This window comes from Felis catus, chromosome C2 (genome assembly GCF_018350175.1).
Source record: "Felis catus isolate Fca126 chromosome C2, F.catus_Fca126_mat1.0, whole genome shotgun sequence".
Classification (NCBI taxonomy): domain Eukaryota; kingdom Metazoa; phylum Chordata; class Mammalia; order Carnivora; family Felidae; genus Felis; species Felis catus.
Genome location: NC_058376.1, coordinates 11363462 through 11428560, shown reverse-complemented (window position 1 = coordinate 11428560; position 65099 = coordinate 11363462). Strand labels below are relative to the sequence as shown.

At 46.4% G+C, this 65099-nt stretch overlaps 1 protein-coding gene and 3 long non-coding RNA genes across 4 annotated transcripts; 3 read left to right on the top strand and 1 right to left on the bottom strand.

Annotated features, from left to right (window-relative positions):
* Positions 1–5270: 5270 nt before the first annotated feature.
* On the top strand, positions 5271–6307 carry LOC123379762. The gene is made up of 2 exons (XR_006584642.1): positions 5271–5635; positions 6100–6307. It is a non-coding gene; the product is annotated as an uncharacterized LOC123379762 (long non-coding RNA).
* Positions 6308–7606: 1299 nt separating this feature from the next.
* On the top strand, positions 7607–38450 carry LOC111556350. The gene is made up of 2 exons (XR_002735794.2): positions 7607–7796; positions 37680–38450. It is a non-coding gene; the product is annotated as an uncharacterized LOC111556350 (long non-coding RNA).
* Positions 38451–49468: 11018 nt separating this feature from the next.
* On the top strand, positions 49469–55118 carry LOC111556349. Its single transcript, XR_002735792.2, has 3 exons — positions 49469–49937; positions 51232–51562; positions 52836–55118. It is a non-coding gene; the product is annotated as an uncharacterized LOC111556349 (long non-coding RNA).
* A 5989-nt stretch (positions 55119–61107) lies between these two features.
* Positions 61108–61846, bottom strand: LOC111562337 (ATP synthase subunit ATP5MJ, mitochondrial-like). The gene is given in 2 exon segments (XM_045036412.1): positions 61108–61801; positions 61803–61846. Coding segments are annotated over 2 exon segments (171 nt in total). The 3' UTR covers positions 61108–61674.
* Positions 61847–65099: the final 3253 nt, after the last annotated feature.

Below are 65099 nucleotides of genomic sequence, written 5' to 3'. Positions count from 1 at the left end.
GACAATCAAAATATACCTGGTCAGGCTGCCAGCCTCCTGGGAGGACAGTCGATGTGGCAAACACCTTCCTTCCTTAAGGACAGTCAGAGAGCAACAGCACAAAAAGTGTTAGTAATCCTAATAGCAGAACCATGTTATAAGTGGCTAGTGCGTGGCAGAAGGCTCATCTAAGCCCATTTAATCCAAAACCCATAGGTTACCTATAGATAAAATCATCCCCGTTCTACAGAAGAGGAGACTGAGGTTTAGACAGGTTAATTAACGTGCGCAAGATCACATGGCCGGTCAGTTGGCTTGTCCCCAAGAGGCCGTGGGCTCAACTACTATATTACCCAGCCCCAAACTCTACCAGTGGCCACTCCACTACTTCCTGATGTGAAGCTGCCTCCAGAGCTCAAGAATATCGACCACCCAGGCAGCTGGTGCTAGGTGGCCCCAGCTGAATGTTTCCTGGTGTGAAATTATTATTTAACTTCAACCTTCTAAAACTGTGCCCTTCATGCTTCCAGCTGGTACAAAGTTAAAAACACTTGATAAAATGCATAAAACACAGCCAGCAGCGTATTTCCAAATCACGTTGTAAGCCAGGCAGCATTCGCCCGAAACACATCCTTGGGGGCAAAGTAGTTAAGAGAACTCCCGTAGAGTCTGCGGATGGGGGTGTCTGTTGAGGCAGGGAAAGCTGGGGCTTCGGGGAGGCCTGGGCCTTGCAGCTGGGCCTTACGGGGAAAGGGTGGGGAGGGCTTCAGCAGATGCAGGGAAATTTCCTACCTTTTCAATCTCAGTAAACTTGCGATCAAAACAAAACCTATCGTGTACCCTATCCCCAGACATGATTTTTCATTCTTTTTGGTAGTAGTATGATGTGCCATTATTATGATTTCAATGTTTTATTTTATTGAGATATAATTCACATACCATACACTTGAATTTTTTTTTTTTTTTTTTTAATTTGAGAGAGAGAGAGAGAGGGTGTGAGAATCTCAAGCAGGGTCCATGCTCAGCATGGAGCACAAAGTGCTGGGATCATGATCTGAGCTGAAATCAAGAGTCCGAAGCTCAATTGACTAAGCCACCCACGTGCCCTTCCCATACCCTTTTGAAATGTACATTTCAGTGGTTATTACATTCACGAGGTTATGCAACTCTTACCACTGTCTAATTCAAGAACATTTCATCAGGCCCACAAGAAATGCCCATTGGCAGTTACTCCCCATGCTCTCCTCCCCCCAGCAGCTGGAAACTTGTGATGATTTTTAATGCTTAGATCTTTTCTCTTTTCGATTAGATTCTAAGAGACCTTGGAACCCCTCTTCTTGGCACGAAACAAGCGCGTAGTAAATGTTTTTCCTTGGTGATAAAGCCCTCAAATTCTCTTCTGTCTATTCCTTTTCTGATCGGTATGATAATTTTGAAATCATGTTAATGGACCACAAGAAGAAAACATACAGCTGAATTCTATTTTTTTTTTTTTCTGTCTCTCTGCCCCCGCCCCCTTATAGGAAGGCCTGAACTCAGAGGTCTCATGTCAACGGGATAAATGTTTTATTGGCCTTATTTTTAATTCTGTTTGATTTAGGAAAGGACAAGGACATCTCGGGTCTTACACTGTAACACGAATATTGACAGGTCAGTGATATTTCATGTTTTTCCTGCTCATAAAAATACAGTGAGGAAATTAACAGCCTGGACTGTGGGAAAAGAAGAAATGCCAAAATGCTGATATGCCTGGGTCTGAACTGGTTGTTTACAGAGTGAAAAGCAGGTCACACATAGGCTGAGACGCGACTTCCGTCATGCCTGGGAATCTACAAACTCATTTCTCTCTCATTGGCAGAACATGAAAGCTAAAGATTATCCCCTAATCCTGTGGCATTTTTTAATCCATGGAATGGGCTTTGCTGCTCAAAAATTTTCACTTAAAGTCACACACTCTTTGGAGATACAATCATTTTGTTTACCCCTGGTAGTATCAGTGGAAAAAGTTGTCGGAATGAATGTCTACAATAGTTAGCGTGGATGAAAATGGTTTTGCCACTGTCCGTCTCAAATTTGTTTTTCAGTTCAGATACTGGAAGTTCTTGTGAGAGCTTTTCCTTTGAAAAACAAGGGCATGACCTTTAATGTACTGGGGAATAGCGGAGAAAACCCGGATGTCCATCACTGGGTGAACCGACAAAATGTGGTATATCCATACGATGGAATATTATTCAGCCATAAAAAGGAAGTGCTGATACATGCAACCACATGGATAGACATTGACATCGTCTGAGTGACAGAAGCCAGATACAAAAGGCCACAGGTTATATGACTCCATTTACATGGAATATCTGCAAAAAGGCAAATCCATAGAGACAGAAAGTAGGGTGGCGGTTGCCAAGGGCTGGGGGTGGGGGGGTGGGGCGGGGAGTGACTGCTAATGGGTACGGGATATCTTTTTGGGGGTAATGAAAATGTTCTGGAATTAGACAGTGGTGATGTTTGTACAACTTTGTGAATATGATAAAAACTGCTGAATTGTGTGTGTGTGTGTGTGTGTGTGTGTATGTATATTTACAAGTTTTTAATTTTTTTAACATTTATTTATTTTTGAGACAGAGAGAGACAGAGCATGAATGGGGGAGGGGCAGAGAGAGAGGGAGACACAGAACTGGAAGCAGGCTCCAGGCTCTGAGCCATCAGCCCAGAGCCCGACGCGGGGCTCGAACCCACGGACCGCAAGATCGTGACCTGAGCCGAAGTCGGACGCTTAACCAACTGAGCCACCCAGGCGCCCCTACAAGTTTTTAAAAGTAGTCGCCATGCCCAATGCAGGGCTTGAACTCACAACGCTGAGATCAAGCGTCACATGCTCTACCAACTGAGCCAGGCACGCGTCCCTAAATTTATACTTTAAAAGGGTGCATTTCACAGTATGTTACGTTATACCTCATTTAAAAAAGGTGAAAAGAAAATATTTGCTGCAAAGCCTCCCTAGGGGTTAAAAATAAGAGTAAGGGCGAGGTGGGGGGGAGAATCTGACCTTATTTTGTTGGTGCCTAGGATGACTTAGCATCACACTCCGAGGGGCACCTGCTAGAATTAAACCATTCCTGTCCTTGCCACTGCAACATGGATCATTCTCACCTGGATCATGGAACTAAAGAATTTTGACAGCTGGGAAGGACTTTAGAGATTCTAGCCCATTCTCCCAGTTGTCCAGTGAGGATACTAGTCATAGGCAGTAGAAATGGCAGGTTCAAAGTTGCCTCATTAGTGGCCGAGCTGGACCTAAAACCTAGCATTCTTTCCATTTGATATATATTGTAGTTGTTTTCCTCCCTCTCCTCAGCCTCTCCTGACTCACATACAATTATGCATTCTACAGACCTTAATCTTTTTGAAACACAGATCTTAGGTCACCTCCTTCCTAAAAACCAAAACAACAACAAAAACCTTCAGTGGCTCCCCATTGCCCTTCATCTTCTATCTGCCACTTGGCTCCCATGGTTCCCTAAGTGGACTATCCTTGCTGGCCCAACACACACTGTGCTTTTCAATATCACACGTTTGTTCAATTTCACATTTTGTTGCTAAGCTTTGTATATTTTTATGTCTTCATCCTCAGCCAGACCCCAAATTTCTTCAAGACTGGGATCAGGTTTTGTGTATCTTTGACCTCTGAGAATGGGGCATAATGCCATTCCTTGAACTTGTAAATCAGTTGGTTCCATTCAAGACTATTCGTCTTTGCCTGGGTAAATCCAAGGAATATCCTAGAGGAGGTCTAGTGACAGGTGGCTTTTTTGTGCCACATTTCTTTTGTTGGAGGACAAAGACTGCGCTTATTTTTTTTTGGATGTAATCCGAATAAAAAGATTCTAGAAACTTCTCATGAGATTAGACTTAGTTTCAAAACGGCAAAACACACGGACTTAAAAAAAAAAAAAAAGAACCAAACGTTATTTTTGAAATAAGCTTTTTATTTGCTACAGAAGTAATTTGTGCTCCTTGTAGAGGATTTGGAAAATTCTGAGAAAGTTCCAGGAACATAAAGAAGAAAATAAAAAGCGCACATGATCCTAGCCAGTAGGGAATATCTATTGATAATCTTTGATTCGCATAGCCATTTTTCTATGTACGCCACAGATATTGTTTCTGAAAATGAGATCCCATTCTGCATGCTGTTTTGTAACCTGCTTTTAAATTAAATGAAAAATGAAACCTTGATAGTATTGCACTAAGTGGGAAGAATTTTGTTGCTGTCGACTCAAATGATTCATGCTGATGACATAGAGAAAAAGCGACTCAATATTTGTTTTGCTTCTTTGCTTTTCTTGGTGCAGGCAGAGAAGGGACAGTTCTGAGAACTAAGAAGTCCGTGCCTTTCTAGCTACTGTCTTACTGGAGGGGGTGGGGGGGCGGGGAGCTGCTTTGCTTCTTTGGGCCCGTGTCTTCCCACCAGTTCTGCGAGGGAACTGTGTTCATTAAGATCCTCTTCTAGCTCTTGGCTTTTGTGAGCTTGAAGTTTCTCCCTGTCCCTTCTTTGTGCTTGGGTATTTCAGAGCCCTGTGTGTGCTTAGAAGGCAGGGAATGTGACTGTGTTTTTCCCTGCTTTATGCCAGCACAGTGCCTGGCAAAGAACTGTCGCTCAATAAATATTTATTAATGGATGAACGAATGAGACTGTCATGACTGATGTCTTTTGTCATGAGCATCATTAGACCACGTGGCCTGCTTTTGGAAGCACCAAATCGGAATCCTCTATTTAAGTTCTCCGAACTGGGATAATAATATAAGTAAGTGATACCGCATATCGATGGCTCTCTCTGGGGCCCCATTACCAAGATATTACCAGGTCCATTCCGCAGGTAAATGGATGGCCACGTTCTGCTGGCCTTCTAATTCCAGGTCTCAGGTCCTTTCTGCTACACCACACTGTCTTTCAGGCACCCCATTTTCTCTCCGGTTGGGAGAGTTAACTGAACAAGCATTTGGGCAAACTTAAAGCAGAAGTTCTCAAACTTTAGCGTTCTGAAGAATTGCGCGGGGCCTAGCGATCCACATTGAAATAATCATTTGGGGGTGATTTTGAGGCAGGTGGTCTGAAAGAACACACTTTGAGGAACACTAGCTTAAAATATTTCAGATTCAGGGCTCCTGGGTGGCTCAGTCGGTTGAGCTTCTGACTTCGGCTCAGGTCACGATCCCACGGTTCGTGAGTTCGAGCCCTGTGTCGGGCTCTGTGCTGACAGCTCAGAGCCTGGATCTTGCTTCGGATTCTGCGTCTCCCTCTCTCTCTGCCCTTCCTCCACTCACGCTCTGTCTCTCTGTGTCTCTGAAAAATGAATAAATGTTGAAAAAAAGATTTCAGATTCAGTATTTTGTTAAGCAGAGGCGGTGGCCATGATAAGGTCATTAGGATCTTCATCAAGCATCAGCTTGCCCAAGCTTTGGTTTCCAAGGAGACTGGGGAATAACAATACAATAGTTAGTGTTCCTTATGGACCTACTGTGCCAGGAACTTTTCTAAACGCTTTACATATATTCTCTTCTTTAATTCTCTTCAGAGCCCTGTGGGGTATGTCCTATTATTGCCTCCATTGTAGAAGGAAACTGAGGCTCAGACAAGGACATTTGGCTTATCTACGATCAGGTGAAGTTGATAATGGGATTAACTACTCAATTCCTACTACTGCCGGGATCAGGAAACCTAATTCTTAATTATTTGTATAACAGCCAGGGGAAACTGGTGAGTGTCATTGGCTGATAGGGAGAGTAATTCATATTTTGGCTTACACACTCATGTCCTTTCCCTGACGTGGATTGCTCTTGGCAATCGTGGAACTGGAAAACAGAACAAAACGAAACAGTGAAACAAGTGATATTCACGTCACGGTCCCTTCTTCCCCTGGGTAGGCCCAGCCCTAGAACCGGTCCCTTCCATATTCCGGGAAATGATGTTGCTTTTACCTCAAAACCGAACTGCTCTTTTGGGGATATTTGAACGTTAACTACTGACCAGACATTTGATGATAGTGGGGAATTGTTGTTGTTGTTGTTGTTGTTGTTTTAGGTATGATACTGATACTGTGGTAATGTTGACTGCTTATATTTTAGAGCTCTATGCTGAAATCGGCATGCGTGAGACATCAAGAAGTTTTGGATTTGCTTCCGAATAATCCAGTTTGGGAAAGGTGGTAGGTAAAACAAGATTGGTTTTAGGATGATAATTGCTGACGCTGGCTGTGAACACATAAGTGTTTATTACACGATTGCCTCTGGTTTTGTATGTTTAAACACTTTCCTAATAAAGAGTAAAAAGTAATTACCTGTCTCACGTCCCTTTCACTCTGCAAGTGGATTTAATAAGTTTCGCTAAAGCACTCGAGGTTAATAATGGATTAATATGTGGTTGCTGCAAGAGAACATTTACCTTTTTAACAAGCATCTGCGATGTCTTAATCCAAAGAAGCAAATGTTTTGGAAATTTCAAGCATTATCCTCCCCTAACAGGGCATGTGTTTAGTGTCAGCTCAAACTTTCTCCTTCCCCCGTTTACCTGTGTGTGGAATCGGTCCTGATCCCTGACTTCGAGGACACTCTTCGTAACCTCTCCCTTTTCTTTTTTAACAACGCTTTCTGATGACTTTCTACTGCCTAACGTTCAAAATGTCTTCAGTTGTCACTCCTAGAGCCTTGTTACTTTTCTGTGAGCGGACAGCGAGTATTGTTAAGCCTGTGAACAAATAGGGGTTCCAGGAGCTTAGTTGGATGTAGTTAGTGGACTGGCTAATTCACTGTTGTATCTGTCTCTCCTACGAACAGGCGGCGTGCCTGGAACACCTACTATACATTCAATGTGATGCTGGGTTGACAATGTACAGAGATGCATTCAAGGGTGCCTGGCTTTGAGGCGCTCACTAATTTTAGGAGAGAAAACAGTGTGCTAAGTGAATAAAGCTAAGAGGTTGAGGACTTCATGGAGAGGGTGAGACTTCTGCTGGGCCGCGCAAAATAAGCCCGAGTTCATCACCCACCCAATTAACATCGGCATCGGGGAATTAACTGGTTGACCCAAACCCAGGAACCTTGCCATCTGCCTGGCCCAACACGCGTTCTGTGTTGTTGGTGTTGGACTTCTCGCTCTCTCTCTCTCTTTTTTTTTTTCATCTGAAATCTCCATTTTCCTTGCCGTTTGTAACTCCTGCAGGATTTTTCTTAAAGCCTTCCCATGGCACCGTTGTCTACACCGCACAAAATGAAGCAGACCTCTTTCCTGGGGACGCGGGGAGCCGCGGGGTGCTGGAAAGGAATGGGTGGAAGGCAGAATGACGCCTGGACACACTCCCATTCTGTGACACATATGCCTGCATCCTCAGGCTCCAGGCGACCGACGGTCGGTGTGGACAGCCTCACTCATGTTTACCTGTTCGGGCCGCCATTACTCACCTCTTCCCACACACCCCCACCCTGGCACACAAAGCCACGGAGTGACAAAACAATTTTTTTTTTTTTTAAAAAAAACCTCCCCCCCCAGCCCCATTCTAAAATGTCAAGCGTTTCGGTTTTGAGAAAAAAAGAAAGCTGAAGAAAGCATGACTCATGACAGGGCTGACAAACAACTATCCGGAGGTATGCTAGTGAGTCACGCTGTGGAGATCTGCCTTTATGTTGTGGAAAGGGCCCGGGATGGAAGAAGCATCATGGGACCAGCCAGTAAAATTCCACTACGCTCTGAAGCCCATTTGGAGGTGATTTCAAAACACTGGGCTTTTTCCGGCCCCGACCTGATGGGAGGCTCTGGGTACCCTCAGGTATGTCGATCTATACAGGAAGTCGGGAGGCATGATTATTAATAACTGGAACAAAATCGTTATTATCTTTCCATGCCCGATGCCATGCTGAACGAGCCCTGCTTGCTTCTGCGAGCCAGCCAGACTGCTGGATTTTCTTGAAGGGTATTGGGTTGCTAAGCAACAGCGCTGGCAGCATCCATCATGCCCAGCAATGTCAGCACCCGAGTGTGGCCCTGCAGAGCACGCTTGCACCCCTCCCCCAGCCTCCCCTTGCACCCCTCCCTCCTCCCCCCCCCCATGAAAACGTTAATTTGCATCTTGGGGGCAGGAGCCGTGCCAGGTGATTCTGGGTCTAAAACCCCACGGGGCAGCACATGAAGCACAAATATTGTTTTTGGTGGCAGAACGGGGCATGTGACGTCGTTGAAAATACAGGCTCATTTGTGTACCCACCTCATATAAGGAGTGTAGGCATAATTTAAAAGCCTGCACGTCAAATACCGTGCTGGGTTCTGCCTTTAAATCATTTTCCCTCTCTGCCCATACAGCATCTTATTTATACCCTTTTCAGTCCATATCTATCTCCCTCCCTTTGTTCCGTGGTCTCCTGGGTGATGGAGTTATTGTGTGTGTGTAGGGCTCTGTGGACAAAAGAGAGCCGATTTCTAGATGGGAGATGGCCCTGTGCTTAACGGTTGGAGGCCGCTGTTGGCAAGGCCTGTCACGATGACAGTTTTGCTCTGGAACTGCCCATTTTCTGGGCAGGGTCCCCATGTGGGCACCATCTATCTGTGCCTTTTTCTTCCTTTTGAGGGGCGCCAGGCCGCGTAAACTCGTAAAGTGCTGGAGGCAGAGTCGTAGACAAGAAAGAGTATCCGCTTTGGATCCTCTCGGATAGACCTAGATCCAAATCCTTTCTCCTCCCCAACCAGCTCTGGCATCTTGGCAAGTGACTCTCCCTATTTCTGAAAAGGAAGTTAATGAAAACCACCTCACCGGGTTGTTGGGGGAGGGCCTAGTGTGAAAATGCATCAATACGCCTGGCCCACAGTGTTTATTAAATGGCAGATATTACAAGGATTGAGTGAATCACACATGATTCCCAGTTGGAAGGGCGTTGAAGGCGTCATCTGGTTCAGCCCCGTAAGAAATTCTAATTCCCCCGCATCTTCCGGTGGATAAGCGGGGCAAGCCGCTGGTGGATTGCCAAAGGCTACGCCAAGTTGACCCTTGGTGATGCGGTTGGGTTATAAGATCTCAGACTCCTGGTCCAGTGGTCTTTCTTCTGGGCCCATTACGATACCTACTGCCTTCCTTAAAGTTATCTTGAGGCCTTACGATGGACCGATGGTTCTCCTTATAACTTGTTCAAGTCTGACTGGCAGGAACTTTTGACTAACTGTAGGGTTTTGGTGGTGATCAAAACGTAGAATTTGACCGGAGGCCTGGAGAAGATGAAAAAAGTGCCCGAGGAGCCCATGAGGATGACTTTACTGGGTTTTCCTCTGACAACTCTACCGTGCTTTACGTTACCTCTGCTCTAAAACCATGAAACAAGACCTTTATATCTCCTCAGTTATTACCAAAAACGCAATTTTATACATTTAAAGGACCCCCTCCTCTCCTCAAAAATCCATACCATTCTTTCTTAGACAAACCACGTTCCCTGAAGGAAAGCGGGGGCCTTCCTGGTCTGGTGTTCCCAGTGAAGGAAGAACCAAGCAGGCAGCCCTCAGCTCGAGCCCAAGGAAGCCATGTTGGTCTAGTTGGGCGTGCAACTCCTTTTTAGGAGCGTAGAAAGAGGAACAAGGGACTGGTCTAGGTTTGCTCCAGGTCAAAGCTGGGGGGAAAAGACAATGAGCAAAGTGAATTTTGAAGGAGATAGACCAGTGCACTTGGGAGACCCAAGCTACAAGGAGTGGGAGGGATACATCGGTGGCCAAGAAAAGGATATGAGTAAGGAGGGGGGTCTTGTGAAATCCTACCAGGGAGGCTCTCTGTGCATCTCTCTGACTCCTAGCCCCACTGCAGGGTCCTGGGGCACCAAACCAGGAAGAGGTCGGAAACATTCCTCCAAAGGCAGAATGTGGTATACACTAATGAGAGGTGATTCGATGTCCAGGGTCAGTGACAAAATACTCATATCTAGAAAACTGGGTCAAGGACATGGGCCAGACTTACCTTTGCTTTATCACTCAGCTGTGTCACTTCAAGCAAGTCATAATGCCTGGGAACTTCAGTTTCCTTATCAGAAAAATGGGGATAAGAATATATGCTTTAAGGTTGATTTGAGAATAAATGAGATAATCTACATAAAGCACTATGTACAATTCCTGACATGCAGAATAGCCCAGAATGAGTAATTCTTTTTGTTGTTATGGCCTGAGGGTCTCCCAGGAAGAGAAGCACTCACACTTGTTCTTCAGTCACAGGTTAGAAAAGCCCCAATTCTACCCCAAAACGTGAAAGCCTTTTCACTCAAGCATAGTGAAGTGGTCTGCAGAAAACTTACAAGCATGGCCTTGGGGCCCAGTCCAGCTCCCTGGAAAAAAACTGCTATTTTCCCAGCCTGCCAACAACAATTTCCTTCTTTTGGGTGGCCCTGAGCACAGCGCTGGGTCCTCAGGGGCTATTTGAAAATTAGGACTCAAAAAGTATAAGCTGCACCCCATGATTACACTGGTTGTTCCATCAGAGAGGTGTGACTTTGAGGGGGAAGCTCACATGAGATCCTGGGACTGAGCCAAAGGCGGGTGTGGCTTTCCCAGACTCAACCTCTTGACAAATAAAATAATAAGGAAATACATAATAAGAGAATGCTAATTAAAAGAACGTTAGTGTGGCCATAACAGTATCAGGCAAAATAGTCTTTAATTATTAAAGCACTATTAGAGCATATTAGGAGGGTGCCCGGCTGGCTCAGTCAGTAGAGCATGTGACTCGCCATCTGAGGGTTGTGAGTTCAAACCCCACGTTGGGCATGAAGACTACTTAAAAAAATTAAAAGCCGGGAAGTGGGTGCAACACAACAACAACAAAACAATGCAGTGTTAGGGAGAAAAAAGTATGTAGTCACTACATATGATGAAAGGAACAGTTCATCAAGATACGTTCACCTGGATTGCACCTAACAAGATTGCCTTAAAAAAATCTATATCAAACACTTGCATAATAACAGGAAATATTGGCAAATATTTTTCCACATTTATAGTGAGAGATTGAATGTAACTTCCATAGTAATTGATAAAACAAGAAGACAGAAAATTAGTAAGGGCGTAGATTTGAACACAATGCATAGTCTTGAACAACAAGCATACATGTAATTCCTCACTCAACAATAGAACATATACATTTTTTAAGCAAATATGGAAAATTTATAGAAGTTGACTATATACCAGATATTTATGGTATGAGGCCACTTTATGTAAAGTTTAAAAACTATAAAACTCTACTGTATAATGTTTGTGGATGTTCTACATATTAAAGTCATAAAACACATGGAAGCAATAACCTGCAAATTCAGTCTGTGAGCTTTTCTGGACATGGAAGGAAGGAAAGGGGATGAGAGAAGGACTTATTAGAGACCTTAACAGTATCTGAAGTGTTTTTAAAAAATAACTTAAACAAAAGAAAAGATCAGCTCCTGGTCCTGGTCCAGATAGAGTTTACCATCTAAGCCTACCTCTCCTGCATAATTACACCTGAAACTTCGGCCAAGGAGCGACTACCTGAGGACTCTGAAAAATCATGGCAGGCAGACTGAGGAGGGGAGTCAAAACTTGAAGAATGATCCATTCAGGGGTGAGTTTCTCATCCCCCCCTCCTTTTATGTGCCAACTTTTATCTGAGGGAAACCTCATTGTCGACCTAAAACTCTGACAGAAACCATATCTTCTGGCTAGAAGACTGAAAAAAGGGTTCCCAGGAACAAGCAAGTAGCAGAAATTCTGGAGAAGAGAGAGCTGGAGAAGGGGACCTTCCAACTCTGTGTGTGAACCAACACCGATCCTGGACTTGGCTGAGAGTCACATATGCCAAGGACATACCTAAATGCAGTACTACAAAGGCTATGACAACTGACTTGACCTTGCATCCCCACAAACAGAAGACAAGACAGCACTTGTGATCTGAACCCAATTGAGTTGATTGTCTGCTAAAACAAAACAAAACAAAACAAAATACAACGAAACAAAGTCAACATTCTGTAGAGTTTTTTTTTTTTTTAATAGTATTTAGAGTCTTACAGCATAATGTTCTAAATGTACAGGATACAAAGCAAACCTACTTGACATGAAAAGAACCAGGAAAATGTGACCATTTTTCAAGGGAAAAGACAATCGATGATGTGAATCTTGAGATGGCCCAGATGTTGGAATTATCAAATACTTTAAGGCAGCTGATAGAATCATGCCCATAAAATAAAGGTAAACACCCCCAAATGGAAAGCTAGAATTGGTCAGCAGAGAAATAGAAACTATCAAAACAAGAACACAATGGAAATTTTAGAAAGGAAAATGATAATATCTGAAATGAAAAAGCTCATTGAATGAGTTTAATGGGAGAATGGAGTCAGTGAACTTGAAGACAGATCAATAAAATGACCCAAACTGAGGGAGAGAAAAGTAATTTGGGGGAAAAAAAAATAACATAGTCTCAGGGGACTGTGGGACAAGATCAAAAGGTCTAACATCCTGTTGTTAGAGCACCAGATGGAGAGAGGAAAGAGATAGAAACAAAGTATTTGAAGTACTTAATTAATCACTGAAACATCTCAGATTTGGTGAAAAACACATATTTGTAGTTCAAGAAGCTCTGCAAACCTCAAACAGGATAAACTAGAGGGGAATCACACCTAAACACATCTAATCAAACCGTTGAAAAACAAATATAGTGGAAAAATGTTGAAAGCAGCCAGAGATAAGTAACACATTAGACATAAGGGAACAATGACTCACATGACTGAGGATTTCTCACCAGAAACCATGGAGGCCAGAAGACAGTAGAATAACATCTTCAAAGTGCTTAAAGAAAAGAACTGTTAAACCAGAATTTCTATATCTAGGGAAAATATTCTTTAGGAATTATGGTAAAAGAAAGACATTCTCAGATTAAGAAAAAGTAAGAGAATTCTTTGCCATCAGACCTTCTCTAAAATAAATACTAAAGGGAGTCCTATAGACTTAACATAAGTGATACCAGAGGGAAGCTTGGAACTTCAGGAACCAAGGAAGAGCAACAGAAATGGTGAATATCTGGGTAAGTGTAATAGGCTGTTTTTCTCCTCCTAAGTTCTTTAAATATGCTGTAGAGCAAAAATTACAGCATTAGTGGGGTCCTTAATTTATTTAGGAATAATACATATTATAATTATAATAGAAAGGGGGAGAGAAATAATATGTATATGTTTGTAAGGTGTCTACATTTTCCTATGAAGTGGTAAAATAGTAACTTGAAGTAGACTGTGAAAAGTTAGGAATGTATATTCTAGTCTCTACAACAGCCGCTAAAAAATTTAATATAAAGAGATATAGCTTAAAAAGCCAACAGATAAATTAAAGTGGCATACTAAAAAATTCAAATAATCTAAAAGAAGACAGGAAAGAGGGAAGAGAACCAAAAACAGAGGGGACAAATGAAAAACAAATACTATAATCATGGCCCTAAACCCAACCATACTGATAACTACAGTTGATGTAAATGATCTAAACATGCCAATTAAAAAAACAGAGATTGTCAGATTGTATAAAAATACCCAGATAGAAGCTGCCTACAAAAAAACCCAGTTTAAATACAATGACATAGGTTCAAAATAAGAAAAAGATATAAAACAAATATGATAACATGACAGAATCAGATGGTAGGTACTTGTGAGTTAATTATATTACTTGCTATTATACTCTGTATGTCTGATGTATTTATAATAATAATAAAAGGAAGTTGGAACAATACACTTTCTCTCTTTTACCTCAGATAAATTTATGAAGGATCTGAAGATGTCTGGCCCCCATCTGAGTGTCCCATCTTATTCCTTCTAGTTACCTGTATAGGTAGACCAGTGTAGGAGCCATGAGCCTAGGATCTGGAATCAGGCAGCCAGACCTCAAATTCCACTTCCTACCTGCTGAGCATGGACAAAGAACATAACTCCTTTAAGTCTCAGAAGGCTTCAGTTGTAAGACAGATAAAACATTACCTAACTGTAAGAATTTATTTTGAGGAATAAAGATAATATTGTACCAAAGTACTTGGCATAATGCTTGGTACATAGGAATTATTCAGTAAATATTAGTCATTATTAGCCACAATGATTTACCTGGTGTTCATTTTATCTCCTTGCCTTTTCTTACTACCAAAGTGCAGCTTGCCGCCTATTAATGAGTGATAAAATCAATTGAGTTGATTATGACAAGCATTTTTTAAAAACTGGAATAAAATGATACAGAATAGAATGAGATGGGGGCGCCTGGATGGCTCAGTTGGTTATGCGTCTGACTTTGGCTCAGGTCATGATCTCACGGTTCGTGAGCGTGAGCCCCGTGTGGGGCTCTGTGCGGGCAGCTCAGAGCCTGGAGCCTGTTTCAGATTCTGTGTCTCTCTCTCTCTCTCTCTGCCCCTCCCCTGTTCATGAGCTGTCTCTCTCTCTCAAAAATAAATAAACATTAAAAAACTAAAGAAAAAAACTAGTAGAATGAGATGGAATGTTATGGAACCAAATGGAACATAATAGAATAGAATTTTAAAAAGTGAATTGTGTGTAGTTGGGGAAAGAATTGTTTCAGTGTATGGGTATAAAGTGTAGTTCTTGCTGTGGGTTTTGGCGTGAAGAGACCTGGGAAACACTCGTTCCCATGATTCCTTTGGCCTGGGATAGTGAGCTCCTTGCTCCTCTCCAGTGGATTTTCGAGGCCCTACTTAAGACCCACATTTTTGGGGGAAGTTTCCATGTGATTCTCATTGTTATTGGCTGCCAGTTCCAACTAGGATCAAACCTGTCTTCACTGAGCAATAGTTTCAGAAATGTCACAAAAACAGTTCTAAAGACACAGAGTAAACCTCTGGCCTTGTGTTCCAGATTTCGCAGCTAGGTTTCTAACTTGCTTTGACTCCAGTAACAGGAATTATAGACCCCCTAGGGTCCAACATGGGTGTAGGAGTCTCTCAGGACACTAGCATAGTTACCACAGAGTTAATGCTTAGTCGGCTCCTCCCGCTGGCTCCCACGGTGCCCATATGAAGGGTGGCCCTTGCCTTGCTTCCCTAGAACAAGCCCCAGGACATCCATCCATTCCGTTTTTTTTAACCATTCAACACACATACCAGTCATTCTCATTCTTTGCTAGCATGGAATTAGTGAATACTGAATTATGGCCCCAAGAGAAAAATAGGGTTAGGTTCCTGGGAGGCTCTGGTCACAGCATTTTTGTCAACCCAATATGTAGCTTTGTTTTGGGTGTATTTCTGTTTAAAGAGATTATATTGAATATATGTTGTTGATTTATTAACATTGACCTCGCAGCCAACAGAATAACACCTGCCTGAAGGAAGCTGCACTAACGCGTGTATTTTCTCCATAAGGCACATCCCAGTCTTCTTGCACTTAGGGACACAAGACAGCACTTCAGCACAGTGCTTGGGGCCATTTTAAACAGTGAAATCGACAACAGAAATCTCAAAATGCGAAAAGTGCGGACGGCATAGACGAGGAAAAGTGCGAAAGCTGAAACCAGAAGATGTCGTCCGGATTCAGCCTCACGTGGGAACGTGTGCATAGGAGATTTAAATTCACCCCTGCTTTGCGCACATCCCTGAATGCCTAGAAAAGCGCTTGGGGGTTGCAAATGAATTTTATCAAGTAAGAGAATTGGCAAATATGAAATCTGTGGAAAATGACAGTCAACTGGATATCACGTGTCAGTTGGCCAAGGACTAGGGTTGTTAAGCAAAGGCAGACATGGCCTCTGCCCTTGTGGAACCCATGGACCAGTGTGGGAGACAAATCACAAGTCCACAACAGGCGAGTACATCTATCACTTCAAGCTGTGGAAAGGGCCGTAAGGGAGACATTGGGGTTCACGGATAAGAAAGAGAGAAACGTGTGTGGTGGGGAGAGACCTCTCTGAAACCAGAAATGTAAGAAGGAGCCCACCATGTGATTAGAACAGTATGGAGAATGTTCCAGGCTGTGGGAACTGTACCTGGAAAGGCCCTGAGACGGGAAAAAACTTGGAGTCTCAGGTTTCAAGTATTCAGTCTGTCAGCGTGTCCTTTTGGTTCTACCTTACTAATATACCCAGAATCAATCCCTTGTCCCCACCTCCCTATACCACCCTCCCTCAAGGAACCAAAGGAAGCCAGTGTGGCCACAGCACAGAACACAAGGGGAAGGTAGCCTGAGATGCTGGCAGGCGCCCGATCATGCGGGACTCTGTAGGTTCTGGAAAAGAGCTTGGCTGTGGTGGAAATGCTATGGGAAGCCACGTATATGTGGGTTTTAAGCCAGGGAGTGATGAGATGTGATTTATGTTCTAATACCAGGTACTCCTGAAGAGAGGAAGCATCAGGAAGGAGTAAGGGAAAAAGTGAGTTCTGTAACCCTGAGCCTGGGGTGGTGGTGATGGAGACAAAAAGACATGGGTTGGTCTGGGAGGCGGAATCACAGGATCTGCTGATGGCTGAGAGGTGGCAGGTAAGCCTTCGGGGAGAGGCCCTGGGGTCCTACAAGCTCTGCCCCTTGGGCTCAGCAATTCCTGTCACTTGTCCTGGGCCAAGCCATCTCATGTCCTCATCCTTGTTCTTCCAGGCCTGGCCGTTGCAGCTCCCTACATTTTGAGCCCACTTTCTGATGGCTGACTTTGAATTCCTTTTGGATTACTGGCTTGTCTCTTTTCCTACTCTTGTCACTTGCCCTCCAGTACTGGTAGAAGCTTCTGTGTGTGTCTTACCTGTCCTGGTGGACTGAAGCACTTGGAGGGTCCTTGCCTCTTGTGTTCTACCTCACCTCTGAAGACACCCAAGCTGGTATCTCCCACTTGGACCCACCCCCTGACCCCAAGATTCGTATTTTCAATTGTCCACTTAGTACTTCTGTTGGAAAAATTAACAGGCATCTCAGATGTAACTTGCCCAAGACTGGACAAGCCCCCAATTCTCCCTTCCCACCGTCTCGCCTCTCAGTTGATGGCAACTTTAATCTCATTATTCAGACCCTAGGATGTAAGTGTTGAAGCTCTGGGATAAGGCAGAGACCCCAAAGCCCCGAGGTCATCCCAGGAAGGTGTCCCCAAATCTGTACACACAGCAGGCCGGGCCCAGAGTATAGAAGTGCAAAATAGTCCCGTGTTTGGTCACAGATTCTAGAGAGCTGTGAAGTCCTGAGGAAATCCATTTTGAGTAATATCTTTTATATAAAAGAAGAGGAAAATGAAAACAGTTCATCATACAACATAGGTAATAGAGTCAATAATACTATAATAATTTGTACGTGACGGATTACGTTTATCATGGTGAACATTGTATGGTGTATATAATTGTTGAATCACTATGTTGTACACCTGAAATTAATATAATATTATACGTCAAGTATACTTCATTTAAAAAATAAAAGTGGTTAATCACAGGATGAGTTTTGTTAGACAAAGAGGGCAATTCAGGTGGAAACACAAATTTAAAACTTAAGAGTACACAGCTGACATCGCAGGGGGTTGGGGCTGGTGGATTATGTCAGAAGGTACTGTTTGCACCCTCTGGAGCTTACAAGCTAAAAACAGGGGCCAGACCCTGGGTAGGAAATAGTTGGGGGCACTTTGGTGGCTCAGTTGGTTAAACGTCCGACTTCGGTTCAAGTCATGATCTCAGGGATCGTGGGTTCTAGCCCTGCATCCGGCCCTGTGCTGATCGTTCAGAGCCTGGACCCTGCTTCAGATTCTGTGTCTCCCTCTCTCTCTGCCCCTCCCCCAACCCTCAAAAATAAATAAACATTAAAAAATAAAAAAAAAAGAAATATATGAAAGAACGATGCTATAGGAGCCTGATAAAAAAGATGGCCATTCCAAATATTTGACCTTGGCATTTGTCTTTGTGGTTTCACTGAAAAATGGTACAGAGTGTGTGTGTGTGTGTGTGTGTGCCTGAAATTTTTAGAATTTGTAAAACTCTATATATTAAAATTATACATTTAAGAAATATATATACATAAAAATATAACAATATGATAAGAATAATAGCACATATGTATCCACCATATATTTTATATATAGGATAAAAATAAATAAAAGTAATAATAAATATATAATGTAAGAAGATAACACATAAAATAAGAAAGAAATAAAAATAATCGAGTATTCAAATTCTATCATGAGCTTGCTTTTAGCACCCACCCCACATTCTCTATTGTATTAGGACACTTCAGTTGACAAGTAAAAGAAACTGAGCCCAGCCCAACTTAGGACACGGATGGATCTGATTTTTTTTACTGTTTGCTTCTATCATTAGAAAAGTCGGGGGGGGGGGCGCCTGGGTGGCTCCGTGGGTTAAGTGTCCCACTCTTGATCTCGGCTCGGGTCATGATCTCACAGTTGGTGAATTCAAGCCCTGCATTGGGCTCAGTGCTGACAGTGCAGAGCCTGCTTGGGATTCTCTCTCCCTCTCTCTCGGCCCCTGCTCTTCTTGCACACGCTCTGTCCCTCTCAAACTAAATAAACTTAAAAAAAATTAAAAGAAAAGAAAAAGAAAGAAAAGCCAGGGAGTGGGCTCAGGAATGAACGGGCGGGGAACGGCTCCGCCTGTCCTCTGTCCCCGCAGGTCGGCTCGCCCAGGCATCACTCGTTCCGGCTCTGGCCGCAGCTCCATTGTCAACCTGCCAAAGGAGGGAGCTGCCTCACTCCCAGGCTTGATGCCCAGACGGGCAGAGGGAGCTTCTCTTTCTCCTAACAGCATCGTGTCAAAGTCATGGGTGAGCTCGGTGGCCCTGTCTGGTCACATGCCCCTCAGCCCTCCAGGTTGGCAGGAGTGATGGGTACTGTGACTGGCCAGGCCTGGGCCACTGTCACCTCCTCCTTAGAGGGCCAGGTGCCATGACTCAGCCCCCCCAGAACCTCATCAGCTGGGGGAGAAGCAGCTCCTCAAAGGAGCAGGGAGCGCAGACAACACTCGCCCATAATCTTGGCTTTTTCCCTCCTGCCAACAAGAGACATTTTCTCCCTGAGACTGATACAAAGCACCAGTTTATAAAGAATGTTTTATAAAGCCCTTTCTCCGAGCTGTTTCCATGTTCTGGGTGTTTTGTGTTCCAGTCGGAAGACTTGAGAGAAGAAAAATTCCCCAGTCTGAGGATCAACCTATTTCTCATTCTGGGAGCATTTGATAAAACATGGGCTCTAACATCAAACTACAAAGCTTCTGCATGGGAAAGGAAGCCATCAACAAAACGAGAAGACAGCCGACTGAATGGGAGAATATATTTGCAAATTATGTATCTGATAAGGTGCTAACATCCAAAATACAGAAAGGACTCATACAACTCAATTGCAAAAAGCAATCTGATTAAAAAATGGCCAGAGGTTATGTGCTGTGAGGCAGGTGTCAGATGAAACTATGGTGGTAATCATTTTGCAATATATAATTTTATCAGATAACCCATAGTACACTTTAAATTGCACAGCGTTAGATGTCAATTGCATCTGAGTAAAGCTGGGGGCGGCAAAAAAGGGAGGAAAAAAAAATGGCCAGAGGATCTCAAGACACATTTTTCCGTAGAAGACATCCAGCCGGCTAACAGGTACACGAAAGGCGCTAAACATCACTCATCGTCAGGGAAATGCACATCAAAACCACAGTGAGGTATCACCTCACACCTGTCAGAATGGCTATTTATCAAAAAGACAAGAAAGAACAAGACCTGGTGAGGCTGTGGAGAAAAGGGAACCCTCGTGCACTGTTGGTGGGAATGTTAATTAGTACAGCCACTATGGAAACTAGTATGGAGGTTCCTCATAAAATTAAAAATCGAACTACCGTATGATGCAGCAATTCTACTTCCGGGTTTTTATCCAAAGAAAATGAAAACGCTAATCCAAAAAGATATGTGTACCCCCTTGTTCATTGCAGTGTTATTTACAATAGCCAACATGTGGAAGCAACCTGAGTGTCTATTGACAGATGAATGAGTAATGAAACGTGGCGTATGTTTATATACAATGGAATGTGATTCAGCCATAAAAGAGAAGGAGGTATTGCCATTTGTGACAATATGGATGGGACCTTGAGGATATTACCTTAAGTGAAATAAGTCAGACAGAGAAAAACAAATATTGTATGATTTCACTTACGTGTGGAATCTAAAAAGCAAAACACACAAAAACTCAAGTTCGTAGATACAGAGAACAGACTAGTGACGTCAGAAGCGAAGGGTGGAAGCACGGTGAATTGGGTAAAGGGGGTCAAAAGGTACACACTTCCAATCATAAAATAAGTAAGTCACAGGGATGTAATGTACAGCATGGGGACTGCAGTTAATAATACTATATTGCATATTTGAAAGTTGCTAAGAGAGTGGGTCTTAAAAGTTCTCATCACAAGAAAAAGAATTTATGACTATGCATGGGTGATCGATGTTAACTAGACTCGCTATGGTGATCATTTCACGACGATATATATAAACGTCGTATCATTATGTTGTATGCCTGAAACTAATATAATATTATATGTCAATTATACCTCAATTAAAGACCAACCCAAACCAAACGAAAACCAACCAACCAAAAAAAAAAAAAAAAAAAAAAAAGACCTGTGGGCTCTCCAGAGAAACCTGGATTTAAATCCTGCCTTTGCTGCAAGGGTGTAGGCATTTGGGAACATTACTTAGGTTCTGTTTGGCCTCACTATTCTCATCTGTAAAATGGGGATAAAATTGTACCCCTTGGTTTGGGGCTAAGAATTAGAGTAGGTAACATGTATTATGAAGTAACACGGGGTCTCGGCAGGTGTTCTTTTATTTACCTTCCCCTTCAGGTACCAACTGTGTGATTCCTGACCCTTTGAGAAGCCTTGGAAAAGCAAAACGTGATAGTCTTCAGGGACATTCTAGGCACGCTATAATTTGCCACGTTCATTCTACTGAAATAATCCATTCAAGTCTTATTTTATTTTATTTTTTTTTATTTACCACTGAAGAGTAGGTTCCTTGAAACCTGGATCGTGTTATCCATTTTTTATGTACCCAGTGTCAAACTCAGTGCCTGCCACACAGTAGGAATTCGATCAATGTGGAGTGGCTGAGCCACCAGGAAGAGGTTTTGAGCGTGGCTGATCAATGGTACCTTTAGAAAAGCCAAGAGATGTGTGGGTTACCTGCACATGGAGCAAATGTTCCAGGATTTTCTGGACTTGTTTAATTTTTTTTTTTAACGTTTATTCATTTTTGAGAGACAGAGAGAGACAGAGCATGAGCGGGGAAGGGGCAGAGAGAGGGAGACACAGAACCTGAAGCAGGCTCCAGGGCTCCGAGCTGTCAGCACAGAGCCCGACGCGGGGCTCGATCTCACAAACCGCGAGATCATGACCTGAGCCGAAGTCGGACGCTCAACCGACTGAGCCACCCGGGAGCCCCTAATGTTTATGTGAACATAGCATCTTCCTAGCTGGAGGCAGCATAGGGAAGAAGAGGTGGCTACACTGCCCGGGCTTGAATCCTTACTCTAGTACCTACTTGCTTGTGAAAACGTGGGGCAAGTTTCTTGAAATATTTGTGCCTTGGTTACCTCATGTTTGAAATGGGACCCCAGTGATACCAAGCACATAGGGCTGTTAAGAGAATTATATGAGATAATGGGGGAACCCCCCAAACACAGCCATTATATACCGTGTGCCCCACATTACTTATGCTAGAATAAAAGTCACTGCCTGTAAGTATCAGAACATGATGTAGGCTATGGGAAGGGGCCCGATCTGAGGCCAGAGGGCTTGCTCAGGAGTCATTGTGTTTGTAGGAGTACAGGCTTAGCTGCTGTAACAAAGATGTTCCCAAGCACCAAGGCAGAAGGTGGAAGTTGATCTCGTTCCCATGCAACAGGGCAGAGGTCAGCAGTTCAGGGCTGCCAGGTCAGTTCTGCAGCCTCAGTAAGGGCTTTCCATCTCTGTGTCTGGGGCACTGCTTCAGTTCTTGTCCTCTCCTTTCAGCCTTTCACTTCCATTAACATTACTCAGTCCTGTGACCATATCTGCCTCAAAGGAGGCTGGGAAATGTAGTCTTGAGCAAGGCAGCCATGTTGGCAGCTAAATTGTTACAGGACAGCAGGGTAGAAGAACAGAAATTGGGGGGACAACGGGCAGCCTGCCCTGGCCACTCAGGACCTCCTAAAAAATACAACAGTGGCAGTTACCTCTCAAAAGGGCTCTTTGCTGGATTCCCGCAGCAGCCGTGCATTGTACGAAGCCAACTCCCCACGAACCAGAGGGGAGTGTAGGAAATGATTCAGGCTCCCTGGCTGACTCAGACACTGAGCATCCTGGAGAGAAAAGTAGCCATACACCCATTTGGGGCTTTGGGTTTAGTTTATAATAATAATAATGACTTTGGCATAGAAAACTTCCTGAGGGTTAATGAATGACTGGCTGGATTAATAGCCCAAATCGCTGCCTGAAGTCTATCAACTCCTTCCAGCTTCATATTAATCTACAGGAAATTCTTTGTACACCCAGCTATTACGGCTTCGATCTCACAAAATAAAAATGAATGGATGCTTCTCTGGGACTTGGAAAAAAAAAAAAAAAAAAAAACCTGGCCACCATTGTGTGTGGCCACTATGCCATTATTATTTCCTTTCAGGCACATTTCCTGCATTTTCTTTGGTTCTCTTTCTGGCTTCAATTTGCCGCAGTGGGCAGAGGCCACGCCAGCAGCTGGCCGTTTAGATTAGCTTTAATCCCCCTTGCTATTTATAGTGCCCTCAGCAAACGTCATCGCACATGTGATTCCCTATTTAAATTTGTCTTCCCGGCTAGACTGGGAGCTCCATGAGGTCAGAGACAACCAGTAGACTCTGAGCTCTGCAGAGCCTGGCCACAGTGCCGCTCAGTAACCATTTGTTGAATTCAACCCAATGGAATAGCTGCTGAATCTTAAGTAGGTTACCATCAGTCCAGGGGATTCCTCAAAGCAAACCTGGGGATCTCTGCATTTCGCTGGGTTTAAGGGAGTGTGTACTTTTAGCTCATCAAAATTTGATCAGCGTTTCCCAAGAGAACATCTTGAAACAGAAAGGCAAGGATGAAGAAGATGATGTCTAATGCCATCAAACTGTCACCTGTGAGAAGAAACCAGGGGTGTGCTAAAGTAACAGGTGACTTCTCCTGCTTGTAGGGACTCCCACTGCTTCCCTGGACTGAGAGTTCTCTGCCAGGGGATGTCAGTGATGAAATAAGCATGTTTCCCTCGGCAAAGTCCCCTGGTTTGGGGAATTAGACTTTATGGATGGCTCCGGATTTCCTCTGCCATGTTATTTAAACTCCTACTTTCTTGTCTGTGGGGCATACGGCCGGTTTCTGGGAGGACTTGCCAAGTGAAAGGTGCGAGCCCTGAGCAGAGATCTCACAAGAATGTCTTGTCACTGAGGCTCAATTTACTGAGCGTTGTGGCTGCATCGGCAGGACCCTCTCTTGGTGGAGGATGGCCACCTGTGCCATCAATAATCTTTTACTTTGATTTCTCACTGGCACCCCAAGGTGGGCTTCAGACAGCCCTCCTCAACCCCCTCCTTAACACAAGCCAGGCGAGTCCCAGCTACAGAGAATCCCTGGCATCTTTGGTGGCTTTCAAACCAGGGGTAAAGATTGAGTTAAAGAGACAGGAAGCCTGACACAGTGAGGGAGGTTAGGTAGGAATAGAATTAAGGGCTTAGAAAATGCTTGCTTCCTTCTGTTGTAGTTATAAGAGCTGATAAGGGGACTTCAGGGTTTTGGGGTGGGGGAGCCGTGGAAAAGAATGAGAGAGTTTAATCAACTAGAGGGACCTTCCCAACTTACATTTCCCAGTGCTTGTGGCATGAGAACTTTGCTTAAGGGAAAGGTGCCCAAAACGGAAAGAAAAGCTCCCCAACATGAAGCTTTGACATGCCCTCATCTTCTGACTGGGGGTCTTTGCTTTTATTTTTCTCTTTTCAACCCAGGATACCAAATGTGTTGCGACCCCTCAAATAATACAAAGGCATCGCGTCCAAGCAGGATGCATCTAACCAGACACGCATTTATACGTCAACATGTAGATTATTAAAGCAAGGCAAGGTCAACGTTTCTGTATTAAAGGGAATAGGGCCTAGTGGAGTTTTCATATATAAAAACAACACTGCATAGTTACAGACTTTCACGATAAATTGTTTTCTCAGGAGACGATAAAGGGACAGATGCTCATAACTCTTCCATCAAGAGCTTTAAGAAAGTAAGAAAAGCCGGGGTGCCTGGGTGGCTCAGTGGGTTGAGCGTCCAACTTTGGCTCAGGCCATGATCTCACGGTTCATGAGTTCGAGCCCCACGTCGGGCTCTGTGCTGACAGCTCAGAGCCCGGAGCCTGCTTTGGATTCTGTGTCTCCTTCTCTCTCTGCTCTCCCCCCCTCCCCCACCTCACTCTGTCTCTCTCCCTCTCTCTCTCTCTCTCTCTCAAAAATAAACAAACACTAAAAAATTTAAAAAAAGAAAGTAAGAAAAGCTTCCGTCACCCCTTCAAGCCATAACGACCCATCAGATTTTGTAACCAGGAGCACTTGAGTCATCCCTTAACCTCTCTGAGCCTCAGATTCTTTGTTAAATGAAACAAGATCCCTTCCTAGTGTACCTTTCTAGGGTTTTCGGAGGAGCTAAAAATGAAAGGGAGAATTCAACACATGCCTGGCGAACAGGTCTCAAGAATGAGCTCCAGACAGGTGAGCAACGTCTCTTAATGACGTGCCGGCCTTCAGGTCTCCTTTTAGGAAAGGCATCCCCTGAACTTCAAGACCAGAGCCCTGGATTGTAAAGCCTGGATTACATCTACTCCATTCACTTTCTGTTAATTAGCAGGGCTCCTGAGGGACACTCCCCTTGTCTTCTTTCGCACCTTTCCATAAGTCCGGGGCTCTAGGTGAGCAGGTGGGCACAACCAGATCAGCATTCTGTCCTGCGGTGCAAAGACCACAACGTGACCAGAGAAAACAAAGCACAAAATTGCCTTCAACGACATCTTTAAAAATGACCTGTCTTAGCCCGAGTTTTATTTGGTGCTTCTCAGTTTTCCAATGGAGAGTTTGAGGAAGGGATCCAATTCAATGGTCCGTCTCTTTCTCGCACTTCCCTCTCCTTCGATGAATTTCAAATGGGGAATGATCACATCCCGAACGGTGGCAGTCTCGGAAGCCATGTGGTGTAACAGAAACCATGTGAGGTTTAGAAAAGGCCGGGGTGTGCATGCCAGCTCCACTCACCTGCCGAGTGGCACGCAGCCAGTCAGAGAAAACCTCTGTGCTCAATTTATCAGCTTCCTGTTGCCGCCGGAATATATTACCACAAACTCGTCTTGAAACAATACACAATACACATTTATTCTCTTATAATTCTAGAGGTCTGAAATCAACTTCACTGGGCCCAAATCATGGCAAGGCGGTGATTCCTCTGGGGACTGTAGGGTGAATCTGTTTCCTTGGCTTTTCCAGCTTGCACGGCTGCATTCTTTCTATTTCTTGGTTCTTGGCCCCTTCCTCTGTCTTCAAAGCCAGCGGCATAGCGTCTTGCTTCAGTGGTCATGTTGCCTTCCTTCCCTCTGCCTCCCTCTCGTAAGAACATTTGTGATTGAATTTAGAGCCCATCCACATATTTCAGAGCAAGGATTCATTTCAAGATCTTTAATCACATCTGCAAAGTCGGTTTGCCATGCTCCAGGGATTAGGGCATGGGCATCTTTGGGGGCCATTATTCCGCCTACCATATCCATCTATTTAGTAAAGATAGTAATCCCTATGCTAAGGACACAATACTTGGAAAAAGTAATATTTGTGATTGTGCACAGAGTGGAAGCCAATAAATGTCACTGAGTCTGGAAAAGGGAGGAGTTGACCTCCCATTGGTAGGTTTCTACCCCCGATGGACCCAATGAAGAATGACAGAGCCAGAACTGACATGGTCTGGGGCATACTGAGGGTTGTGGCTGTAGGTGCCAGTGGCCCTGGACATAGGATCACTTCAGGACAGACTCAGAGGAAAGCGGAAAGTGCTTTAATAAGGGGCTCGGACGCTCATAACCAGGGAAGACCAGGCTTTGTGACCTCCCTTGGAGCATGATATGGATTTGTGTCTCCCAAGTGGGAAGTTTATTATTTTACTGCTTCAAGATCTGATAGTGTCTGGTTACCCCACTCATAATGCTAGGACGTGGCAGGCCAAACTCCCCCATCAAGAGTCTTTTTTTTTTTTTTTTTTTAACGTTTATTTATTTTTGAGAGAGAGAGAGAAAGAGAGAGAGAGAAGCAGAGCGCGAACAGGGGAGGGGCAGAGAGAGAAGGAGACACAGATCTGAAGCAGGCTCCAGGCTCTGAGCTGTCAGCACAGAGCCCGACGCGGGGCTCAAACCCACAGACCGAAGATCATGACCTGAGCCAGATGCTTAACCAACTGAGCCACCCAGGCGCCCCCGCCCCTCCCCCTGACCAAGAGTCTTAATGCATTTGGGGCCCAAGCTGCAGCCAGAGCTGCGAATATCATCTTCCTTTTGCTCGAGCTGGATGATCATCAGGCAATTGTGATGTTCCACAGGAAGAGAAGACACAGAGACATCTTTTGTTTTCTAGAAGGCGGTATGGTTATGTGCCCAGCGGGCCGTTAACCTTTACTTAATCCCTTTTCCCCACAAGGTTTTATCATTCTGGAAAATGAGATTATCCCCCAGCATCCTTGGGGCAGGGGGTGGGGGCCGGTGTGTGCAGTCACTTCCCTGGAATCATCATCACCCATCGCTCTGGCCTCTAGGAGAGAGCTACTGGTGCTCGGGGGTGAAGGTGGGCTCCTGGCAGAAGAAGCCAGGAGAAGGGCAAGGCCAGAGAAGGGCTCTCCCGAGAAATGCTGCAGGCCCTCAAGGTCCAGCTGTGAGATGAGGAATGCACCTGTGCATTCACACCACAGGAGCACGACTGATCCCTTGCAGTCACTGTTAAAGAGTAATATGAAGCAACCGTCACAGTCTACCTCTCCTTGCCTTTCCAGGTGCTTTCTGAGACTTCCCTCTGAGTTGCCTAGTAATTCGGGGGGGGGGGGGGGGAGGGCGTGTGTGTGACTGAGATGTAACATAAGAGGACTTACTCTCTACTCTGCAGGAACGGGGCCCAGAGAGCTTGAGTGACTTCTCGGGTGCACAGCACAGGTGGCCAGCCTGCATCCAGGGCTCTCTGTTCATGACACCAGGAACCAGGAACTTGCCAGCTTCTGACCCTCTCTTATGAGTTCATTCATTCTGAAGACAGTTTTTTTCTGTTCCTCAGAACCATCCGGTTGAGGTAATTTGGTGACCGGCCACCCCAGTTTGCTCAGGACTGAGTGGTTTCCTGGGCTGGGGATTTCCAGTTCTAAAACTGGGGATGCCCTGGGCAAATTACGATGAGTTGATCACCCTATGTAAGGCCTTCCATTGACACACAGTCACCTGTCCAGAGGGGACTTCGTTAGGGGTTGGGGGCGTGAGGGGGAGGCATGGTTGTTTCTGGGCTTCTCCAGTGTCCCATCAATACCCATTTGGGCAAATAGAGCCCCTGTAAGTTAAAAAAATTTTTTTCTTAATGTTTATTTATTATTGAGACAGAGAGAGACAGAGACAGAGCATGAGTGGGGGAGGGGTAGAGACACAGAATCGGAAGCAGGCTCCGGGCTCTGAGCTATCAGAACAGAGCCCGACAGGGGGTTCGAACCCTCGAACTGTGTGATCATGGCCTGAGCTGGAGTCAGACGCTCAACTGACTGAACCACCCAGGTACCCGAGTCCCTATAAGTTTTTAAAACAGAGGGAATAAAAGGCAGGGGGTTGGGAGGGGGAAACTGAAAAGCCAAATAGAGGCCATTAAACAACTCAGAGATTAGTAACGACGGGCCCTGTGAGCACCTGCTGGCTGCCAGGACAAAGGACCCAGAGACAGAGGTCATCGGCAAAAAACTGGAGCCATGGAAGACCTGGCCACTGGTGGAGGCAGTGCTACTGAACAGACGGAAGGAAATGCATAGGCTTGTGCCTATCTCTCGCCCTCTGGTCTCCTCCCGGGAGTTTCTCCTCTTCTTTGGAAGGCCCGGGGGTGGGGACTGGAAGCTAACGCCTGGCTCACCAGCTGGGCTGGAGAGCTTTCTAGTGTCCGGGTTTCCTGACCTGGGAAGAGAGAGGACTTCTTCACATGTCGGTTTCACTGCTGACACACGAGTTCGGAATCAATCCCCCGTGACAATCAGCACTTCGATCAAAGAAGCTCAGAATCATCAGACACTTAAGCTGAAAGGCATCTCCAAGATCATCCACTCGGAAGGGGACCAGAAGCCCGGACTGCTGACGGATGGATGGTGGTGCCAGTGTCAGGACCAGAATGGGTCCTTCTGGGGGCGCCTGGGTGGTGCGGTTGGTTAAGCATCTGACTCTTGATTTGGGTTCAGGTCATGATCTCACGGTAGTGAGATTGAGCCCCTCGTCGGGCTCAGTGCCGAATCTGGCGTCTGCTTGGGATTCTCTCTTTTTTCCTGTCTCTCCGCCTCTCCCCACCCTCTCAAAATAAATAAGCTTAAAAAAAAAAAAGGGTGTGTCCTTCTTCTGCTCAGGCCAAGGCAGCTTCCACCATAGGCGGCCTGTGCCCCCAGGCCCGCAGGGCCAGGAGGCCGTGGGCTGATGGAGTGAGCCAGACCGTGGCGACCTTCCACTGGCGACCGTGGGGACATCAGTGGACATCAGCGTGAGAGGCCTGCCAAAGGAGATTCATGGCTGTCCCTGCAAGTGCTTGTTGCAAGAGAAAGAAAGCTTTTTCAGGAAAACAAATATGGCTGGATGTTCTGATTCCGTCTTTATCCAGAATGACGACAGGACAGAACACGGAAAAATTCAGTGCTTTGATTTCATGGGATGGTGGGATTGGGAGTTTAAATACAAATTTAAACACTATTTGCCTATTTTGCTGTCCAATAACGTTACGTTGCTTTAACAACCTGTGTATAGATATAATACACATGATATGTGGGTTTATTCGACAAATATTTGCTGTGTTCCTACCATTCAGTCATTCCGTAAATGTTTATTTGATGCTTAATATTGAGCGAGGCAGGCACGGCTGGCTTTCTCTCCAAGCTTGCCATCTGTGTCCCAGGAACTGGAGTCGGGCACGGCATCTCCCTCTGCCTTCGTCCTCTCCCCACCCCCTTCTTTGATTCCCAAGCCCCACCAGTGTGAGAGGTGCGAGCTATGCTGCGAACAGTGATGATGGTGACCTCTTCTGCTTTTGCCTGTCCATACTCTTGCATAATCTCCAACCCCTTTGCAAAGCTCACCTCCAGTTGTTTATTTATTCACTGCAACAAGTGGAACTTATTTTATTCCTCCTTAGCTGAATTTAATTCCCATTTTTTAATGCTGATTTATTTAGAGAGAGAGACCACGCGAGCAGGTGAGGGGCAGAGAGAGAGGGAGAGAGACACTCCCATGCAGGCTCCTTGCTGTCAGTGCAGAGCCAGATGCTGGGCTCAATCCCACAAACCGTGAGATCATGACCTGAGCAGAGATCAAGAGTTGGACCCTCAACCGATTGAGCCACTCAGGCATCCCTTAACTCCGATTTTGAATCCCCACCTTTCCATGTTTTAGGGTTCCCATGTTTCCCCTGGGGTTATACATGCTCCAGGGGCTTTGATGTGCCAAGATATGTGGGAGGGGGCATCCGATTCTTGCTGATATCCATGGAGATTCTGTGGTTGATGGTCCACATGGGTTGCTAAGCATCTCTCTCCTGCTGGGCGCTCTGTGCAGTCCATCACTGTGTGTTTCCTGTCCACATTCAGGTGCACAGGATCCCGCTACTGCTTCTGCTCCATGGTGGGGGCCAAAGGCACCTTCACCCAGCAGTTTTTCCTCCTCTGGGGTCTGGGTTCCCGCTGGGTGCTATCCATTTGTAACCGATCTATGTTTCTCTCCAAAACACACGCAGCTGCTCCCCTCCTCCTGCAGCTGCCACTCTGTGCCCTGCCTTCGTCATCTCCCACTTTCATGAATGCACACACTTTTTTTCCCCCGCTTTGGGTGGAGTTTTCTTCACTGATTACTGGGAGATTAGGTGATTAGGAACAATGTTGAATAAACAGATCCCCGAGGTTTCCCACCCTGGGGCACAGTGGACGGTGTCACGAGAGCATCACCCTTGTTGCAAACCAGCACCTGCAACTGCAGATGTCCCCGTGACTTTTGGTTTTTCGCTCATATCTGGAAACCCAGTTTGCCTTCACTGCACTTTACCAGAATATATTCCTCCTCTCCTGGTCCGTCACCGCGTGGACCTCGCTGGTTCAGCTCCGGCTGCCCTGGAGGATGGCTTCTTGCATGATCTCCTTGAGATCTGCCCAAGGCTCCTCCAAGTCCATTGTTCATGTGTGAGGGAGCCTGAACTTAGGTGGATCCAAATTCGCTTCTGACGTGATGAAAATCCAGACACTTTTCACGTGAAGATATTCATCTTTCTTCAATTCTCATTCCTTCTTGCACCTCTTCCGTCTGGGGTTATTCTACTTTTGCTTGTTGATACCGATCTGCCGGTGGTGAATGCTCTTGCTTTTTGTTTGTTTTCATGTCCCCAAATATCCATACTTCACTGTCATTTTTGAAGGACATTGTCCATGGATAGAGGATCTATGGTTTTCTTTCGGCAGATTGAGCATTACACAAATGTCTGGCTTCCATTGTGGCTTTGGAGAAGTCAGTTGACTGAGTCTACAGCTTCTTCAAAAGCACTTTCTTTATTTCTCAGACTTTCTTTCCCTCCTTCCCTCCCTCCCCGCTTCCCTCCCTCTTTTCCTAGCTCCCTTCCTCCCTCTTTTGTTTTCTTCCTTCCTTTCTTTCTTTTCTTTCTTTCTCTTTCTTTCTTTCTTTCTTTCTTCTTTCTTTCTTTCTTTCTTTCTTTCTTTCTTTCTTTCTTTCTTTTTTTCTTTCTTTCTCTTCCTTCCTTCCCTCCCTCCCTCTCTGCTTTCCTTCCTTCCTTCCCTCCTTCTTTCCTTCCTTCCTTCCTCTTTTCTGAAAATAAGGATTTCTTTTTCATTGTCTTGCTTGGTTGGGATTAATTGGTCTTCTCGATTCTATGGATTCTTGAGTGTCTCTCATCAGTTCTGGAAAATTATACATCGTTATATATTCAATATTTTTTCTGTGACTTTCTGTTTTTTTATGCCTTCTGATACTTCAATTAAATGTATGTTAGGTTTGTTCACCGTATATTCTATGACCCTCTCTTCTGTCTTTTTAATCTTTTTGTCTCCCCATACTAAAACCTTGATAACTTCTTCTGCTTTAGTTTCAGCATACAAACTCTCCTCAGCTACGTCTAACGCGCGGTCAAACTACCCACTGGGTCTTTAATTTTAACTAATGCATTTTTCACATCTAGACGTGCTTCTGAGCTCTTTTTAATATCAATTTCCTTGCAGAAATTTTCAAGCTTTCTGATTATTTCTTTGAATATCGTAGCCAGAATTGTTTTGGTCTGTATCTAGTAATTCAAATATCTAAAATCTTTGTGGGTATTTCTTTTGTTTCTTGGCTCACACTCATGATATCATGTTTTCTTGTATGTCTGGTTGTATCTAAATAGTGCCAGCTCTAGTTATCTCTGGGCATGCCCAGAGAGCACACCACATGGGTTCATGAACATGGCCTTTCCACAGTGATCCACTCGGGTCTTCCTCTCCTGTCCTGATTGCCTTTAGTCACACTCAAGGAACGGCCTCTGTCATCTACAGAGCTGTGTGAAATCATCTCATTTGTGTGTTCGTTGTGCCAAAACACTAAGGAGTCCTCAGAAGGCCAGAATGATTCTGGATCCTCTGAGGCTCTCAGAAAACTGAGGTCATCTCAGTGGTGGTGGCGGCGATGGGCCCCTAAGCTGCTTCGACCAGTGTTTTATATTTGGGATGAAAACAATTCCTTTTATTTTCACTTGTAGTTCGGGTGGCTTTATCCCATTGGGATAAAGTCTGGTCACAAGGAGCAGAGTAGACTGTAAATATAAAGTTTTCTATTTTATATACACGTAAATATGTGTATATTTTATAATATAAAACACCTTTGATGATAGGAGTGATTTATTTTTTGGAGGGGGTGGCCAAGCTTGTTGGCCTAACTCTCTCTTTGTTTCAGGCACTCACCTGAGCTGCTTGGTCCACGCAAATTAGCTTGTGGGGGCTTACGTCGTTCTCTGCCAGATGTACTCAGACATACAAGGACGGGGGAGAGCCACAGCTTGTCTTTCTAAATCACCAGGAACCTGGTACACACACACACACACACACACACACACACACTCACCTATTTTTGGCCTACGTGCCTTTAGGCTCTTTTTCAGGAAAGCACATGAATTCTCTCGAGTCCCCAGGTTTCACTTGGTAACTTTCCTACAGCACCCTCCTTCACCACAGCCCTCGTGCCAACCCCCGAGCATGGGGTGCCCAGGCCTGCCTTCTCTGCTTCCTGCTTCACTTCAGTGGCTCCTGAGTCAGCTTGTGGGGAAGGGCTCCGAGTCACCCACAGCACCCTTCCCAACCCTGGGCACTTTATGTCCCAAGCCCGGGAACTGCTCCCAGAAAAGTTTCATTCTCTGTGCCCTTCCCTTGAGACCCGGGCTCGGCCTTCCTGAAGATGGAGATTATCCACTTCATTGACAGGATGGGACTCCATCATTCTAATATCATCTGAATGCCTGAGGGATTACATCTTACGCCCTTGTGAGAAACACAGCCTCTTGTCATGATGTTGCTGTGAATAATGCAGTTTTGAGTTGAAGTTCCGTATTCCAAGAACCAGTAAATTTCCTTAGTCTTCTGTATTCCCTCCCCTCCCCTGTTAAATTTGGGTTTAGCAAGTCATGAATCATTGTGGTTTTACTCCTGGGTAGAATGGGCTATTTTTTTTTTTTCACCGTTATTTCATTACCAACTGATGAAAGAATTAAAAAGGAATCTGATTAATTAACAGCTTGACGTGGACTTAAAATCTCAAAAATCTTGAAGACAGGATGAACTACAACTATTCAAATTTGCTAGAATGCTCAAGTAGGAAGGGACCTGTGGGACACCAACCTGGTCCTTTTATAGGACCAGAAAAAAATATCTGAGGCCCAGAGAGGGAAAGTGGTTTGCCTGAGGTCACACAGCAGGCAATTGGTGGACTGGTGCTAGAGTCCAGGTGTCCTGACCCCAGACCAGCAGCCTCACTCATGGTTGGAGAAAATGGAAGAAGAGCTTGTGTTTCTTTTCTTTTCTCTTTTCTTTTCTTTTTCTTTCTTTTCTTTTCTTTTCTTTTTTTTTTTTTTTTTTTTTTTTTACCATTTATTTATTTTTGAGAGGCAGAGAGAGACAGAACACGAGCAGGGGTGGGGCAGAGAGAGGGAAACACAGCATCTGAAGCAGGCTCCCCCGCTGCGGGACCGAAACTCACAAGCTGCCAGATCATGACCTGAGCCGAAGTCGGACACAACGGACTGAGCCACCCAGGCGCCCCTGTGTTTCCATTTTTGTATCTACCAGGACAAAGATCTTTACTCTGCGAACATCTGGCGTTGCTGCATGCCGGTTGCTTCGTATTTCGTAATTATTTCCGCTAAGAACTCACAGGATCTTGCATATAGGATTCCATTATTTGCCATCTCAGTCTTTGAGGCATCTGAAGGGATCCCATCGTCCGGGAGGAAATGGGATGTATTGGGCAGAAAGTAGGTGACTCAAGGCTCCTGGGGACCCTGCTCTCATCTTCTGGTGCATTGCAAGGCTCCCATTCGTTCTTTCAAGTCATTCCACAGACACCGTATTTACTGGGCACCTACTATGTGCCAAGAGTTGGAGATAGAGTGGTGAGCCAAGCTGGAAAAGTCCCTGCCTTCACAAAGGGGAGAGAAACAATAGACAAGCAAACAATAGCACTTGTAATAGAACGCCACGTGTGGGAAGAGCCACAAAGAAAAATAAAATGCAAGAGGTTGCTATTTTAGAAAGGGTAGTGAGGGGAGGTCTCCCTCCGCAGAGGTCTGTGGCAGTTGGTGGGTAAGCCCTGAGCACATCTGGAGGAAGAACATTCCAGGTAGAAGGACCCGTGTCAGCTGGAAGGCCGGAAGCATTAGAGCGGAGGGAGGAGGGGGGCAGGGCGGTAGGGAATGAGGTCAGAGGTGGGGTTGGGCCAGGTCAAGTTGGTGAGCAGAGAAGGCGGGAGAGGTTGGATCTGAAACACGAATAACATAAAACTTACCATCTTAACCGTTAAAAAAATTTTTTTAATGTGTATTTATTTTTGAGAGACAGAAAGAAACAGAGCCTGAGAAGGGGAGGGGCAGAGAGTAAAGGAGACACAGAATCCGAAGCAGCCTCCAGGCTCTGAGCTGTCGGCACAGAGCCCCGTGCGGGGCTTGAACCCATGAAGCACAAGATCATGACCTGAGCCGAAGTCAAATGCTTAACCGATTGAGCCACCCACGGGCCCCAGTTCAGTAGGACATTCACATTGTTGTGCAACCAATCTCCATAACTCTTTTTATCTTACAAAAGTAGAACTCTGTCCCCATGAAACAGCACCTCCCTACCCACCTCCCCCAACCCCAGCCCCTGGGGACCAGCATTCTACTTTCTGTCTCCACGGATTTGACCCCTCTAGAGTCACGTACCTCAGATATGTGAAATCATTCTGTATTTTCCTTCGGTGTCTGGCTTTCCCCGCCCCCCCTCCCTTAGCATAATGTCCTCAAGATCCATCTATGTTGTAGCATGTTTCCAAATTTCCTTCCTTCCTGAGGCTGAGTAACGTTTCACCGTATGTGTTCGCCACATTTCGCTTATCCCTTTATCTGTCGAGGGACACTTAGATCGTTACTTCCATCTCTCGGCTAGAATGAAAAACACTCCTACGAACATGGCGTGCAAATATCTCTTTGAGATCCTGCTTTAAGTCTTTTGGGTATGTACCCAGAAGTAGAGTTGCTAAAAAATTTTTTTTTGAGAAACCACCGTACTGCTTTCCATCGTTGCTGCGACAGTTTGCATTCCCCGCCAGCCATGCGCCAGGGTTCCAATGACCTCACATGCTCTCCAGCCCTTGTCATTTCCTGATTTGTGTGGTAGTAGCCATCCCGAGTTTTGGGTGTGAGGTGGTTTCTCATGTGGCTTCGATTTGCAGGTGTTGGATTTTATTCTAAGAACGGGAGGGAGCATTCAGAGGATTGGGGGTGGGGGTGGGGTCTCGGAAAGGTCCCATTGGTCGCCCTTGTGGACAATAGATGGTGAGAGACCCCGAGATGCATTGGGAGGGGGCTGGTCACTTGGATGAGAGTGAGAGCAGAGGAGGTAGGGAGTTGTCAGGTCTGGCTGTATTTTGAAGGTAGAGTTGACAGGTTTTGAAAATGGATTGGATGTGAAGTTTGAGAGAAAGAGAGGAGTCTAGGATGACTCCAGAGTTTTGGCCTGATAACGGTGACTCCATTAACTGAGATGGGGACCAGTGGAAGGGGGTTGGTTTCACCTAGGGAAGGGAAATCAAAACTTGTATTCAAAGTATGTCACATTTGTAAAGCTACACGTTAGAGATTCAAGTGGACGTAGGTTGAGGTATCTGAAGTTCAGAGGGAGAGAAGGCTAGGCTGGAGATGGGGATTCATGGGTCCTTTTGTGTACTCGGTGCGTTCAGCCGTGGGGACCCAATGAGGTTGCCGAGGGACAGGGTAGCAAACTACGGCCCCTGGGCCAAATCTAGCCTTCTGCTTGGTTTTGTACCTAGTTTTCATTTTGGGGCAGAAAAAGAATAGTTTTTCATATTTTTGAATGTTGGAATTTCTTCTATGTTTATTTATTTTTGAGAGAAAGATAGAGACAGAGCATGAGCGGGGAAGGGGCAGAGAGAGAGGGAGACACAGAATCCGAAGCAGGCTCCAGGCTCCCAGCTGTCGGCGCAGAGCCCCATGTGGGGCTCGAACCCGCAAACGGTGAGATCATGACCTGACCGAGCCGAAGTCAGACACTTAACGGACTGAGCCACCCAGACGCCCGTGGAAAATTTATTTTAAAGAATGTTTTGGGAGCTCCTGAGTGGCTCAGTCGGTTAAACATCCAACTCCTGATTTCAGCTCAGGTCATGATCTCACGGTTCGTGAGTTCAAGCCCCGTGTCGGGCTCTGCACTGACAGTGTGGATTGTGCTTGGGATTCTCTCTCTCCCTCTCTCTTTCTCTGTCCCTGCCCCCCCTCTCAAAATAGATAAATAAACACTTAAAAAATAATGTTTTGTGATATGCAAATGCATGAAAACGAATGCAAATGATATGAAAATTCAAATTTCAGTGTCCACAAATAAGGTTTTACAAGAACCCAGCTATGCTCATTCTTTTACATATTGTCTATGGCTGCTTTCCTGTCCTAAGCAGTGAGGAAGGGAGGAAAGAGAGAGAAGAGGTGCCAGGATTGAGGCCTGGGCAGGGCCTGTCGAAGATGGTGCCCGCTCCGTGAGCAACCAGGTGCAGGGACCCAGCAGACCGGCTTGCCTCCCGTCCCCAGGCCAGCTTAGCACCTTGTGGATGGTGAAGTCAGGGGGACCCATAGCAGGCACATCCATTAGATGGAGCCGTGTAAACCAACGGACGTTCAATCATATTTTCCTTACCGTGTTAATTTCCTGGGGCTGCTATAACAAATGACTACCGACTGGGGGTCAAACAATGGCTATTTATTCTCTCATTGTTCTGGAGGATGTAAGTCGAAAGTCAGCAGGGCCATGGTCCAGACAAAGGCTCTAGGGAAGGATCCTTTTCTGCTTCTTCCCAGTTTCCGATGGGGCTGGCTGCAGTCTTTGGCGTCCTACTGCTTGTTACCTGCATCACTCTAGCCTCGGCCTCTGTCTGCCCATGCCTTCTTCCTGTGTCTAAATTTCCCTCCTCTTCTAAGGACACCAGTCACTGGACGAGGGCCCACCCTAATCCAGTATGACCCCATTTTTAACTTGATGGCATTTGCACAGACCCTGTTTCCAAATCACCTGTCACACTCACGGCTTCAGGGGTTAGGACTCGAATGTGTTTTTAGGGGAGACAAAATTCTGTCCACACACTGGCACACGCAGATATCACCTGGTTCAATCTAAGAGCGCTTAGGCCCTTGAGTTGTTTTTGGTTTTGTTTTTATAATTTTTTAAAACTATGTATTTTTGAGAGAGACAGCGAGAGCGAGTGGGGGAGGGGCAGAGAGAGAGAGCCAGACATATGATCTGAAGCGGGCTCTGCGTTGGACACTTAAGCAACTGAGCCACCCAGGTGCCCCGAGGTTTTTTTTGAGAGGACACATCCAAGTGACTATGCTTAGGGAAAGAAAAAAGAAAAAAATCCCCAGTATTGGTTTTAAGACCCTGAGCTGTACTTTCTTTCCTAGCACTCCCCCACTGCCTGTGGGCGTGCCGGCTCCCGCCCCATGGGCAGATTTGGAGATAGAGAAACACCAGTTCCTCTGACGTCACCACTGAGCTCAGGCAACTGGGCTGTGAGCTTGGGCAGAGGTTCTCTGCCCGGGATTTGGAGGCACGGGGACTGACATGCCACGTCAGGAGGCTGTGCGACCTTTGACAAGTCAGCGCCCCTTGTCCCTCTGAGTCAGTTTCTTCTCCCATAGGAGGGAAGGGTCATGGTCCCATCTCTTACAGGGTGCACGCGTGCAGACGCAGAGAACCCCCGGGGACTTGTACCTGGCAAGCTAAGGGATTTTACTGGATTGTGAGTCGGTGGGAGCTCCTGGGCGCTGTCCTGCTTTGGCACTGGTCTCTCCAGAGTGGAGCCTGAAAACGTGATGCTGTTTCCCGGCGAGGCAAGTCTGACATCACATCATGACTCACCGCTCGAAACGTGCCATTTAATCTCTTGTGGATCAAATTTTGTGAATTTGGAAAGTGGCTGGATAACTTTTCTTCGTGTCTCTCTCTCTTTTTTTTTCTGTTCCCGGTTGTGGTGAAATACACGCAACATGAACTTCATTGCTGTGAGCATTTCAAAGTGGATAATTCAGGGGCATGAAGTACAGGCTGAACGTGGACTTAATTTTTCAGAATTTGTTATCACCCCTAACAGAAGTGCGACACCCATCAAGCAGCAGTCGCTCACCACTGCTATCACCCACAGCCTCGGGCCACCACAGATCTTTCTGTCTCTATGGATTTGTGGGTTCTGAACATTACACATAAATGGAATCCTACCCCATGTGGCTTCTTCCACTTTGCCTAATGATTTCAAGGTTCGCTCATATCATATCGCCTATCAGTCCTTCCCTCCTCTTTATGGCCAAACAATATTCCATTGTGTGGATACGCCACATTGTATTTATCTATTCACTTGTTGATAGACCTGTGGGTTCTTTCCACCTTTTGGCTGTTGTGAACGGTGCTTCCGTGAACAATCCCGTATAAATTTTTGTTCAAACACCTGCTTTCGTTTCTTTTGGGTATAAACCCCGTGGTGGAATTGCCGGGTTCAACTCTGGGTCGAACTTGATGAACTGCCAAACCATTTTCCACAGCCGCTGCACCTGTTTGCAGCCCCAGCAGCAGTGTGTGAGGCTTTCGCTTTCTCCCGAACAATGTTGTTGCACTTGGTTTATTAGATGCAATAACCCCTCCTGGGTTGGGTCTGGGGTGGCCTGGGCCAGCGGCTGCTTGCTCTCTGTCATTTTTGCTGTGGCCAGAGACCCTGGGAGCAGGCAGCAGCCCACCCACTCTGATTCCCTCAGAGTGGATCGCTCCGGTGGGTCACTCACGGCCACTTATTCAGGAAGGTCTTCCAGAACCATAGGGCTGACCCTGGCAGTGAGGACACTGGGTGCAGCTGTCCAGACCCTCTGGGGCAGTCACGGGAGCAGAGGATGACAGTGGTGACAGTCCCCATGTTTCCTGGACTTTGACCTGAATCAGGTGTCCTTTTCCACTGCCTCCTGCCTGGCTCTGCTGGCTGAGAAGTCAAGTTGAGGAGTCAGTTGGGGCTCTGTTTGCTCCCACGCACATCTTCTGGCGATTCTGTACTCTGCTGTGATGGGCCTGCTGGTCCCTCTGGGTTGGATTTTCTCTTGTCCTGGACACCCTCCTCCCTGTCCCCCACCCCAACCCCCCTGCCACCCTGCTCTAGCTGTGCACGGTGCGCTCTTACAGCTCTTTGGTTTTTGTTTTTGTTTTAAAACAAAAATTTTTTAAGCTTATTCATTTATTTTGAGAGAGAGAGAGAGCACGAGCAGGGGAGGGACAGAGAGAGAGGCAGACAGAGAATCCCAAGCAGGCTGCACACTGGTCAGTGCGGAGCCGGAGGCGGGGTTTGAACTCATGAACTGCGAGATCATGACCTGAGCCAAAATCGAGAGTCGGATGCTTAACCCAGTGAGCAACCCAGGTGCCCCATAGCTCTTTGGTTTTTAAGGAACGTTCCACCGTACCTTAGAAAAGAAGAGGCATCCCAGTTTATAGTCAGACAATCGGCCGTGAGTTCATAACTTACATGTTACCCGCAGTAACTCATTTATATGCAAACAACTGGATCGAATTATCTAAGTAAATATATCATTTATTCTCAGTGTTCTAGAGTTCTGGGGAGAATGTGAAGTCAAAGGATCCCTCAGTCTGCTGGTTGACCTTGGGCCCTCAGCAGCATTTCCTCTCCTCTTGCCCAGTTGAACTGCACTTCTAGATGTAGTTATGAGGAAGTTGGTGAGAATTTGTACCTGGATGCCTCCTTAACATGGCAGCGTTTTTCTCCCCGGGGAAGAGTGGGGCACCCCCGCCCCCATCACAGTTGCCTTGGAGACAAAACAGCCCCCTGCCCTTCCTGGTGGGATGTCCTTTGAGAACACCATCCATTCTGGAAGTGGAGGCCTGGCCCACAGCACCTTTGGGGCTGGGGGCCTGCCTCAGGGGGAGGCTGAGGAGACAGTGACGCATGACAAGCATCATCTGGGACTGGGGAATGTGGCGGGAGCGTGTTTCTGGTGCCCGGATGCATTCTGCTTTGGGTTTGTCGTTCTTCATGAGCTATTTCAGGAAATGATGTTTTCAAAAACAAAGTTGTCCCTGGCCCAGCGGCACCGGGTCATTCCATGCAAATAGTCCCCATGGGCCGAGGGAAGGCCCAAAATATGCAGGTGCATGAACGATACCACTTGGCACGTGAGGCCGCATAATGTTTGCGGGCCTTTGCCTAGAAGTTCTGGTGCGAGCGTGGCTGTCTGCTCGGGAAGCAACCCCCAGGCCTGGCTTTTGGCCTTTGCGTCACCGCTAGGGTCTGTGCTGAGCTCAAGATTCCGAAGGCAAAGGACACATTGCTAGTGCCACTCGGATCCCCCAAAGGTGTGCACGTCATTTTTGTGTCAATTCTGTTTCCATCTCCGAGGCCCTGTTCTGGGCTCGGCAGGGACTCCACACAGTATTTTTTATTTAAAGAAATTAATCTGGGGAAGGGAAGCGGCATAAATAGAGGAAGAGTCAGTGTAATACTTGGTTTTTACTTTTTGTGCGTGTGGTCTAGTCTCGCCAGCTTTTGTTCTCAGCCAACGAAAACGATAGATGCCTGTTTTTTGCTGCGTGGTGCAGAACTGAACTGCTTGCTAAAGGAAATGTCAGCTCACCTCAACCTCAAGGTTGACATTCGGCATTGGGGTTTAGGGGCAGGAGGGAGAGGCAAAGGGAATGGAGGGGAACTTCGGAAGGACTGACATTTTTTTCCTTCTCTCTCCTTAGTTCTCTGCTCTAGGCCAAAGGGAAGGCAAATAAAAGGAGTCTGCCTTGATGGGCCCTGGGGGCAGGGCAGGTAGGGCCAAGTGACTTGAAGGGAAACTTCTGGTCTCTGCGTTGGCCCGGGGCCACAAGCCCCCTCCGCTGCTCCCGATCCTGCCCCTGACACACACAGCATGCCCTCTCCGCATGTCACACACATGCACACATCCCATACACAAACCACACACACACACACACACACACACACACACTGTCACACACACACCCCACATACCCTGTGGGGTTGTGCAGGGAGTTCTTCAGAAGAGCTCACATTCCTGGAAGAACAGACTGGATGTGTGTTTCCCAGGGTTCCCCTCACGCAGTCACCAGTTACATTTCTGGCAAACACGGTGAGCCCTGGAGCAGGATTTACAAGCTGCATCAGTTTGCTAGGGCTCTGTAACAAACTGAGTGGCTAAAACAACAGAAGTTGTTCGTCTCAGCTCCAGGGGCCAGAGATCTGAGGTCAGGGCGTCAGCAGGTAGGTTCCTTCTGAGGCTGTGAGGGAGCGCCTGTCCCCGGCCTCTCCTCTGGCTTCTGGTGGTTTGCCGGCCATCCTTGGAGTCCCTTGGCTTGTAGACGCAGCACCCCAGTCTCTGTCCTCGTCGTCACATGCCTTGCTCCCAGTGTGCATGTCTGTGTCCAAACTTCCCCTTTTTATGAGGACACAAGTCATATTGGATTAGGGCCCGCCCTACCCGAGGGTGACTTCATCCTAACCAACTACATCCGCAATGACCCTATTTCCAAACAAGGCCACATTCTGAGGTCCTGGGGGTTAGAAACTCCAGCACGTGAAGTTGGGGGGACACCAATCCGCCTGGAACAGCAGGCTTATGGGTGCTTACCTGCTGAGTAGGGCTCACTGCTCTCTGGGGCTTTGGACTCTAGAATCAAGACTTAGGGCTTTTGGACTTACATGCCTTGGGGACCAAACAAAATGCCTAGGATTTTGAGCAGGTTAGATGCTCATCATTATGAGCAATGCAAAGACAAGCAAAAACCCGTGTGTCCCTGGGTCCTCAAGAAATGTATAGCCTGGTCATAACCAAACTTGACAATCGTCCAAGGCATCGTAGCTGGCAGAGCTTTGCTATGCTTATTATCCGTTCAAAGCCTCACAACTAACAACCTTGAGAGGCAGGTCTGGCAAGAGCTCTTATCCCTATATCCAATAAGAAGTAACTTGTGCAAATATCATGCTATTAGTTGGAATCAGAAGTTGGGTCGTCAGAAGACGCTGTGCTTGGCTCTCTGAGGAGGTGGGGCCAGACATAGGGGGGTGAAGGTGCTCATGGGGTTCACTTTTGGGGGACCCAGAAAAACTTCATGAAGGATGTGGCATCTGAGAAAGGCCTTAGCTAAAACCTGAGGGAGAATTAGAAGGTTTCGAATTGTAGGTGACGATTATGTGCAAAGGGCTGTTAACTAGAAGGGTCTCTGAGCCCAGGGTGCACCCAAGCTGCACAGCCCTTGGGTGACATGGTTTCCTCACCAGATCTGTATCACCCGTCACCACAGTCTGAATGTTTGTGCTGCCCCCACATTCATATGTTCAAATGCTATTGGCCAATTTGACGGCATTGGGAGGTGGGGCCTTAGCCAGGTGATTAGGTCACGAGGATGGGGCCTTCATGAATGGGATTAGTGCCCTTACACGAGAGACCCCCGTGAGCTCCCTTGCCCTTTCCACTGAGAAGTCTGCAACCCACCAGAGAGCCCTCGCCTGACCATGCTCACACCCTGATCTTGGCCTCCATCCTCCATAACTGTGAGAAAAAAGCTTCTGTTGGTCTGTTGTTGATGAGCCACCCAGTCTGGTATTTTGTCACGCTAGCCCAGATGGATTAAGGCACCCATTGTCACCTGTGTCCTACTCATTCTCTCCAGCTCCACGCCATCTGTTCAAAAATAGAAACGCTTACAGCTTTCTCTCCACTGGGGCTCAAGTCCAGCCCTTGAGACCAGGAGAACCAATCGTCTACACCCTCCTCCCTCAACAAAATTCTCCCCACAGCCTTGGCACGTATCGATTAATGCAACTTCCATCTCCGATGGAAGAGCTCGGTGCTGCTCCCCATTGCTTCCCCACGCCTCATCTCGTCTGCTTCTGAGAAGAGCTTCCTTCTGGGCGGGGCAGATCCTGCTGCTGCCATTACAGAGTGGTGGCAAGGAGCCCGTGTGACTTGCCCACGGCCCCACAGTTGGCAAGCCTGAGTGAGACTGAGCTTTCCTGCATTCAAGCTCGGGTCTCACTTCCCTGTGTGGTGTGGCCTCTGGGCGGAGGTAACTTCTCGAGAGATTATGCATCCGATGTCCTTGCAGAAGAAGCCTCCATGGAGGCCGCTGGATTTGCAGAATGACAGGGAGAGGGCTGGCTCTGCAAAGAACATGGGAATTTCCAGGAGGATAGGGATCTGCATTTCTCCCAGGAGTGATTTCTCTGGGGGAGAAGGTGGTGCCTGCTGTTTAACCTCAGATGAGACGGTTGTGTCTTGTATTTAAAACCGAGAAGGGGCGCCTGGCCGGCTCAGTTGGTTAAGCGTCCGACTTCGGCTCAGGTCCTGATCTTGTGGATTGTGAGTTCGGGTCCCGCATCGGGCTCTCCGCCCAGGGCTCTCTGCCCAGGGCAGAGCTTGCTTCAGATCCTCTGTCTCCCTGTCTCTCTGCCTCTCCCCTCCACCCCACCTCAAAAGATAAATAAACATAAAAAAACACAAACCAAGAAGAACGATAAGGCTTGTGGAAATAAGCAATTGCCTGAGCTGAGGATCAGTCATGGAGTCATTTGTCGACTCTCCCCCGGACCGTTCCTTAAACAGGTTTATTGTTTCTCCTGTTTAAAGCAAAGCCCTTTTGGCATCACTTCTTTCCATGTAAGCACGGGCTCAGGTGGCAGGCAGATGCTTCAGGTGGCCGAGGGGCCGGCCTGATGACACGTGGGCGTGTCTGCCATATGACCTTTACGGGGGGAGCAAGACGGGGTCCGGCGCCAGCGGCCGCTGACCTCACCATGACCTGGAGCTGAGAGCATGGAGCCTGAGCCCACAGACCCCAAGTGATCTGTGAGGAGCCGGGGACACACAGGCCGGCCAGCCCAGCAGGCTGAGAAGAGGTGCGGTCCTTCTCTCTGACACCTCCCCTGTGGCAGCAGGGGGACTTTGGACTTTGGAGCATCACCCGGACCAGACGCTAGGTCCAAGCGCCTGGGGTGCCGGACCCCGGGGAGCTGAAGGGCCTTGCTGACCCAGGCTGCGCACCAGGTGTTGTCCATACACTGAGGCGCCTCCCAAGTTTCTCAAGGGCAAGTTTCAAGTACATGTTGAGTGTTGTGATGAACGGAAAAACTAATTTTGATGTTTTATTAGTAAATCTTCATTCAATAGATCCTCACGTGCCACATGCTAACATTTAACATATGCAGAAGAACCTGGGGATAAATGAAGTGATTTGACCCTGTGGGGGCTAAATTGCGTTCCCTCTCCAAATCCACATGGGAAAGCCCTAACCCCCAGTAGCTCAGAATGTGACCGTATTTGGAGACGGGGCCCTTAAAGAGGTGATTCTGTTAAAAATTAAGGCTGTAGGAGGCTTGATTCGACCCAACTGGTGTCCTCGCCAGAAGAGGTGATTAGAACACAGAGAGAGGCACAAAGAATATGAGGACAAGGCCAGAAGACGGCCAACCATCAGCCAAGGAGAGAGGCCTCAGAAGACTATGTTGACACCTTGATCTTGGGCCTCCAGCCTCCACAACCGTGAGAAGATAAATGTCCATTGTTTAAGTTCCCGAGTCTGTGGTATTTTGTTACGGCCGCCCAAGAGGGCTTACAGATATTCAAAGGGATTGTCCTACTTGGAAAGGTTGTTGAGCACTATTTCTGCTTTGGGCCATGTGTGGAGTTCGGGAGGCCCGTGTGGAGGCTGGAGAAGCTCACTGGTTGGTCAGCTTCGCTCCACCCCCAGGTATCCATGTGACAGACCTGGGCATTGACGCTCTGTGTTGAGAGGCTTGCTCCTAGCTGGCGTATCCATTGGGCTTTTGTGGCAAGCCAAGCTCACAGAGCTAAACAGAAGGCTTCAGACAGGACAGAAGGAAGTGAAGACTGTAGCCAGAACCCCAGCCAAACACCGCGCACCCAGTCTGGACACGGGTCCTGCTGGCTCTGCCCTCCTTGTGGATGTCTCAGTGGCTGCTGCTGGACGGCTTCTTGTGGGGCCTGCTTCTCACCATCGCTGCCTCCGAGTCAGACCCTGGATGGGCTGAGCCCAGGCCACGTGCTTGAGCCCTCACAGAAAGACTGGCCAGGAAAAGGAAGTAGTCAGCATTTTCAAATTCGGCACTGGAACATTCTAGATGGCTCCCACGAGATCCGTCTGTAAGATGGAGCGTTCCCCACATGCAGGGATGCTGGGCAGCCAAGATAATCACAAATGGCCTCTAAAATTGGGAAGTCTGTGTGTGTGTGTGTGTGTGTGTGTGTGTGTGTGTGTGCGCCCGTGAGTACCTACAGACCGGGGCTGGAAATGACCTCAGAGGAGCAGGTAGCGAAGAGATTGAATTTAGGAGTCGTACAGATGGGTCTGAGTATCAGCAACCTTATATGTTAACTCTCGATCCTAACAATACACGACCTGCTTGAGCTTCAGGTTTCTCATCTATAAAACGTGGGTGATAATGTTGACCTTGTAGAATGAGAGGCATCAGTAGTGGTAGTAGAAATATCATGATAGTCATGTGACAAATCTATCCTGGACTCCGAGCCTAACTGCAAGGTCTGATTAGACTGACCTTGCAGTTTTTCACCTGTCTCCCTGCCCACAGGTGGTCAAGTCATCTTTTTCACCTGTGTCCTGACAGACCCCCTCGGAACGCAGGTGCCTTAAAGAGGACGAACCTAAGCTCCAAGTGTAAGCTTTTTATTGCTGTTTTATCCTATGTCATGATAGGCTTGTTGGCTGTCCCCCAAGTCCTTTATGGCTCTAACCTTCAGAAAAAGAAGTAGAAGGCGGAGGAAACGAAAAGCTAAGATAAAATAAAACAGTCGGGTTTCCCACTGGAATTTGCAAGGAGGTGGAGTTTACGAGCGGGAGGGCTGGTGGGGTGGCTCAGTGGCTGGGTTTTTATTAGCCACCAGGCCAGTTACGAGGGGGTCACTGGAGCTTGTTGACATGAAATCATTACAGGGTGGACAGTGAGACACAGACTGACCCAACGTGTGTGGAACCCTTTCAAATGGGGTTTTGTTAACCACAGTGCCTCGATACCTTTTATAGAAAGATATTGCTGCTGATAGTGATCCCGGGGCCACGTAACCATCAAGGAAATATCGGATCCTGGTCAATAGATTTTTACCGTGAAGTGCATTTCATTGTGTTCTAATTCTTGGAAACTGACAGACGGATGAGTGATGTAAACGGCGATTCTCTATCAACCACAATGTTGAACGGAACAGAATACTCTGTTCTTCCACCTACTCAAATGGCTACCTGATTAATAGTAATAACTAATAGTTACCCATAACATTTGTACAGAAGACTCCTTTTTTTTTTTTTTTTTTTTTTTACCTGGGGTAAAAATAAGTACATAGTCAATTTCTGGATTGCATCCCATTGGGAAGCATTTACCTAAGCTCCAGACTAGTATATTTGTGCCAAAATTCCTAATCAAGATAGGGTGATGTGATGAATAGGTATTTATAGAAGGCGGCTTTCATTCTAGCACCCACCTTGGGCTTCTTGAGCAGCAGGCCAAAGGATGATCAGGTCATATCTACTTTTGGGCAGGAAGCTCCTGAAATGATTGATTTACCCAGATGTGGGGTTGTGGGCCCTCTTGCTCCTTCTGTTATGTTTGACTTAGTCATGCCATGGACATGTGGAAGTAGGGGGAGAAGACAGTCTTTTGGGGACTGGAGAGAGCTGGGCAGAGGAGGTGGATTTAGAGCAATAAAGCTTGAAAGACTGATCCGCATAGCCAACAGATATCCATGGAGCATCTGCTGCGGGATATACAACAGGGCACAGAATGGACACCACCCCTGCCCTCATGGTAGGTATGTGGTTTTCAGGTGACTCCAGGCCACAAGAAGGAAAGCTGAGGAAGACGGAGGAGAGACTGAGTTGTGTCAAGTGGGCTTTTCTCATTTGTACATTTATTTAATTCGTCCAGCATATACTGATCACCCACCCCGGGCGGGTTTTGTGCAAGACACTGGGGATACAGACATGACCAACCGCCCTCTCCAGCACCTGGGGAGTTGGAAGGAGGTGCGGATATTCCAGGACAATATGTCTGAGTTCTGGCAGAGGCAGGCTTAGAGGAAGAGGATGCACACCCTGCTAGAGAAGGTACAGGACAATTCCTGGAAAGGGGAGATGGTAGAGGTCTCCATCTTGAAAGCTGAACGAGAACATGCCAGATGGCACAGGGAGGACAGGAGGATTCCAGGAAGAGGGAAAGGAAGCCATGAATGGGGGAGGGGGCCCAAGTAGAAAGCTCTTAGGTGGGGGAGGGCAGATGGTGGAGAGCCTTGATGGGAAACCCGGTTTTAATTTACGTCTGAGACATGATAGGGGCCACAGCCAGGTTCAGGGAGCGACTCAGTGAAAATTACATATGAGGTTGATGACGTCTATGTGCTTGTTCGCGATCAGGTCCTTAAACAGGGAATGCCTGTTAGCAAAATAATTAAGGTCCTTAAGAGTCAGGACCATAATTTGTTGGATTTTTGAAGACGTAGTGGTTGGAGAACAATAGTTTAATGAAAATACTGACTGAGTTTAGGACTGCCAAGAAATTCGAGAGTCTACACCTCACTAATAAAAGTGAAACGAAAATACATTCTTTTTTGAAGAAAACTAACACTAAGGCAGTGATGACTATAATTAATCAGAAATCCTTTGTCCACAGACCATCCTGGCTGACAGCAAGAGATTAAACATTGCCCTAATTGGGAAGGAAATTATTAATGGCTGCTACTTACTTGTCGTGATTTATCGCCAGTGTCTGGGGAGGAGTTGGGGTTGGGGGGAGACGCAGAGAGGTGCAGGTGCAATGGCTTTGACGAGCATCAGTGACACCCCGCCTTTCTCCTTTCTCTTCTCCCATTGTGTTTTCCAAAGTGGACTGGAGAAACTGGACTCCACACCCAGGTGAGCTGAGGGAGGAGCAGGGAGCTGTGGGAGATGGGACAAGAAGAGCAGTTCAAATTCTTTATGTGAATTCTGTGTGTGTTGGTATGGTTTTACCCCCGTTTTACCTCTTTTGATTGAGTGAGCGTGGAGCCCGGAAGCCTCTGTGGGATATTGCCTCAGAGCCTTGGTTCTAGCCTCAGCAGGCATCAGAATCCCTCAAACAAGAGCTTGAAAATTGCACCTCCCTGGCCCCATGCCACCCCCTGTCCTGGGCATTCTGTTTACCCACCTGTGGAGGGGAAATACAAAATCTGTATTTTGTAAAGTTCCACGGGAGGTTCGGATGGCTCACCTGGGTTGAGGCGTTGACTTGGGGGCTCAATTTGTGTTCTCTGGGCTTCTATTTTATTTATTTATTTTTTAAATGTTTAGTTTTGAGAGAGAGAGAGAGAGAGAGCGAGAGCACGCGCACACCAGGTAAGGTCAGAGAGAGAGGGAGACAGAGGATCCCAAGCGGCTTTGTGCTGACAGCAGAGACCCTGATGTGGGGCTTGAACTCACAAACTATGAGATTGTGAGCTGAACCAAAGTCCAACCCTTAACCGACTGTCCAACACTTAACCGACGGAGCTACCCAGGTGCCCCTGGGGTTCTACTTTAAAGATTTTTTAATTTTATATTTTTTAAAGTTTTTAAAAAATGTTTACTTTTGAGAGAGAGAGAGAGAGAGAGAGAGATGCAATGTGGGTGAGGGGCAGAGAGAGAGGGGGACAGAGGATAGGAAGCGGGCTCTGCACTGACAGCAGACGGCCCGACGTGGGGCTTGAACTCACGCACTGTGAAATCATGACCTGGAGCCGAAGTTTGACAGAGACTGAGCCAACCAGGCACCCCTGGGGTTCTATCTTAAATTGTAAATAGCCCTGGGAAGGTGGAGTTGCTCTGGACTTTTCATGGCTTTGAGCAAACTGCTTTGACTAGGCTGCCTTTCCAGACATGCAGTACGATTGGTGTGCCTTCGTGGTGTGGGGTGTGGGAGTTCAGGGGAAGGCTCTGAACGAATGTTCTAGAAGGGGGTTGGAGCATGGCCTCATTGGATGCCTTGAGGCAATTAAGAAGGGTACAAGGTAGAGAAGACCTAGGTGTTAAGAGAGGCTTCCAGGAGAGAGAAGAGAAGGCACGAACGCCTCCAGCTTCTGCGGCTTTGCTGTGCAGGACCACGCCCTGGCGTGGAGCTCGCTTATCTCCAGCCTCTCCCCTTCCCTGTGGTGGGTGGGGCAGACCAGCCTGCTGAGGAAATACCTAGAAATGACCTATGGAGCAACTGTTAAGACTGGTACTTTTCCACTCCATATGTTGATGTGTGCTTCTAAGATCCCCAATATGTACTCCTGCATAGTCTTGAGGAGTGCTGGGGCTCCCCAGAGGGACGTTCAAGCTCGGGCCGCATCCCATAATGGTGGTTCTTGGACTCTGTAGAGGTCACCACAGAAGGGTTTCTTTGTCATTTGCCATCGCCATTTGTCCTCAGTCTAGTGTCTGCCCCTCTTGGGCGATTTCTGATGGTGGGATATGTTTTCCACTGGGGCCTACGCTTACCACCTGCCTCCCAGTTTTCCCGTCGCCTTCAGAAGCTAGTTATTTTTACAAAGGAGCACTCCTCCCTCCAACCCAATCTTAAATACAGTTTTGGAACAAGGAGCCTGCCTCCTCTAAGGTAACGGCCGCTCTCCTGTACCAGCTGCTGTCACTTCCTTCACATGAGTGGACACGTGTTTCCTCTCCTGGTTCCTCTTTATTTCCCTGCCCTTCCCCCTCTGTGGGGATGAGGGCAGGCGGGGCTCCTCGCCCCAGGTGCTGCGTATCTGATCAGTGCCCTAGAACCGACTGGCGGAAGATTCTGACCGGGTCTTCCTACAAAGTCTCCACCAGCATCTGGAGGTTTGGGCTGCAAGACAAAGGCTGGTTCCCCATCCATCAGCTTTCTCGGTGTCTTCTCTTCCTGGGGTCAGACTGGTATGTATCGCTTCCGTGTTGGCCAATTCCGGACGTAGCCTGTGCTACGTAGGGGTCCGGAGGGAGACAAAAGGAAAAGGGACGCCCACTTCAGGAAGAGATTTAAACAAGATAAAATTTTCTCTTTCTCACGGAATCATCTGAGAATAAGCAGTCTAACGGCCCTTAGCGTCAGGGACGGAACCCAAGATGTGGCCTACACGAAGCCGGAGGTTTGGCCCTGCTGCAACACCGTCCCCTCAGCGAGCACCATTGGCTGCTGTCTCGGCCTCGGTTTAAAGCTCTGTTGGCTCACCCCGACCTGAGTCCTAGGTATTTTGTGCCTGCTCCTTCTCTAGACTGGGATGTCCTTGAAAGAGGCCACCACAACCCTCTGCTTTCCTTCTGGCCCCTTCCCCCATCCATCCCCAGCAGAAGCCGTTGTGAACCTCGGAAAGCCTAAGCGACATTACTCACGATTCACATTACTCCCCTGCTCTGTGCCCTCCCATGGCTTTGCCTGAGGCCTCGAGTAAAATCCATACTTGTCACCGTAGGGCCCCTAATGACTCCCAACATCATCCCTTCCTACTTTCCCCTCCCCTCACTCACCACTCTCCGGCCATGTTGGCCTCTCCCATCCCGCCAAGCTCACTCTGTTCTTCTCCTTAACACGCTCTTCCCTGGACCTCCATGTGGCCGGCTGCTCCTTGTTATTCATTCCACAGTCCCAACGTTATCTCTTCTGGAAAGCCTTCCAGACCACCTTTCTAAGTGGACTTCCCCATCCCAGCATAATTCTGTGCCCTGTTACCCTGTTTGAATGTCTTCATAGCATTTAGGATTATTAGAATGATCTGTTTGATTTGTGTTCCTGTTTGCCTTCTGTCCGTTCATTACCCACCCCCACCTCCCACCCACTAGACTGTAAACTCTATGAGACACTCTATGATTGAGTCACCTTGTGTCTCCAGTACCTAGAACTCCAGCGTGCAGGGATGGGAGGCACTTGGCTATGAACCAGGTGAATCCTGAATGTTTCACAGCACTAAGCTCAGTTTGCTCATTTAACAAAGCTTTCGAAATGATTCTTATTTCAACCAAAATGCGAATACAGTTTTGGGTCTTCTCCAGAGAAACTAACTCACGGAGCGGCCTTGCAAAAACATGACACATGTGACAGAAATAGCTGGACCCCAGATTGCACGTGTGGGGGCGCAGGCGGGGTCCTGGGCTATGGGAATGTTTGCCAGTCCAATTTAAGGTGTGCGTAAAAAGTGCAGAATAAGCTTTTGCTTGTACCCCCTGTACCAAGGTCCTCTCTGGTGCCTAGTGGAAACGCGTCAGTCCTGGATTTCTGCCTTGCTCCAGCCTCCTAATACCCATGAGGAGATAGCAGCTCTCAGCACCTGGCCCAGGCTCTCCATGAAATCCTGGCATGGCAACCAGATGTGGGATGCCAGGCCGCCACCCAGGGAGGCGAGAGAGCTTCAGTGGAGGAGACCGGTGCTGACAGAGGGGACTAGAAGCACGCCAGGGAACAGCTGGAGCGCGGGACGGAGGCAGCGGGGAACAGACCTGCGTCTCCATCAAGGTTTCAAGCCATCCTCTGACATCGCTCGTCAGGGATTTTACCGCTCTCCCAGGTCTGTGTGATTCACCGCGATCCAGCTGGCAAGGTGAAGGGGCAAGGGGGTGTTTCCCCCATACTACATCTTCACCAGGCTCACAAAGGTGGTCCCGGGGCTCCTCTGGGTGGTCTTGGGCGGGTAGAGGTTAGCATCCAAGTCCCGAGTCAGACTGAGTCTACTTTCAGAGCGCGTTTTCCACCGATGGTGTACATTTCCATGAAAAAGCCCTAAGTGAGCATTGAAACAGAGCCACGATGAAGGTTATTCGCCCAGACACAAACTCCCAAGATATATTTTGTGTGCTGGGGAAGGAGCGGCCCCCAAAGGCTGAACAAAGGCGACTCAGGAGCTCAGCATGTAGGTGGTTTTTGTGGTTTTGGCTTCACCGAAAGTTCCAGAGACGGGGAGGTTTGGCGATGACTGTGAGGGCATCTGGTGTGGATCACTCTTTTGGTCCAGTTGAATTGAATCCACCAAGCAGGAGCCATGTACCTGCGCCGTGCCAAGCACCGTGTTAGGTGTTGTTGGTGGACAGGAGGCCTGTCAAAGTCTGTCCTCCTGGACCTTATTATTCGGTGCGGGATGCAAACAAGAGTTGCCCTGGTAGCGATGTGATCACAGAGGGCGGCAGCTGCCTCTTTCTCGTCCAGACCCAGAGATTTAGAGTCCCGAGGCCCAGTTCAAGTTCCCAACCCACCAACCTCTAGCTGTTGAACTTTGGGCCACTTACTGAATATTTTTAAGCCTTAGCTTGCTCGGCTATAATATTAGGAAATGACATCTGCCCTGTCCACGTCATGGGTCGTTAGGAGGGCCTGATGAGATAATTTACCTGCAAGTCTTTTTGAGCTCATAAGGAGACCTTTGAATTGTTATTGGGACGACCAAGAACTTGGTTGCGGAAGATTTCAACGCTATTCTCTCACTGTTCACTGTTACGTTATTAACGCTACTTATTATTAATAAGATGTGAAAATCTGAAAAAGCTATCAACATGCATTGTCCAGGATAGGTGCCACTGGCCACACGTGGCCTTGGAGCACCTGAAATAAGGCGAGTCTGAATGTGAACTTGGTAAAAAAAAAAAAAAAAAAAAAAAAGAGAGAGAGAGAGAGAAAAGAATGTAAGCTATCTCATAATTTTTTATATTGATTACATGTTCACACGATAATATTTTGGATATATTGGGTTAAACTAAATAGGTGATTAGAATTAATTTAATTCCTTTTGTAGTGCAGCTACTAGAAAGTTTTAAATGACATACATGGCTCCCATGATATTTTTACAGGACGCGCAGCTATTGAGGCTCTTTGGAAACTTTGTTCTGCCCACAAGTACTCACGGACATTCACACGCTTTCAGAGGTCGTGTAGACGCCCTTAGAGTCCCATTTGTGACTATTTTAAAGGTCGCTTTTTATTTACACCGAAAATACGTATAAGAACTGTTTCTGTGAAATTAGGTCACAGTCAGCGAGAACCAAGAGACTTACATTCCTCCGTGCAGGAAACAGTTTCATCATCACTGCCATCAAAGACGCTGCATGGAAGGTCAGCTCTGGACTGTGTGTAGAGCGCTCCGATCGAGATCGTTAGATCTCTGCAGATAGGCGGCTAACGCGTCACTACAAATGTGGGTAGAAGGAGGACACCCTAGAGTTTCACGAATGAAGAGATTTTCTGAGGATCAAGCCAGCGGCCACGCTTCCCTCCCATCCCCGGATCTGTCTCCGCCCACCGCAAAGAAGCCAAAGGAAAAGGAAGAGCCATCCTTTTGCTGTGCCTCTCTCGCTGGGTTCCCCTTCACATTCTCTGAGGAATTATCTATGCCTATTTTATCAGTGGAGAAAAGGAGGCTCAGAACGGCCCAGAAACTTGCCAGCCGTCACATGGGTAGAAGCCAACTGAGAAGCAAATGCTTTCCAGAGTTGGGCCGCGTCTGGGAGGTACTACCTTTAAACATGGAGTCGACTGCGACCTAACGAGACCCAAGGAGTCTGCTGGCTGGCCTGGTCCCCAAGCAGAAGCAGATCACTGCCCAACTTCTACGTGTGGGACGACCCGTGGCAACATAAAGGGCAAACACACAAGGAAGTCTTTCTTTCTGAGAATGTTTCCACTGCAGTTAGGTTAGAAAATGATCCGGGGAAGATATAAACTAGCTCTTTCATTTAGCAAAATAAAATGCCTCTCCACTTGGTAATCTGGGTGGTGGAAGTCCCAGCCAGAGTCTTGGTTTTTAAAGGTTTTGTTTAATTTGCCACCCCCACACCTCTCCTCCCACCGCCTCGCATCAGGCTGGACAAGAAGAAAGGGGACAGTGGCCTGGCAGATGCCTCCGTGTGGTATGTCCTTGCAGAATAGCTTCAGCGGCACTTTGTATCAAATAACCAGGGGAAAAAAGGGAAGTGGAGGTGATGGGAGGTGTCTGCATTTCCTGGGGTTTTGTTCCAGTTTTAATGAATAAGGATAATGCATAGAGTGTCTCCATTTCCAGAGCTGTGTTTTTTTCCTTAAACACTGCCGCTCTTCATGGGGAAGGAATGAGACATTCCTGACACATGATTTGGCAGGTCTCAATCATAAATGATCCAATATTGGCTTTCAGAATCCCGTTCCAGATTTGGCCCAGACTCCAAACCCTGTCCAGGCACCAGCTAGATGAGTACCTCTGGGCCTGGGCGGGGTGCCAGCCACACTTTGAATAACATTTGTGGGATCTCCCCAGGGGTTCTGGTGAGGAAGGCAGTGATTTGTTGTCCGGATGGCTTTTCCCTCCTTGGAAAAGAGCACACGGAATGAAAGTGCATGAAGGACATCAGGTGTCCCCACAGGAGTTTCATAAAAGCAAAGACACAGAGGAGCCACCATGCAGGGACCAAGTGAGGAACGTTTTGTCCCCGCCCTAAGGGACTTGCCCTCAATCAGCTAATCCCACTATGGTGCGGCTGGTGGCACCTGTCAAGTTAAAAAGTGAAATCTACCAAACTTATTTGTCTTTGGGGGTGGGGCTGTGTCTTTTCCTGAGTGGTGCCCCGTCCGGCATTTCTCAAAACATGATCTAGAGACTCGTCTGCATTAGAATCGAGGGGATCTAGTTCAATGGCGGATTTTTGGTCTCCTAATCACCTACTGAGTATGTGCGAACTAGAGCCAAGAATTTGCTTCACAGCAACCTGCCAGGCAATCCTGATACACCCCAAAGTTGTGAGCCATTGGCTATAAAAAATCCTTCACATATTTTTAATCCATCGCAGCACCTCGTGGCGGTGGAGAGTAAGACTGGCTTCGTTTTGCTGATGGCCATGTGAATTTGTTTCACTGCGTGTCTACTTACTGTAGGGAAAGTTTGAACTGTTAAAGACGGGGGCTACTTTAAGCCTTTGCTCTTGCCGATTGATACATGTGTCTTGTCCTTTTGCAGTTATGGTTATCATCTGCCCACCAACAGTATTTCTAAGAAGCTGCTTCTCTGTGTCTTCTGGGAAGAATGTATCCTTCAATAAATGTGATTGCAGCCTGTTGATAAAAGCAAAAGAAAAATAATAAAACCCACTTTGTTGAACTTCTCATTTTTCTGAGGCCAACAATTTTTAAGTGATAAAAAAGCAGTTTAGTGAAACTGTTTAAAATCTTCCATGAATATATATGTACTTGTGTATTCATATACTGATTCCTGTGTGTTTGATCACTCAAGAGTTGCCCGGTCCTCAATGATAATGCTTTCTGGAATTTACACTGTGCATAAATCTGGACTGATGTCTGTTGCTGAAAGGACACTGATATTAGATCAGTGTAGCAAGGAGTCAGAGTACTGATCATTTTTGGATAAATTTGGGTGGATCCAAATTGCTTTATTTTAGGATCAAGTGAAGCTTTTAGTTTTAAACTTCCTAGTTTAAAACTATCTGGGTAACTTAGGCAAAATCTATTACATTGGACAGCAGTAAAAGCAAACCCACTCCCAAAGTAACAAGTGGACCTTAAACCAAATAGTTCTTAGTTACTATAAAACCACCCTAGCTCTCTAAATGCCCTAAGCCACTGCATCTAGGAACCACATGGAGTCAGTTAGACCAGATGCAGATGCCAATATTAATTGACAGCCACAATATCTTTCTTTTTATGAACATTGGCATCATCTAGCCATCAAGGAAGCTCTCTTTGTAGTTCATCTAGTTAACCTAGAGATACCAGGATGACCCATGACACATCATAGTGAGCAAACGTCATTGCTTCTTTCACTGTGTGGGCATGGAGAGCCTTCAAAGTGTGTAGCCAAAAAATTTGTTTTAGAGGAGATTCATATAATGATTTTGCTGGTGCTGTCGGGCCTGAAGGTCATATGAAGTTCAGCTGAGCTTCTCTGGATCATTCTCTCAGGTCCCCTTAAGACTTCCCTACCCGATCATAGAAATAGGGATCCACCTTGCTCAGCAACTTGCTCCTAATAAACACTAACTGTTATGATATAAAATAAGGAGAAAATATGCAAAGCGCTTTCAAAGCATACGTGTGTGAGTGTGAGGGGATGCATGTGTGTGTCCTTTTCTTGATCTGGATGGGAATGAAAACAACTCAGGTCTTAAGACATTGCAGAGTTTAATCCAGAAAGCAAAATCCACTCAAAGTATTTTAAATAGAGGATATTTAATAGAGGAAATTGGTTAAGCAGCTGATGAAATCTCCAAGAAGCCAAACAGAGGGCAGGGAAGGAATCCAGAAGTCAGCAACAGTGGGAAGCCACTAATTCCTTAGACTGGGGAGTCGGAGGGAGGAGGGGTGTTACCAGAGCTGAGAGTCTGGTCACCCAACAACCCTAGTGGGCATGGCTGGTGGGCACTGGGAGCCAGGCAGGAGATGCAGTCCTCGCTGAGATGCCCCGTGAGGCAGAGAGAGAAGGGGAGAGATACTCTGATTTCTCCCTTCTTCCCACCCTTCAATCTCCTGCCAATGCTGCCCCTTTGCTAAACTCGCCTAGAACCCTGGAAAACACAATCTGCAGGGGTCAGTTTCTCTGTGATCAGTGCAAGGCAAGGAGGAAGGATGGGTTTCACCCACACACTGCCTCATTAGAAATAGGACTGACTCCTTGCTGTCAAATATGGAACTCATGGAAGTATGGAAATTCTGGCTGATTGCCTTGACCACCTACCGTAGGGCATCTTTTCACCTGAACTCTATAGTTGCTTGAGTGTGATAAGCCATGATCATCAAAACACAGATAAGGCAGGGCGCCTGGGTGGCTCAGTCAGTTAAGCATCCGACTTCAGCTCAGGTCATGATCTCGTGGTCCATGAGTTCGAGCCCCACATCAGGCTCTGTGCTGACAGCTCAGAGCCTGGAGCCTGTTTCAGATTCTGTGTCTCCCTCTCTCTGACCCTCCCCCGTTCATGCTGTCTCTCCCTGTCTCAAAAATAAATAAACATTAAAAAAAAAACCACAGATAAGGCAAGTGTAGACCTTTATTAGAAACCCTTGTGCTTGGCCATCTACCTGCTGTGACTGCCTGGGGCAGTGTAGGGATTCTGATAGAGGTTAGAAATGGAACTAGAAGCCCTTTGAAAGCCACGAAGAAGGGAACAATACCTTCCAGAATTCCTCCTCTGGAATGGTCTTGTGGAACTAGATGGACACTCTTTATTAAGCTATCCTGGTTCCTTCTAAGGAAAAATTCATGCATTTGAATAGTTGTGCTATCCTATACCATGCAGCTAATAGATTGATTCAATATGGCCACGAGAATATAAACATCATTATTAGAATAACAATCCACGAATAAAATGCATCCTTAATGGGAAGACCATTCATGTCGAGAACTGTAAGTAGCTTTGTTGTGCTTTCCATTTTCTATATGGCTCCCCTCATCTGCCTACATACAGTAATCAGTCTGGAATCCCACCTACTTAATGGCATGATTTGGCCTTCTCAAAACATAAACTTTATGTTTTAAAGTAGTTTTAGATTTACAGAGAAATTGTAAAGATTGGACAGAGAGGTCCCATATACCCCACACCCACTTCTGTCTCTTATTAACATCTTTTGTTAATATGATACATTTGTTACAATTAATAAACCAATATGGATAGACTATTAATAATTAAAGCCTATACTTTATTAAGATTTTCTGGATTTTTTTTCTGATGTCTTTTTTTTTCTCTTCCAGGATTCAATCCAGGATACCACATTTAGTCATTGTGTCTCCCTAGGCTCTTCTTGGCTGTGACAGTTTCTCAAACTTCCTTGGTTTTTGATGACCTTGACAGTTTTGAGAATACTTGCCAGTTATTTTGTAGAATGCTCCTCAATTGGAATTTACCTGATTTTTTTTTTTCTCACGATTAGACTGGGACCGTGGGCTTTGGGGAGGAAGAACACAAAGGCGAAGTGTCATTTTTACCAAGTCGTATCCAGGGCACGTAGCATTGACTTGACTTATCTTGTTGGTGTTGACCTCAATCACCTGGCTGGGAGAGTATTTGTCAGATTTCACCGTAAAGTTATTTTTTCCCCTCTCTCTCCATGTTGTCCTCTCTGGAAGGAAGTCACTATGTAAAGCCCACTCTTAAGGAGTAGGAAGTTATGCCCTACAGCCTTGAGAGTTGGAATATCTACACAATTGATAGGAGATTCTTCTGCTTTGGCGATTTGTCTGTTCTTTCTATTTATTCAATCAGTTATTAATATCACTACGAGCTCATGGATATTGATTTTATTTTTTGGATTATAATCCAATAATACTTTATTTTGTTGTTCAAATTGCTCTAGTTTTAATCAATGGAAACTTTTCCCATTGGATCCTGTGTCCCTTTAACAAACCCCCCTTCATTGTGAAGTTGTTTTTCTTCTTTTCTGGGGGAGGGCTTCCTTAGTTTCTGGCGCTACAACATGTCTCAGGTTCATCTTGTATATTTTCTGCTCCAGTCCTAGAATCAGCCATTTCTCCAAGGATCACTGGATCCTTATATTGGAGTACAGTTTAAGAAACCAAGATCTAGGTGCTAGATATGCTCAGTTTGACTGGTTTTCATCCATCCGCCCTTTTCCTAAACATATGCTTTTTTCCCAGTGCCAACTTTGGACAAGACTGGATCAGATGAGACAAATGAAATACAAATAATTCTATTAATCCATGGTCCAAGAGAGGTGCTGCCTAAGGGGTATGAATAGAGCTCCATGGTAACTTGAAGGTGGAAGGAGACTTCCAACTGGAGATATGTATCACAAACGTCTTTGTTCTTGATTCTAGACTTTATCTCCTGTCTTGTAGGTCCATATCTTAGTAGCTCTGTTCATATCTACCCTTCTGTATGAGGGTCTTTAATATTAGCCTGACCTGAGTTTGAATTCTGGCTCTGCCACTTATTAGCTGTATGACCTGGAGTGAGTGTCTCAACTGCACTGAACCTCAACCTCAGTTTCTTCATCTGCAAATTGGGGATGGTGATGCTAACAGGAAGAGGCCTTTGGGAAGACTAAGGAGAAGACAGGCGGCACAGTCAGGCCTAGAAAATGCTGGCAAACAAAATAGTAATGACAGCTAGTGTCTTTCCTAGGGTAACATTGCCTTGGAATAGCAGCTGGTTCCTAGGCCAGAGGTGCAGAAGAGGCTGTATTTAATGTAACTTGTAAAGGGTAGAACCAAAGAAGGAACTGTGGAATGGCCTGGCTCTGGGGGTAATAGTCAGGCATGTCCTGCAGATGACATTGCTTTTGCGAAGTAAACCATAAACAATCAGGGTCTTGGGGCCACCTGGTATTTGGTAGCTCAGCACAAGCTCTAGCATGAGGAGGCATCTGCTGCTGCAAAAACAAAAACAAAAACAAACCAAAAAAAAAAAAAAACCCAACATGAGTCATGCTCATCAAAATGGATTAGCACAGCCTCTGACAACAACATCTGCCTGATGTTCCAGAAGGGATCTTCATGCTAGGCTTCCCCACTATAGAGCTGCTCCCTTAGACAGTGACAATGCACCTAACAAATGGTTTTCTGTTCTGTTCTCCTATAGGAATTAAACTAAACCCCTTCAGAGAGGCTTGAGATCTTTTAAAAGCAGAGGAAACATAGATGTCAGGAACTTTCCCATGGGTTAGGTGCATCTCAGAAGTCCTAAAACAGAGCCTAATGTGAAGGTTGTAGTTGTCCCGTTTGGCAGGGTTTTTTCTGATGCCCAAGGTGGGTGTGGCCGTCCCATTTGACAGTTTTCTTCCACGTGAGAGGCAGTGATGCTCAAGGTGTGGTCCCTGGACCAACAGCAGCAGCAACAGCATCCAGAAACTTGTTAGAAACACAAATTCTTGGGTCCCATCCCAGATCTACTGAATCAGAAACTCTGGAGGTGAGCCCTGCCTCCCTCCTTTGCCCATTACAATCTATGTTTTAACAAGCTCTCCAAGTGATTCAGATGCCAACTAAAGTTTAAGAACTATTGATCAAAAGGAGGCGGAACTTTTCAAAACTTTCCACTTTCAACCTACAGGTAGGTTGAAACTCCAAGCAACTTAAGAGACTGAGTGTCTCTGTGTATGGCATTAATTAGGTGCAGATTGAATATTTATTGGATGAACGAGCTATAAACTACCGACATTGACAGGACCAAGTGCTGGCCAGAATGTGGAGTGATAGAAACTCTCATTTATTGCTGGTTGCAATGCAAAATGGTACGGCAATTTTGGAAGTCAGTTTGACAGTTTCTTATAAAACTAATATACTCTTAGCATACAACCCAGCAATTGTGCTCCTTGGCGTTTCCCCAAAGAAGTTGAAAACTTATGTTCATATAATAACCTGCACACGGGTGTTTATAGCAGCTTTATTCATAATTGCCAAAAAGTAGAAGCAAGCAAGATATCCTTCAGGAGTTGAATGGATAAGCAAACTGTGGTGCATATAGACAGTAGAATATATTCAGTGATAAAAAGAAATGAGCTATTAAGCCATGAAAAGACAGAAAAAACTTAAATGCATATTGCTAAGTCAAGAAAGTCAATCTGAGAAGGCTACATACTGACTCCAACTGTGTGACATTCTGGAAAAGGCAAAACTATGGAGACAGTAAAATGGTTGTCGAGGGTTTGGGGGAGGGGGGAGGAGTCAGATGGAACACAGGGGATTTTTAGGGCAGTGAAACTACTCTGTATGATACTACAATGGTGGATATATGTCATTATACATTTGTTCAAACCCATAGAATGTACTACACAAAGAATGAATCCTAATGTAAACTATAGACTTCAGTTAATAATAATGTGTAAATATTGGCTCATCAATCATAACAAATGTACCACCCCAATGCGAGATGCTACCACTCAGCCTTATTAACCCACACATTGGGGTCAGCCCACTAGGTACATATGTAAACTGATTTAAAAGTATCTTGTTTCCTTGGAAGTGTAGGCTCTTCTGTCCCTTCTTGAAAGAAGAGGGGTCTTCTTTCCAAGAAGAAAGAGGAAGAAGAGGGGTCTTTCTAGCTCCTACATGCAGTGGTGCAAAGACCTCTGGATGGAATTGTTACTGTCTCTTTTGTGAAATTCCAGATCCTTGGGGAATGACTTGGGAAATTGGTGGATGCATTTTGATAGTTGGATTGTTTTGGCAGATGAAAGTCTTGGATACTGCTCCTCGTGGAGTGACTCAGCTGTCCTGAAGAAGTTTGGTGTTTCCCTTAAGACGATGAGGAGAAGCTTGTCTGTGACATAACCACACTTCACATGCGTAGAAACCTTCCAAGAATATTAACCATGTGGCTCTTCTAATCTTTTTTCCCCCTGTTTAACAGATATCGATTGAATGTCAGAAGTGTGGCTGCCTAGCTCTGATCCCCAACATCTATGGTAATCGAGATATTCATTCTTCAGTTCCTTAGGTTTTCCAATGAGGAGATGGCTCGGTGAGATTCTGACTGTACCTGCTATGTCACAAAGATCTATTCACAGTAGGACAGGCACACGGGGGGCGCTGACAGAGGAACATGGGCACAGGCAGTGGTGCCTCCCCCAGGTGCATGTATTCATGCCACCTTCTACAAGTGCACCGCAATGCCCATTCCCATCTCACAGAGCTTGCGGAAATTGACAGCCAGGCTGACGGTCCGACCGCCCGATGCGCGCTCCAGGTAAAGCTGGTTAATGACGACCTAGAGCAGGTGCATGACTCAAAGCTTTCAAAGCTTTACTTCTTTTATCAGCAGTCCTGATTTTAAAAACAACAAAGCCCGTCAACCCCATTCCTACCCAAATCTCCTCGCAAACTTGGCCTCATGGGAATCCAAACCTTTTAAACAAGACTTTGAAGCATCTCGACGCAAGACCGCTAGCTCAGGCCGCCCGGACCTGCCTGGCCAACGACTCGGAAAGCTGGCTCTTCTGATCTTAAAGAATGCATACTGCCTTAGCAGTTTTGGCAAAGAGGTTCGCTAGAGAAACAGGGGAAAGTGCGGCATCATTTTTTTTATTTATTTATTTTTTTCAGGATTGAAATGGATCCAGCCCAAATTCTATATTTTTAGCCCGAGTTGATCCTACGGTAGTTCTGGCTAATGAGATGAACGTAGATGTGGTGAGGTGGGGCTTCCAGGAAAGCTCTTTAAAAGGTGGAGTGAGGGGAATAAATTAGCACGTACCTTGGTCCTCTGTCCTTCCCTGTTTTCTGCTTGGAATGCCGATACAATGCTGGAGGTAGCGTTGACATCTTGCAGCCACGAGGTAACAACGAACCAAGGATAGGAAAGCAGAAAGACAGAAGAAACCACAGTTCTAGATGGTGTGGTGCAGTTATCTACCAGTCGTGAACTTCTTACCACTGGATTTTTCACACTAGAAAAAAAAACCCCACTTAATTTGTTTAAGTTGATATTTTGGGAGTTTCTGTTACTTGCAGTCAAATGAGACATCTAACTGAATCACGGATATTTTCAGTCTCTCCCAGTGGTAGAGGTTTGGCAGCCCTAGTGATATTTTCTGCTCAGTGACCTTGGATATACTGCCTTACAAACTTTGGACACAACGATAGTTCCTACCGATGTATTGTTTTAAGGATTACTTGAAATAATACATTTTAGCACAGTGCCTGGTACATATTAAGAACCGAAAACATGGTGGTACAAAACCAGATTGCCTCTCACTACAGACACAGGGTTCATGGTCATGTGCAAGAACTTTTGAAAACAGAGTGGGATATGGCAATGTTGTGCCTTGGACGCTTTGAATATTATATTATACTCCTGGATTTCACTGTCACATCAAAGTCAAGGTCACTTCTGGCACCTAGGTGGCTCAGTCGGTTAAGCATCTGACTTCGGCTTGTGAGTTTGAGCCCCGCGTCAGTCTCTGTGCTGACGGCTCAGAGTCTAGAGCCTGCTTCGGATTCTCTCTCTGCCCCTCCCCCGCTCTCTCCCAACTCTCTCTCTCAAATATAAAGAAACATTAAAAAAAAAAAAAGTCATGGCCACCTGATACCAAGTGAATCTGCCCAGGCCTAACCACAGACCATTATTCAGTGCCTTGGCCCCCTTGTAGGGGATGATGCCCACAGGTCACTCTAGGGAAACTACTCCCACCCAACATACAGCCCCTCACAGAGCCGGACAGTTATATGGACAGAATAGGCTATGATTCGTGCCCTGGAGGCCATCCCCTTGGACTCTGGCGATTGCACCAGAAGTAGACAAACAACCTGAAAGGACTCATTCCGTAGGCTGGCCAGAGGCCTAGCAAGGATCCTACTGGGAAAACTCTTCCCAGGAGGGGCAGTGGCTGGAGAAACACACCAGCCTGCTGGCTGGTCACCCCCCATAAGGGACCTCAGCACCGCCTGGCAAGCTGATTCTGTGTCGCAGATCCCTACAGTCTCCCACCCTTGGAGATGACCGTTCTGAATGTTCTTATCTCTCCTCAGAACTTCCTCCCCTTCTTGTTATCATCTGCAGATAGTGCTTCTGATTTGAGTGGGGGAAAAAAAAAAGGACTGTATCATTCTCCCGGAACTGAATCTGTATCCTTTGCTCTGTCTTCCTTCCTGTTACCAGGGGTGAACCGCACCTGCTCCTGGCAGAGGCCCGCCCTCAGCTGGGTGCTGGGGACCCCGCCCTCTTGCCAGTCTGGAACATCGCTCGAGAACACCACTTCTCCTTCTCACCTGTGTCATAACATCCCACTGTCCCTCTCTTCTGGATCACTCTCTGTGCAGGCATGCTTGGATCGCCTCATTTTTAGAACAGCAGCAGCAACAACAACCCCCTTCCTTGAGCCTGAGTCCGAGTCCCCTCCACCTACCACTTCGCTTCTGTGCTTCTCCTTCCTCCCTGTCCACATGGTTCCCACCCCCTTGCCTCCTGCCCATCTTGAATTCACTCCAGTCAGGCTTCTGTCCCCACCATTCCATGGAAACTGCTCTTATCACCTGATGACCTCTTTGTTGCCAAATCCAATGGCCAATTCCCAGTTCTCAGCTTATCCAAACGGTTAACAGCATCTTACACAAATGATCCCTCCCTTTTTGGAAAACTGTCTTTACTTGGTTGCTTCATTGTGGGAAATAGACAGTAACAAATGCTTTTTAAATTTTTTTTTTCCAACATTTATTTATTTTTGGGACAGAGAGAGACAGAGCATGAACGGGGGAGGGGCAGAGAGAGAGGGAGACACAGAATCGGAAACAGGCTCCAGGCTCCGAGCCATCAGCCCAGAGCCTGACGCGGGGCTCGAACTCACGGACCGCGAGATCGTGACCTGGCTGAAGTCGGACGCTTAACCGACTGCGCCACCCAGGCGCCCCAACAAATGCTTTTTAAATGTGACTTGAGCTCGGTTTTGGCAAGGGCTTTGTTTCATTGACAGCTGTATCCCCAGCACTTAGGACGGTGCCTGTCACATATGAGGTGCACAGTATGTATTTGTTGAGTGGCTAGATTAAGATCAGGGGGCCAGCAAAGTAACAGCTCACAGGACAATTCCAGCCCACTGCCTGTTTTTTGTAAATAAAGTTTTATTGGAACGCAGCCATTTTCATGCATTTACAAATGGTCTAAGGCTGCTTTTATGCTATGACAGCAGAGTTGAGTAATCGTGACAGAGATCGTATGGCTGGCAAAGCCAAAAGTATTTACTACCTGGTATAGAAAAAGCTTTCTGACCCCTGATTTAGACAATTATTTTGACTTCTACTATGTGCTGTGTGTTTAAGACCCTGACCACAAATGATCAAAGAGAGAAAGTCCATAGAGAGAGAACATAGCAACGTTTCTCGCCCGTAAGTATTATCAGGGTTTGCCTGTGGTCGAGGCTTAGGATTCTCCATGGTAAATAATGAAGTGGTGGTGGCTGGCTGTGGGGGGCGGGGGGGGGGGGATGGAGGAGCTGAAAGTCAAGGAAAAAAGAAAATTAACCATTATTAATAAGAAAAACATTTCCTGAGCAATTATTTTACACCATGCACTTTGAATATTTCATTTCACTAACTCATAGAATCCCGTGAGGCAGGCACTGCTGTCTCCTTTTTACAGATGGGGAAACTGATGCACATACAAGTTCAGGATCTTGCTGAAGGTCAC